At 39.7% G+C, this 72,089-nt stretch overlaps 3 protein-coding genes and 1 pseudogene across 9 annotated transcripts; 2 read left to right on the top strand and 2 right to left on the bottom strand.

Moving 5' to 3' along the window:
- Positions 1-11,739: 11,739 nt before the first annotated feature.
- LOC133665412 (uncharacterized) lies at positions 11,740-14,676 on the bottom strand (annotated as a pseudogene).
- Positions 14,677-19,780: 5,104 nt separating this feature from the next.
- tgfa (transforming growth factor, alpha) lies at positions 19,781-40,946 on the top strand. Its single transcript, XM_062051456.1, has 7 exons — positions 19,781-20,041; positions 20,704-20,835; positions 27,665-27,814; positions 29,495-29,609; positions 34,183-34,332; positions 34,395-34,507; positions 39,824-40,946. The coding sequence occupies exons 1-7, from the start codon at positions 20,002-20,004 to the stop codon at positions 39,829-39,831; spliced, it is 708 nt and encodes a 235-aa protein (XP_061907440.1). The 5' UTR covers positions 19,781-20,001; the 3' UTR covers positions 39,832-40,946.
- hdhd3 (haloacid dehalogenase-like hydrolase domain containing 3) lies at positions 35,948-59,940 on the bottom strand. 7 transcript variants are annotated; one of them, XM_062051444.1, is made up of 5 exons: positions 57,597-58,544; positions 56,061-56,119; positions 55,785-55,859; positions 55,294-55,704; positions 35,948-36,545 (listed from the first exon to the last, which is right to left on the bottom strand). In XM_062051444.1, the coding sequence occupies exons 1-4, from the start codon at positions 57,694-57,696 to the stop codon at positions 55,303-55,305; spliced, it is 636 nt and encodes a 211-aa protein (XP_061907428.1). In that variant the 5' UTR covers positions 57,697-58,544; the 3' UTR covers positions 35,948-36,545; positions 55,294-55,302. The 7 variants fall into 7 exon arrangements, with proteins under 7 accessions (XP_061907428.1, XP_061907419.1, XP_061907389.1 ...); XM_062051435.1 differs by lacking the exon at positions 57,597-58,544 and adding an exon at positions 59,925-59,940 and having other exon boundaries at positions 55,785-56,119; XM_062051405.1 differs by lacking the exon at positions 57,597-58,544 and adding an exon at positions 58,691-58,966 and having other exon boundaries at positions 55,785-56,119.
- trub2 (TruB pseudouridine (psi) synthase family member 2) lies at positions 59,433-70,146 on the top strand. Its single transcript, XM_062051375.1, has 8 exons — positions 59,433-59,659; positions 59,964-60,092; positions 62,690-62,764; positions 62,839-62,900; positions 62,970-63,051; positions 65,564-65,636; positions 65,719-65,855; positions 68,836-70,146. Exons 1-8 carry the CDS (start codon positions 59,542-59,544, stop codon positions 69,108-69,110), a joined length of 951 nt encoding a protein of 316 aa, XP_061907359.1. The 5' UTR covers positions 59,433-59,541; the 3' UTR covers positions 69,111-70,146.
- Positions 70,147-72,089: the final 1,943 nt, after the last annotated feature.

Genomic DNA, 72,089 nt, shown 5'->3' with positions numbered 1-72,089 from the left:
AACCGTGTATTTACATGTTTATGGTTTAATAGTAATGTTGTTCTGGGGCGGCGTAGCGAAGTTGGTAGAGTGGCCGTGCCAGCAATCGGAGGGTTGCTGGTTACTGGGGTTCAATCCCCACCTTCTACCATCCTAGTCACGTCTGTTGTGTCCTTGGGCAAGACACTTCACCCTTGCTCCTGATGGCTGCCGGTTAGCGCCTTGCATGGCAGCTCCCGCCATCAGTGTGTGAATGTGTGTGTGAATGGGTGAATGTGGAAATACTGTCAAAGCGCTTTGAGTACCTTGAAGGTAGAAAAGCGCTATACAAGTATAACCCATTTATCATAGTCCCAACACTGGATATGGCTGATTTTAAGATTTCCTGTTCGGATTTTTGTCAGGTGACCCTTCTGTAGAAGACTGCAGATGACAGTCGAAATATGTTAGGTAAAAATTCCATCTAATACACCGAAAATATTGTCTGATTACAAGACAATTCGAAAAGTATATGAATAACAAGACATAATGAACCTTTTTGAGCCACTTAAAGAAAGACTTGGATACGAATGTTTTAAACACCTTCGCTGCTTGGAGAGACTTGAGAAAAAACGAGCACGCTACAAAAAACATCTACGATTCAACCTCCGATGTAGAGACGAGGAGATTACGCCTACAGGCCTAAACATAAAAAACTTAATGAGAACCAACAAAGCAAAAAAAAAAATTACCAAAGCACGAAAATAACTAATGAAGGAAAGGATATGGATCAAAGTGAACAAGATTGACAGTATCACAGAGCTAACGGACGCGGAAATTGACAACTTCAAGCAAAACTTCCAGATTGAACATGATACCGATACAAATAAGTTAATAGAAAAACATCTTAAACTCATCTACAAACAAGAATTCGCCATGACCAAAGGACAGCAGATAAATAAATGCTCAAGACTCTCCTCAAATCATTAGTCGAAAGCAAACAAACATGAATTTTTAATACCCACGGCAAATATCACCCCAAGACTATACAGTACCCCACTATGCCCAATAGTAGACAGCATAGGTTCCTTTGCATATAATTTATCAAAACCCCTCTTTGACCTCACAGAATACCACTGCAAAACAACTCACACAAGATCTCAACACAATAATTGGAACTAGATGAAATGTCTATCTCACATGACCTCATTTCATTGTTCACGAAAACCCCAATATGTGTCACCCTGGACATTGTCAATAAACAACAACGCATCTCAAAAGACAGGACTCTAAAAGCAAAAACAAATCTCACACCTGAAGACATACACATATTACTCAATTTTGTTGCAAAATCCACATACTTGCAATACGAAGGATTAAAATACAAACAAAAATAGGGCTTTGCAATGGGAGACCCCTCATCAGCAATAATGAGCAGTTTCTTCATGGAAGACCTGGAGACTAACGCTAAAACACAGCACCCATACAAAAAAGAAACCCAAAGAAAAACCTGAAATTAAGAATGAAGAGGTCATAACCTTACTATACATTAGGGGAATTACAGAACCAACACAGCGTGTCGTGAAATAACACAAAATAAACACAACAGTTACTTGTACATCCAAATGACAAAATATAACAAGACAAGAACTGCAATGTAATTTACGAAATCCAATCATGCAAAAAGATCATACATCGGAGAGACAAGGAGGACATTCAACACAAAGAAGAAAGAACATCAGAAAGAATGTGAAAAAGAGACAACTGGAAGGATTACAAGAAAACAAAAATCCGAACAGGAAATCTTAAAATAAGTCGAAACCGATCATTGCAAAATGAAAACCACATCATGGACTGGGAAAACGCCAAAATCATCGTATGACAAATGTTCAAAATTAAAGATTTTTTTGTGACAGCATGCAATGTTTCTGATGTATTTAAGTGGTCTGGCAAAGCTGGAAATTAAGCCCATGCTAACGTTAGCAACTCAACATCCATTTGTGATATGTACTTACAAGCAGTATTAATGCTGGGGAAGCCATAACAATGTGATAATGCCATAACAATGTGACCTTGGAGTATGTTAAGGTAACGTGCAGAGTTCCACAGGGTTCGGTTCTTGGCCCTGCACTCTTCAGCATCTACATGCTGCCGGTAGGTGACATCATACACAAATACTGTGTTAGCTTTCACTGTTATAATAATGACACTCAACTCTACATGCCCCTAAAGCTGATCAACACGCCAGATTGTAGTCAGCTGGAGGCGTGTCTTAATGAAATTAAACAATGGATGTCCAGCCACTTTTTGCAACTTAACGTTAAGAAAACGAAAATGTTGATTGTCGGTCCTGCTAGACACCGGCACCTATTTAATAATACCACCTTAACATTTGACAAACAAAAAATTACACAAAGCGACTCAGTAAAGAATCGGAATATTATCTTCGAACCAACTCTGTCATTTGAGTCACACATTAAGAGTATTACTAAAACAGCCTTCTTTCATCTCCGCAATATCGCTAAAATGTCATTTTGTCCACCACAGACACTGAGATCAATATTCATGCATTCGTTACATCTCGTCTCATTTACTGTAACGTATTATTTTCGGGTCTCCCTATGTCTAGCATTAAAAGATTACAGTTGGTACAAAACGCGGCTGCTAGACTTTTGACAAGAACAAGAAAGTTTGATCATATTACGCCTATACTGGCTCACCTGCACTGGCTTCCTGTGCACTTAAGATGTGACTTTAAGGTTTTACTATTTACGTATAAAATACTACGCGGTCTACCTCCATCCTGTTTTGCTGATTGTATTGTACCATATGTCCCGGCAAGAAATCTGTGTTCGAAGAACTCCGGCTTATTAGTGATTCCCAGGGCCCAAAAAAAGTCTGCGGGCTAAAGGGCGTTTTCTATTCGGGCTCAAGTACTATGGAATGCCCTACCGGTAACAGTTAGAGATGCTACCTCAGTAGAAGCATTTTAGTTCCAATTTAAAACTCATTTGTATACTCTAGCCTTTAAATAGACCCCCTTTTAGACCAGTTGATCTGCTGTCTCTTTTCTGCGCTCCCCCCTCTCCTTCGGGAAGAGGTTATCAGGTAGACACGGATCAGTGCATCAGTTGGTGACGTCTCTGCGCTTCTGACTTGTCTACATGCAAGAGGATCCCCTGCTGGCCTCACTGTGGACTGGACTCTCACATTATTAACTGTATCCACTCAGCATCCATTGCACCGGTCACCCAAGGAGGGATCCCCACATCTGCGGTCCCTTCCAGGGTTTCTCGTTGTTCCCACTGGGTTGAGTTTTTCTTGACCCGATGTGGGATCTGAGCCGAGGATGTCTTTGAGGTTTGTGCAGCCCTTTGAGACATTTGTGATTAAGGGCTATATAAATAAACTTTGATTTATTGATTGATTGATGACTCCTGATTAGTTGGTACAATAAAACACAACTTGGAAAAAACATTACTATGTATAGAGTGTAGGCAGTGCTGTTAAGTTCCTCTGTGTAAATGAGTGGAGAATGCAGAAACTCTGAGGCATGATGCAGCTGACTTGATGATAAACTAGTTTGAGAAGAATGTTTTTGTGTTATTCATAAGACTACTGTACTTTTTAGTTTTGTAAATATTGACAAGTCCTACTTAAGGTTAAATTCAGTTTAAGAATTCGGCCATCAAGTTAAGATAAATGTTGTGATGGTGGATAAAATGTGGATAAGGTATACTTTATCTTATTTATTTTTCTCATAGTTTTTTTAGTTTCACAATAAGGTTGCCACCTTATTGTGGTTAAGAGGTACCAGCAGGAGCTTAGTCTTCAGGTGGGACACCCAAGTTGAACAGATGTGAAGGTAGAGGCCTGACAAAGTTTAATCCTCTTCTCCAGGTTGGAGTTGAACACGTAGGTCCTGATTTACTAAAGGTCTGCGTGGGACGGCGTGGTTCTGGTGGTGGAGAGGCTGTGCCAGCAACTTGAGGGTTCCAGGTTTGATGCTAGCTTCTGCCATCCTAGTCACGTCTGTTGTGTCCTTGGGCAAGGCACTTCACCCTTGCTCCTGAGGAGTCGTGGTTAATCTTGCATGGTAGCTCTTGCCATCAGTGTGTGAACGTGTGTATGAATGGGTGAATGTGAAAATAGTGTCAAAGCGCTTTGAGTACCTTGACGGTAGAAAAGTGCTATACAAGTATAACCCATTTACCATTTACTAAAACACATGCAAACTTGATAGCACACACAAAGCTGATATTTTAAACGTGTGCCAAGTGGATCATGTCTCTTAGGTGAGCAGATAAAGTGTGCAATCCTCTTTGCGTCTCTGTCTTTCCTAAAATGCAAAACATACGCTGATCATCAAAACGCCCACAACACTGGGAGGAGAACATGTAAATATAATTATTTATATGCAATGTGATTTATCGACATTTGTGAGCACAATCGTGTGTTTTATTTAGTTAATTGTGCAAAGTGACAGTTAAGCACACGCTTCAGGTTCAGTGCTCGCACTGCACAGACACACGATGGACAGACGAGAATCCTCTGTCATACTTGTGTGTGTATCATCGTTTTTGGATGTTCAGAAATTTCGTTTATTCAGCAACGTATTTTATAGCCGTTAGAGGACTGATTAAAACAAATTCAATTGATATGTTTTGGTGTCCTTTAGTATTTTTTTAAATGATGCTAATTTTTTTTCCACATAGAATATATATTATTAAAATACTTTCTTATATGAAAAAAATATTCTTGAAGTATGCATTTTTCTGTATTGAGTGGAGTATGTGCAGCCTCCCTCCCATACACCTTAAGCAGTAAAAAAAAGAAAGAAAGAAAACAAGAATGGTGTCAATGTAGATGCACTGCACAACTGCTTCTAAAATGCCCATAAAAAGTGGTCAATATCTCCTGCATGTTTGACAACATCGCAAAACACCACAGGTAATTGTGCATTAAATGAGAGCGTCTCCGTAGTGATGCACCGTTTAGTACATGCAAAATCCTCATTTAACCCTTGTGTGGTGTTCGGGTCTGTGGGACCCGTTTTCGATTTTTATTAAAAGAAAAATGATACAATTAATTAATTTTTCAAACTGAGACTCACTGGCTTTGGCTCATTTTCTGTGAAGAACATATATCAGAATACATATTTAATGAAGACACACCATACACCCCCCCTACACATTTGTATTACATACAAGATGTCCGGGGTCCACTGGACCTAGGGCTAATAGAAGTGTGGAAATGTATGTTCTGTGTACCACACACACACACACACACACACACACACACACACACACACACACACACACACACACACACACACACACACACACACACACACACACACACACACACACACACACACACACACACACACACACACACACACACACACACACACACACAGCAGGCCTAGACAGGAGGAGGACAGAGTGTAGGTACTGTCAGGTTCAAACACTGATGACATCTATTAATCAGACAAGAAGCAAGGAATCAATCAGAGACAGAGTTCAATCTAGCTCATGAGGAGAACGCATGGAGCTGGACCCTTAGTCACAGTCTCGCCCTACGCTCTAAGGTCCAGCTCTTGCGTCCCTCTTTTTATTCAGGAGTTCCACAGTCAACAATACTAAGGCCGCTCTAAAAGGAGTGGTCACATATTTTATGCAAAGCAGGTCCAGGACGCGCGATACGTGACGGAATGTTCTGGGGGCCTTGTGATTTCGCCCCGTCACCGCTTCGTCTGCGTGTTGGAATCTTATCTTGTTGAGGTCCTTGAAGTCTCTGCCTCGTCCGCGTGCCGTCATCCCATCTTCGCTGAGGTCGGTTGAAGTCCTTGGCTGTTAGCGGGCTCAAACAAAGATAACATCTACGGCTGAGGCCACCCCTCAGACAAGAAGTATTTGTCCTTGCTCACATTAGAAAAAGTCCAACTTGAGCACAATAGCTAAATAACTAAAGCAACGGACTTTAAGCATACTAAAGTTACTGTGATAATATATACATAATTATTCTAACAGGTACACAGAACATCAGAGGATCAAATGTGCGACAAAATGAGCGCAGACAGTGTTAACAAACAATGTTGCAACCTTGTGTGGGAACCGCAGGTGCAGAAACACAAAAGAAGAATCCCTGTGGGATGCAGAAACCGGCAGAGAAATTTCAATGCAATGTTCGTGTTGTTTTTACTCAGCCAGTGTTTGTGGGTCTTAGACTTAGACTTACTTTTTATTGTCGTTCAAATTTGAACTTTACAGTACAGATAGGAACGAAATTTTGTTGCATTAGCTGGTTGACAGTGCAGGATAAAAAAGCAATAAGGTGCAGATATAAATAAATAGATTAATGTAAAGATAAATATATTGCACTTTTGCATATGCATCTACGTTTATGGATGTATGTTATATTGTCTTTATATTCCAGCGAGTTCATCCATTTTTGGAGGGAATTGAGGGGATTATTATGATGCGTTCAAGAGTCTTACGGCCTGAGGGAAGAAGCTGTTACAGAACCTGGAGGTTCTGCTACGGAGGCTGCGGACCTCTTTCTAGAGTCCAGCAGTGAAAACAGTCCTTGGTGGGGTGGGAGGAGTCTCTGCAGATTTTCTGAGCCCTGGTCAGGCAGCAGCTTTTTGCGATCTCCTGGATAGGAGGAAGAGGAGTCCTGATGATCTTTTCCGCCGTCCTCACCACTCTCTGGAGAGACTTCCAGTCTGAGGCACTGCAGGCTCCAGTCCAGACAGAGATGCTGTTGATCAGCAGGCTCTCTATGGTGCCTCTGTAGAATGTGCTGAGAATGGGGGGAGGGAGCAGTGCTCTTTTCATCCCACGCAAAAAGTGCATGCGCTGCTGAGCTCTTTTTACAAGAGCGTGTGTAGGGACCAGGTCATATTGTCAGTTATCTGCACCCCCAGGAACTTGGTGCTGCTTACCATCTCCACCGCTGTGCCGTTGCTGAAGAGTGGAGCGTGGCTGGACTGGTGCTTCCTGAAGTCGACAATGATCTCCTTGGTCTTGTCGACGTTCAGGACCAGGTTGTTGATTCTGCACCAGTCAACCAGATGTTTCACCTCCTCTCTGTAGTCCATGTCGTTGTTGTCACGGATGAGGCCCACTACTGTCGTGTCGTTCGCATACTTCACAATGTGGTTAGTAGTGGACCTGGCGCAGCAGTCATGGGTCATCAACGTGAACAGCAGCGGACTCAGGACGCAGCCTTGTGGGGAGCCGGTGCTCAGGGAGATGGCACTGGAGGTGTCGTTGCCCACTCTCACAGACTTGGGGTCTGTCTGTGAGGAAGTCAAGCAGCCAGTTGCATAGGGGGGTACTGAATCCAAGGGGGGCCAGTTTGCTCACCAAGTGCTGCGGGATGATGGTGTTGAATGCCGAGTTGAAGTCCAGAAACAACATCCGCACGTGTGTGTCCTTTCCTTCCAGATGTGCTAAGCTCAGGTGGAGTGCAGAGGAGATGGCGTCCTCTGTGGAGCGGTTAGGGCGATAAGCAAACTGGTATGGGTCGAATGTGGGGGGAAGTCTGGAGACAATGTATTCCTTTACCAGCCTCTCAAAGCACTTCATTACAGATGTTTTTTGGGATAAGTCAGTATTTTAACATAAAAGTGTTTGATTGTGAGGCATTAAAAGCCACAAAATGCAACGGGTCCATCAGACCCACGAACACTGGCTGAGTAACAACAATATGAACACCACACAAGGGTTAAATAAGGCGGTCTGCAACACTTTACAATTGTACACCCAGTCTTAGTAAATCACACGCAACACGCCCACTAATAGTACACGCTATTTTATAGATTGCTCACTCCGTTTAGTGCGTGGTATTTGGGTCTTAGTAAATCAGGCCCATATTGGAGATAATGACCAAATTCTATGAAGAAGACAATGTTACTACTGTATGAGCACAGAAAAAAAGTGCTGTAGCATGATGGAGCAGCGTGTACACATGATGTCCCCTTCTCATTTCTGACTGCCCCCTCATATATGCCTGCCTATTGAACCGTCTTAAAATAGAAACCTTTATTGACTGCCACAATTTATATCCCTGATTTATTATAGTGTTTCTTAAAGCCCCAAAGTTGTCATTTAAAACTACTACAATTTTGTGTCATGTCTCCTCGCTGCTTTTTCGTACAAAATTAAACAACTGAATAAACAACCTGCAAGTTTGTTGATTACATCATTTTTGCCAGGTGTTGTGTAATAACAATGCTTCAGATCCACATGGAGGAAAACGTGGTATATGAAGCGTGAAAATGTGCCCCCTGGTGGCCACAAGCAACACAGCGATGTCAGTGTGGCAATCAGAGTGGATGACTTTGTTAGTTATTTTCCTACTTGCTCTGTCACTTTATTGTCTCATCCCAATACGATGACTCTTCAAAATTACATTCTGGAGATCTTCTCATCGTTCACCTGGGCGCAGCAAAGAAAGACAAAAGGAAGAGAAGACAATGGTATGAAAAACGAGTTGAAGGATCATCAATAGGAGGTTTACCAGCAAGGCCTTCTCTGCTGGCCTAACATAACCAGAAATCATGATCATAATTAAAGATAAAAGTAATTTTTAATTTACTTTCCTTAAATATCTAAAAGTATTCACATTCTCCTCATGTCATATTACGCTCCTTCCAGTGCTGTTGTTTTTAGGTTAGAGTTTTTATCCAATCAGAATTCAGCTAGCTTATGTTGCCATGCTGTACCAAATCTGCCCGGGGCCTTCAGAATCAACAATGCAGGCGTCTGTGCACTGTAAGTGAACGGACACAAACAGTTGATAGACAATTGCGATAGCTAATCAGATCACAAGTTGTTGTCAGTAAGGCCTTCTAGCTGGCCTCACGTTCAATGTGACATTCACGCGTCCTGTGATTGGATACTCACTTGGGAGTCACAAGTGAGTATCCAATCACAAGTTGCGAAAACAGGAAGCGGCACCGGAGTCATACGAGCCACAGAAAACTCACCGGTACTCACAAAGAAGTAGAGCAAAATGTTGATTAGGTGGCAGATACTTATTTGCAAGGCCATTTTCAAGAACGATACTTAAGAGAAACTACATCTTGTGAGACGAGGTCGTCCGACACCGGAAGCTATCCCGGCGGTGAAATGGTTTGCCCGCCACTTTCACAGGAATCAACCGACTACGAGCGGTACCACAGGCTTATACGGCGTCGGATGGGTGCTACAAATTGTGAGTTCAAATATTTTATTTCTTAATTTTTTCATGTTTCATTTGTTTTATACAATTCTTGGGGCGGCGTGGCGAAGTTGGTAGAGTGGCCGTGCCAGCAATTGGAGGGTTGCTGGTTACTGGGGTTCAATCCCCACCTTCTACCATCCTAGTCACGTCCGTTGTGTCCTTGGGCAAGACACTTCACCCTTGCTCCTGATGGGTGCTGGTTAGCGCCTTGCATGGCAGCTCCCGCCATCAGTGTGTGAATGGGTGAATGTGGAAATACTGTCAAAGCGCTTTGAGTACCTTGAAGGTAGAAAAGCACTATACAAGTATAACTCATTTATCATTTTAACTGTGACAGTACCACGGAAGATATGTTTTAATTGCTGAAGCGGGTTTATAGAATTTTTAATGCGCCGAAAAATAGACTGTTTTGTATACTGTTGAGGGGATTTAATGCACAGTAGCGTGCAAGTGTGTTTCAGTATAGTATCTCCAGCTGTGTCCATGGGGTGACATCAATTACGGTATTTTGAAAGGTGAAGTCGGACAAAGTAGGACATCACTGAAGGCCTAGGTGACTGCTATACACATTGTAACGTGTATGCTGATTGTGTGTGTATACACCAAATAATCTACCGTTGGAGCCCAAAAAGGTCAAAAGACTGTGAGATCCTATTTTGCATGAAATAATATGTGTGCTTGGTATTCACCTGTTTAACCAGCTCAGTGGCCTTGTGGATAGAGTGTCCGCCCTGGGACTGGGATGTCGTGAGTTCAAACCCCGGCCAAATCATACCAAAGACTACAAAAAATGGAACCCATTGCCTCCCTGCTTGGCACTCAGCATCAAGGGTTGGAATTGGGGGTTAAATCACCAAATGATTCCTGAGCACAGCGCACGCTGCTGCTCACTGCTCCCCTCACCTCCCAGGGGGTGAATATGGGGATGGGTCAAATGCAGAGGACAAATTTCACCACACTTAGTGTGTGTGTGTGACAATCGTTGGACTTTAACTTTAACAAACTGGGACTTCTGTCTGATCTTTAAAAGCAATGATGATAGTTTTCTGCTACTGGGGGCGTACTTTTATTTTATTTTTTTTACACTTTTGTGTTTTTATGTCCTGTGCTTATGTTTACTTTTTAAATGATGTATGTCCTGTTTTGTTAACATTTTAAGCACCTTGTGAAGTTGTACTAATAATTTTGTTGTGTTTAAAACAATGACAATAAAGTTATTCCATTCGGTTCCTTGCATTAAGGATATCTCATGGTTGACGACAATAATGCATTCTATATGCAATCTCAGCTAATAAATGACATACACGTGTTGACATTAAACAATATAGACTAAAATACTAGAATGATTTCCACTTTATTTACAATTTTATAAATAGTATAAACTGTGCATTCTACCTTTATTACTGACTTTACATCAGGGGTGTCAATTTGCCATTTTTGAATGAAAGAAACAGCTGTTCTAAATGTGTCCACTGGATGTCGCAATAGCAATTCTTTGTATCTTTGTAGATCAGTGGTTCTTAACTCGGGTTCGATCGAACCCTAAGGGTGAGTCATGCTCAGGGGTTCAGCGGAGGTCAAGACACACCCGACTCATCGTGTAAGTAAAAACTTCTCCCTATCGGCGTATTACGGATACAGCAACAGCAGAAGTCACACTGATTTGCAGGTGTGTAATTTGTTGTGAGTTTATGCAGTGTGTTGGTTTTGTTCTTTGAACAAGGTGATGTTCATGCACGGTTCATTTTGTGCACCAGTAAAAAAACATGTTAACACTTTAGTATGGGGAACATATTCACCATTAATTAGTTGCTTATTAACATTCAAATTAATAACATATTGGCTCTTAACTAGTCATTATTAAGTACTTATTAATGCCTTATTTGGCATGGCCTTATTATAACCCTAACCCTCTAACCCTGGCCCTAACCCTAACCAAATAACTCTAAATTAAGTCGTTGTTACTTAGAATATGTTCCCCTAGTGTCCAAAAAACTGTAATTTAAGTCTTTGTTACTTAGAATATGTTCCCCATACTAAAGTGTTACCAAAAACTGTCTTGAATTTGAAAAAAATATATATATATTTTTCACTAAAGAAGGGTTCGATGAATGTGCATATGGAACTGGTGGGGTTCGGTACCTCCTACAAGGTTAAGAAACACTGTTGTAGATGATCCTACATATGTACAAAATAAACCACATGATGTTAGTACATCAGTCGGGGAAATGATCAATCTACATAAATAACAAACTGTAATTCCCAGGATCGATACGCACATCCCTAACCGATACCAATAATTTCTTATTGGCAATTTTTTGTCAGTCAAAAATATTATTACTATTGTTATTATTTAAGACAAATCACAAGACAAATACAGACCATTTATACCACATTTATTATGGTCAATATATAATAAAAGTAAAATTAAAATAAATAACATAAATATGAAAAATAAATTAAATAGATTTGAGAAACACCTTGCGGTGCAGCTTGAACACATCATCAGTAAAGAACCGAGGTTCATTGGGTGTTTCGGGTCTTTGATCTCTATACACCCTCGCCTGGGCGACCCAACCGGGGATGATCAGGCCCCGGCTTGTGTCCAAGCAGCGAACTACTCCATCCGTCTCCCCTCTTGATCCACAACCACCTTGAGGCTTTCTCAGCAGCCTCACTGATATTTCTGGTGGCTTTTCTCTCCAGCAACCCTCTGATTCCAAGAAGTCTGAATGCTTGATGCACAGATTGCCCTAGAAAGCCCCTGCAGCCCACTTCTATAGGCTCACAGCGGGTCCTCCAGCCGCTCTCTCTGCATGTCTCGACCAGCTCAAGGTATTTGGCCTTCTTTCGCTCATGGGCCTCCTCCATCCGATCTTCCCAGGGGACTGTAAGTTCCAGCAGCACAACCTGCTTCGTTGAGTCAGAAGTTGCGACAAGGTCTGGCCTCAGCGATGTCCTTGCTATGCGCTCTGGAAACTTCAGCTGTCTGCCGAGATCCACCTGAAGCTGCCAGTCACGGGCTGTGGCTAGCAGTCCGGTTGGGGCCTTACGTCCAGCATGTGGTTTGTCCCCTGCCTTTACGAAGGAGATGTTATGCCTGACTGGGAGCTGGTGTTTGCTCTGCTGGATTCCAGTGCCAATGGTGTCTGCTACTGCCTTCAGTACCTGGTCGTGGCGCCATGTGTATCTCCCCTCTCCCAGGGCTTTAGGGCAGCAGCTCAGGATGTGCTCCAGGGAACCCCGTGCCTTGCACAGTGGACATTCAGGTGTTTCTACTAGCCCCCAGCAATGAAGATTAGATGGACTTGGGAGGACATCATACACTGACTGGATCAGGAACTTGAGTCTTGCTGGTTCTGACTTCCAAAGTTCTGTCCAGGTGATCTTCCGGGTAGATGCGTGGTCCCAATTTGTCCAGGCTCCTTGCTGGCGCATGGCCACTGTCTTGCTCCGGCGTTCCTCCTCAACCTCTGCACGGATCTCTCCCTGCACCATCAGCCGTCTCTCTCGACCCTGGGCTTTGTCGTAGCGTGGTCTTGTATGGCTACCCAGCCCAGCTCGTCCGACTGCCACAGCACCCACTAAGACGCCATGTCTCAGCCTTGCTTCTGCCTGTTCAACGGCCTCCTGTGCCTTCCACTTCCTCCCAGTTCTGACCTTGATGCCAGCAGAGGAGACTCTGGTGTCAGATGAGTCTCTGTAAAGTAACACCTCCCTGGCTCTGGTGACTTTAAACTCCTCAGTCAATCCGGTGAAGGGAAGTTGCAGCTTGTTGGTGTTCCCATAAAGGGCGATGCTGCTTAGGCTCTTCGGCAAGCCCAGCCACCTACGCAGGTGCTGGCTGATGTTGCGTTCGAAGCCCTCCACAATGGTTACTGGGACTTCGTAGATGAGCAGCGGCCAAAGGATTCTCGGCAGGATGCCATGCTGGTATATCCAAGCCTTGAACTTCCCGGGGAGGCCCGACTTGTCCACTGCTGATAGCCAGGTCTTCAGCTCCACATGGGCTGACTGCACTGCTGCCTTGTCCTTCAGGGTGCTGTCAAAAATCTTCCCCAGACTCTTCACAGGCTTCTCTGACACTGATGGTATGGGGACTCCATCCAGGCTGAAGCGGTGTTTGTCCTCCACTCTCCCCTTCCTCAAAACCAGGGACCTGGACTTGGCTGGCTTGAACATAATTCTCGCCCATGTGATGATCCTTTCCAGTCCGCGGAGGAGCCACCGACACCCTGTCACTGATGTTGTTGTGACAGTCAGATCATCCATGAAGGCTCGGATCGGAGGTTGGCGAATGCCGGAACTGGACTTCGGACCCCTGCATTCCACTTCTGCTGCCTTGACCAGCATGTTCATCGCTAGGGCGAACAGTGCCACTGATATGGTGCACCCCGTGATGATGCCCTTCTCCAGGCGGTGCCATGCAGATGTTATTGCTCCAGAGGTGAATCTCAGACTGAAACTACTGTAGTAGTCCCGTATGAGTTCAGTGATCTTCTCTGGAACATGATGTGTCGTCAAGGCTGTTGTCACGAGCTTGTGTGGAATGGATCCATAGGCATTGGCAAGGTCAAGCCAAAGGACAGCCAGGTCTCCTTGATTTCCCCTTGCCTCCAGGATCAGCTGGGTAACCACTCCTGTGTGTTCCAAGCAGCCTGGCATGCCTGGGACTCCTCCCTTCTGCACTGTGGTGTCGATATAGGAATTCCTCAGGAGGTACTCTGTCAACCTGTTGGCAAGAATCTTGAAGAAGATCTTGCCTTCCACACTGAGCAGGGAGATGGTGCGGAACTGCGTGATGTCACTTGCATTCTCCTCCTTTGGTATCCAGACACCCTCTGCATGGCGCCACTGCTTGGCTGCCTTCCCCCTCCGCCATACTACCCTGATGAGTCTCCACAGCCTCTCCAGGAGTCTCGGGCAATGCTTGTAGACTTTGTATGGCACTCCACTCGGGCCTGGGGCTGCGCTGGTCCTTGCGGCTCGGACGGTGTCCCTGACTTCTGCCAAGGTGGGCTCCTTGATGTTAAACTGGAAGGAGGGTTCTGATGGTGTGGGTAGCCCTCTGCAGGGGGGAAGATCTTCTTCTCTCCTACTGTCGCTGTATGTGTTACTGAGGTGCTGATTGATCTCCTCTTCAGAGCAGACAAGGGTCCCGCCCCGCTTCTACCCCAGCAGCTGTTTCGTAAATCCAAAAGGGTTTGCTATGAAGGCAGTGCGCTTGCGCGCCCTCTCTCTGCCCCTTCTCCTATGTCCCTCAGCACGTCGGAGAGAGATGAGCTTCTGCTTCAGGATGTCCCTGAGCTCTGACAGGGCTGGTCTTTCCTCCTCACTTGCCCTCTTATACTGATGTTTTAAGGTCTTCAGTTCTTTCCTCAGCTGGGCGATCTTGGTCTCCCGTCGGTTTGGCCTGGCGATGTTCTGAGCCTTGGGTTGTTTGATGCCAAATCTCTCAGCACCCATGCTAATGATCAGTGTGCTCATCAGCTGCAGTCGCCGATCAACTTCCCCTCTGCATGCTGCATCAAGGGTAGCATCAACATCCTCGTCAAACTGTCGCCATTCAGATTCCTTGTTTGCAGCAGGCCATAAGACCCGGCGCTGTTCAGATGGTTTGCCGGGTACAGCATGCTGAGCTTGGAGGTTCTGGACACTGTGGGGTGACTCCGGTTCCTGCTCCTCCTCCGTCTCACCAGGGTCAGTACTAGGCACTGCCTCTGTGCGTTGCTCAGCTTGCTTTCTCCTTATGCAGCCCATCCTGGTCTGGTGGATCCTCAGGCCTCTCAGGTTCTTACAGACCTTGCCACAAAAACAAGTTGCTGTCGTTGTCGATAATCCGTCGCGTATGTCTGGTACCAAAAGATCCGTCAGTTTGGGGTGCTCATCCTCCCCCCCTCTCGGGCACCCCTGAAGGTATCTTCATGGGATTCTGGGTATTCGTTCTGTTGTATTTATGTTGTTTAACGGTGCGGATGTTCTCAAGAAATGTGTTTGTCATTCTTTTTTGGTGTGGGTTCACAGTGTGGCGCATATTTGTAACGTAACAGTGTTAAAATTGTGTTAAAGTTGTTTTATACAGCCACCGTCAGTGTAAGCTGTGTGGCTGTTGACTAAGTATGCATTGCTGTCTTCTATGTGTGCAATAGGGATGGGCGATACCACACTTTTAGGATTCGATTCAATATGATACCGATACTTTTTCTTGCATTTTCATCGATACCGATACTGATACTAGGGATGGGCGATACCACACTTTTAGGATTCGATACGATACCGATACTTTTTCTTGCATTTTCATCGATACCGATACCAATAATTTCTTATTGGCAATTTTTGGTCAGTCAAAAATATTATTACTATTGTTATTATTTAAGACAAATCACAAGACAAATACAGACCATTTATACCACATTTATTATGGTCAATATATAATAAAAGTAAAATTAAAATAAATAACATAAATATGAAAAATAAATTAAATATTATATATAATAATAACTATATATTATATATAATAATAATTAAATATTAGGGCTTTCCAATTAACAGTCAAATCCGAATTGCAAGAAGCTGCAGTTATTTTTTAAAGTTTGTGATATAATTAGCAATTAATGAAATATGAAATAGGCTAATGTTTTCGAAATGTAAGAAATCATGTTACAGATTAAAACCAAAATCACATTCAATCATATATTCAAGATTTTCTTGGAAAAAAATAAAACTGTAATGCAAAGATGAAGAATCTCCTAATTGTATCTCTGTCTTATCTTGTTTTAAATACTCAAGCAATTTTCAACTAACAGTAAATTCCCCTGTGTGGAAATTATTTGAATTTAGGATAATCATTTAAACAAAAACATTCAGTAAACATTACTAAAAAAACAAAAAACAATGCCTGTTTTAAGTCAACAATTGGACAACACTGGATATGCCTGGCTGCATCGCTGTCGGCTGGCTGTGTGTGTGTTGCACGTTGACGACGCTCATTCGCTGTCTCCTGTCACGTGACTGGGCCAGCTCTATACTCTGCCAGGTACAGGGGTGTCCCAGCACATAGTAAGTTAAGTAAGTAATCAAAAACATCTGAAATTGATGCTTGCACCCCCCACACGCCGTTTTTTGGTTTATATCGATACTTTTTTCAGAAAAGTGATGCCAAATGAGTAGCGTGTGAGTATCAATATATCGATACCACAGGATCGATATGCACATCCCTAGTGCGCAAGTAAAAGCTACATACACCATGTGGACGGGCTGGCACAGTGTTTGTACAGGCTATAGAGGATCAGAAAATGCAGTACTATCATGGCATGCCCTTGATTAAATTGTTAGGGTGTAAATTGGAGAATATTTGCCTCGGGATATTTTAATTTAGTTGTAAGGGTGAAAACTGGAGAATATTTCCCCGGGAGATTTCCAAGAGAGGCACTGAGATCCGTAAGTCTCCTGGGAAAATCGGGAGGGTCGGCAAGTATGCAGCTGAGCCGCATCAGAGTGGTCAAAGAGCCGCATGCGGCTCCGGAGCCGCGGGTTGCCGACCCCTGGCCTAACCCTATAAACAATCTCAAATACAAGATGAGCTTCATAGAGATAGGAAATTTCCTTTACACAACATATTTGAATAGCGTTTTTACAGTAGGTTCTTAAAACAACATAACACTACTGTCATATAGAGAATATTTGACTCATTTTTGACTGTAAGTTCTTCAAAACAGCACAGCTCTCCTTGAGGATCTTTGACAAGCGTTTTTACAGTAGGTTTTTATAAACTGAAGAACGCTCTTGTCATATAGATTAGGGGTTCTTAACATTTTTGACCTCGGGGCCCAACTTTTGTACTATACAGGGGCCCGGGGCCCACTCAAATATTAATACTGAATTACTACACTTAAAATAAAATCTATTTGTATATCTAGCCTACGTACAATTTACAACTTTCTCAAAGGATATGAAAGCATCTGTTAATAACATATTTTTTCTTTCTTTCTATAACACCTAAACTTTAGGCTTAGTACTAAACAAATATACTGCATAAGAAGGGACTTATAAATGAGTGACAAAAAGATAAACATTTACATACAATTATTCTGTGCTAAAATGAATAAACTAAATTAATAATCAATGTTTCTGAACTAAACTGTCAATAAAATGTAAGTGCAAATGAAAATACAGTTTTACCACTTTAATCATAATTTTTGCACTTTAACCTCTTTATGACTTAAGCTCCAGTTTGATATTGTCATTACTGCCACCAGGGTGGAAAAGTGTATTAGTGAGTACCACTGCGGACCATCCAGACCACAGGTGAGTAAAAAATATTTTTCGGCTAAAGTGGGGCGTGTGGTCCAACAATGGCCCTCTTGTTAAGAACCACTGATATAGAGGATCTTTGACAAGTGTTTACAGTCCATCCATCCCTCCATCCATCTTCTACCGCTTGTCCCTCTCGGTGTCGCAGGGGTGGCTGGAGCCTATCCCAGCTGCATTGGGGCGGAAGTAAGTTCTTAAAAACAGCAGAGGTCCCCTAGAGCAGTGGTCCCCAACCACCGGGCCGTGGACCGATTGGTACCGGGCCGCACAAGAAATAAAAAAAATAAAAAACTTTTTTTTTTTTTTAAATCAACATAAAAAACACAATATATACATTATACATCAATATAGATCAATACAGTCTGCAGGGATACAGTCCGTAAGCACACATGATTGTATTTCTTTATGACAAAAATAAATAAATAAATAAAAAATAAAAAAATCTCTAGGTTTTTAAAAACAGCAGAACGCTCCTGTCATATAGAGCAGTGGTTCTCAAATGGGGGTACGCGTACCCCTGGGGGTACTTGAAGGTGTGCCGAGGGGTACGTGAGATTTTTTTTAAATGTCTGTCAAAAAGAACTGTGAAAAGAAATGCAACAATGCAATATTCAGTGTTGACAGCTAGTTTTTTTGTGGACATGTTCCATAAATATTGATGTTAAAGATTTCTTTTTTTGTGAAGAAATGTTTAGCAGTGTTTCCCATAAACTGCCAAGATACCTGTGGCGGTGGGGGCGTGGCTATGGGCGTGGTCACCATGACATCATCGAGTAATTTGCATAATATACTACAATGATATGATTTTCTCTAAAAAGGCTCAAAAAATGTATACCGGTACTTACTAATTAATAATAACAGTTTTGTTTTAAACGTCCATCCATCCATCCATCCATCCATTTTACAATATAATTACAACACTATGTATATATTTATATACAGATTTGAACAATAAGTTATTCACTGAAATATATTTATTAATTGTGGTTCTTACAAAAATATATCTTATAAAAATATAAAAGCTAAAATGTCTCTTAAAGCTCTGCCCCTTTAATTAGTGCATACTAAATAATTTAACATTAGCCTACTACTACAACCATATTATTTACCAGCAACATAAAGTGAAACAGAGGCAGAGGTGTCCTGCCACAGTCAGTAACAAATAAACAGAAAACAGTAGTGGTGGTAGATAGACACAAAGCTTCATCAAACATCTGATCCACTGAACAAAGAGCTCCAAAAATCTTGATCCTACATTTCTCTTTTGTAAAGTAAATCTGAACAGCCGATATGGGCACCTACATCAACTATATGATTTGCCTGAGAAGCTTGACAGGACACACACACAAAAAAAAAAAAAAAAAAAAAAAAAAAAAAAAAATTTTTTTTTTTTTGTGGCGGCCTTAATTCTTTCGTGGCGGGCCGCCACAAATAAATGAATGTGTGGGAAACACTGTTTAGAATTAAGTTCATGAATCCAGATGGATCTCTATTACAATCCCCAAAGAGGCACTTTAAGTTTATGATTACTTCTGTGTAGAAATCTTTATTTATAATTGAATCACTTGTTTATTTTTTAACAAGTTTTTAGTTATTTTTATATCTTTTTTTCCAAATAGTTCAAGAAAGACCACAACAAATGAGCAATATTTTGCACTGTTATACAATTTAATAAATCAGAAACAGATGACATAGTGCTGTATTTTACTTTTTTGTCTCTTTTTTTTCAACCAAAAATGCTTTGCTCTGATTAGGGGTTACTTGAATTAAAAAAATGTTCACAGGGGGTACATCACTGAAAAAAGGTTGAGAACCACTGATATAGAGGATCTTTAACAATCATTTTTGCTGTTGGTCCTTAAAAAAACAGCACAGTCCTGTTTAATAGACGATCTTTGACAAGCGTGTTCATAGTAGGTCCTTAAAAACAGCAGTGCGTTCCTCTCATATAGAGGATCTTTGAATAGTGGTAAAAAAGTTGAGCATCTTTTCCCAAAATGATGTCTTTAACGTCTTATTATCTTATCTAATCTTTGGAGATGCCTCTGTTGATTCCAATCAAGACACAATTTGCAGGTTGAATAAAAGTAACTTTGAGTAAAAAAAAGAAAGTTGTATGAATAATGTAAATAAGCTTGACAGTATATATCAGACAATAGGAACAAAGAGTAATGATCTTTTATTGCTGGTTAAGATGGGCGGGGCTTGGATAACTCCGCCTGTACAACAAGGTGACTTAAAGAAGTCCCAGTGAAGTCCCGCCCCTCCCAATATCCTCTCCTCTGATTGGTCATCCTCTGAGAGCATTTCCTTGCTGTCCAGTGTTGCCCACACTCTTAAAGAAACGTCCCGCTGGACAAACTTACTATATGAAGTGTATGTCGCCAGCAGGTTTAAATGTTGACTCGCGGCAGCTTACGACTACGTGCACCTTCTAAACACCTTTGCCTTTCAAAGTGGCCGACCAATTGCCTCAGTTGACGCCACTAAGTGGTCACAATGATTCGGATATTATGGGATGCCATTTTCCTCATTAGCGGTGAGTGTGCTATTTTGCTTTGTGGCTTTGGTTTTAATGTCGTTTTTTTGAGGTCCAAAATTTTACCACGTACTTTAAAAAGTAATGTGAAACGTTTTGGACTTCGATTATTAATTAAACATCCCCTGTCAACTTTTGCCATACACATTTGAGCTTTTGTATTAAAAATGTATATCTATCACTGTGGTTGTTGACCTTTGTCAATCACACTGAAAATGTTTTATTTGTCATTTAATGTAATAAAAATATTAACAAACACCTCTCATAAATTATACAAATAATTAAATAATACCTCTCTGAAAGTGCCAATCAAAATAGAACTGTATTAAAGCTTAGAAATAATAACAATGTATTTTTTGTTATGGGTCAAATTGTTGTCCCCATGTGATGGTTTAACTGTGATGGCGTGTCAGGCACTCAAGTATTTTTAGTACTTTGCTCTCATCCTTTTAGTGGATTCTTGACCTTGTTTGTCATATTGTTAGGATCCTAAATAAAGCATAATATCACACACAAATACCAGCTCACAGGTTCATAAACAGCACAATACAGTAATACAGCCTTTTTATATTCTATCAGTGATCCTTAATGGTAAGTTTTGATTGCACTTTTTGTTGTGATAACAGTATAGTGTTTCACATTGGGGCTTTTCTTCCCTAAAGGTTCGCTGTTTACAATCGGAGCAGGACAAAGCAACTTGACAAGTTTCGAAGGCAATATCACCGTCCATGATGACGCTGGCGCAGCTTTTAACGCCTCGGCGAGCCGTCGTGCGGCCGCCTCCTCCATTGCAAGTAAGTCTGGCAACAACCTGGAGAGTTAAGAAAAAAACCTCTGCATTAACATCAAAAGTCTCAGAGGCCCCACTATAGTGTAATGGAAGTGTCTTAGTCTTGGTGCTAGAATTTAGACTTTTAGTTAAGTCCTACTGGGAACATGTCATTTTTGTGTGTCTTTAGCTTTAATGCTAATGAGCTGTGTTTGTCCTTTGTACAAATTACATTGTTTACAGTAATTGTAGACTTCTCCAGGCAATATAACACATATAACATGAAGAGCGGGTCAGGAGGACACAAACGTTAGCAACACTAGCATAGCCGTGCGATCTACATGCGTACATTACGTTTTAACATCATGCTGGGTTAGCATATTCGTTGAAGCGAAACAACACGATCTCCCACATCTGCAGACGACTGATTGAGAGCTTTATTTCAAGACGTGTAGCGAAGCCTGCTTCTTTTTTTTAAATTAATGGGGCAAGTTAATCTAGCAAATGGTTAGAGGAGGGAAGTTTTCTTCACTCAAAGTGGAACAAACGTGAGGTAGATGATACATTTTTCTCATTTTTGGTGCTCATAAACAGGCTTAGTTTTCATATGATTTGGTTTTTAACCAAAAACTTTCGCCAAAATATGCACTAGTTTTCCTACATCTTCTTGGTTATGGTGCGGCCAAACATTGCACATAAAAAATTAGTCTGTTTGCTAGCGTATCATTTCGTGGAATGAAATGCCCAAACAAAGAATCCATGCGTTGGTGACTGAAGCCTGGTGTATACTCTCCAGTCATGTAACTTGCGCTAAGCAACGCCGTCTTGCCCCCTCCCCCTGCGTACCTTCCCGCAAGCCTTGTGTGCACCTCCCAAAAATCTTAGCTTTGCGTCAGTTGCAACGCAGACTGCAGAATTGTGATTGGTCAGCTTTTGAAGAGGAAGGTCCCCGAGCACAGGAGAGCTTACTTTGTTTGAAACACACACATTATTGTATGCAATAAAGCAACAGTGATTAAACTTGTGTGTGAAAATGGATATTGTGTTATACATCTTGGTGCGCTTTGTAGTAAAAAAAATATTTTTTTTTTTTTTTTTTTTTTTTTGTCATAAAGAAATACAATCATGTGTGCTTACGGACTGTATCCCTGCAGACTGTATTGGTTTATATTGATATATAATGTATATATTGTGTTTTTTATGTTGATTTAATTTAAAAAAATAAAAATAAAAATAAAATATTTCTTGTGCGGCCGCCGCCCGTTACCAATCGGTCCACGGACCGGTACCGGGCCGCGGCCCGGTGGTTGGGGACCACTGAGCTACGTGACGCAAGAGTACATTCCAGCCTTTAGTCTCTGTATTTTTTATGAAGTAGTGCAAAATAAGAAGAAGGTGAGAATGACTATTGAATTCAATAACAAACTCGTAGCAAAGTACTTAGCACCCTGCTAAGTAGAAGTGGTATTAAATGTTAATTCCATCCATCCGTCCATCCATTTCCTACCGCTTGTTTATACATATTATTCACAATATTTATGTATTGCACATTGTTTTATGCATGTCAAACTGTAATTATTCTCTACAAAATGTGAATGTCTTCGGGTGTCTGGATTGGATTAATTGGATTTTTATTATTTGTTATGGGAAAAATGGCTTTGGTTTTCGTAGGGACCTTTTGGAACGGATTATTAAGGGAAAATCAAGGAAAATTTACCTTTTGCATAACCGGATACATTAGAAGACTAAATGTTCTAATGAATAACTACAATGTCAGCCAATGTGTGGATTTTAGAGGTGTAACTGGATTGTAGACATACTTGCCAACCCTCCCGTTTTTAGCGGGAGAATCCCGATATTCAGCGCCTCTCCCGACAACCTCCCGACAGAGATTTTCTCCCGACAAACTCCCGGTATTCAGCCGGAGCTGGAGGCCACGCCCAAAAAAAAAAAAGTCTGCCGCAGCTGCGATTGGCCCTGACCAGCCTCCGGGTACAAGTACTGGAGTACCAATTGCTTGCCAGGGAAGATCTTCCCCAGGAAGCAAGGATTGACCGGTTTTGGGCCATGCTAGGGAGAGATGGAAGATTCCACACTCTCGTGCATTTGATGAAAGCACTTTTGTGCGTGCCACACAGCAATGCATCTTCAGAGAGGGTGTTCAGCATGGTTAGAAAAATAGTGACAGAGAATAGAAAGAGGATGGACAATTCAACCCTTAACAAAGCATTGTACTTTCAAGTACAACAATGAGTAGATGAGTGTTGTGTGTGTGTATATGTGTAAATAAATGAACACTAAAATTCAAGTATTTCTTTTATTTATATATATAATAAAATAAATATATATATATATATATATATATATATATATATATATATATATATATATATATATATATATATATATATATATATATATATATATATATATATATATAAATGTCTTAATTAGATTATCCAAAAAAAAAAAATAGTGCTCGATACCGTGGTAGAGCGTAATATGTGTGTGTGTGGGGAAAAAATCACAAGACTATTTCATCTCTACAGGCCTGTTTCATGAGGGTTTCCTCAATCATCAGGAAATCTCCTGATGATTGAGAAAACCCTCATGAAACAGGCCTGTAGAGATGAAATAGTCTTGTGATTTTTTCCCACACACACACACATATATATATATATATATATATATATATATATATATATATATATATATATATATATATATATATATATATATATATATATATATATATATATATATATATGAAATACTTGAGTTGGTGAATTCTAGCTGTAAATATACTCTCCTCTTAACCACGCCCCCCGCCCCAACCACGCCCCCCACCCCCGACCAAGCCCCCCTCCCCCCCACCTCCCGATATTGGAGGTCTCAAGGTTGGCAAGTATGATTGTAGATAATGTGGTATTTCGGTTTTAAAGTCCTCATAATAATTCCGTGACGCGTGACGGACGGTATCAGACAAACTTGGTGTCTAGTGTTTTTCTGCCGCTTTAGCGTTGGCCGGGTCTGAAAATAAACTACATCTCCCAGAATCCTTTGCGCAGTGAAGGGCGACAAGGTGGGGGCGTGAAACGCTATAAGCAGGTAGAGAAGTGTTCGTAGTCGATTAGTTTTTTGGGATATTTCCTAAAAAATGTCATCAAAATCTATCCATAAAGGTTTGAGATATGTTGCTAACAAACACACGAACCCTTGCAAAAATATTACCTCTTTGGTAGAGGTAAGAAAGTCTGCGTTCTGCTAAGCACAGGGCACCACTTTCATCTCGAGCGTTTTAAAGGTGACACAAAGCCGGCCGGTCCCGTATTACTGCACGAAGGGAAGTCACCAAAAAAAATGTTCAACGCGGGAAATAGGAGTAAACTGAAAAACTACTTAATGAATCCTCAATCCATCCATTCATTTTTCCACTGCCTGTCTCTCTCGATGTCACGGGGGGGGGGGGGGCTTGAGCCTGTCCAGCTGCACTCGGGCGGAAGGCAGGATACACCCTGGACAAGTTGCCACCTCATAAACTGTCACCCAGAAAATATATTTGAAGCCAGCAAAGCTAAACATCAGTTTGTAAGGTATTTACATTATTAAAACGATAAATTGTTCGGTACATTTTCTGAGAAACAGCATATTCCAAAATGATATAAACATGTCCACTGGGGAGGACACTGCTTCTCAGAAAGTAAAAGTTGAAAGGCACTAAAGTGAACATTATTGTTTTACACTGGATGTTTACATATGTGCTTGACACAGTAATGTTCCTGCACAATTATTTGCACTCAAAAATATATATTTGTAGTAATCAATATGATTTGAACATTTTTAGCACTATGTTTGTGTTCAATTACAGTAAGTGTGTTTACCCTAAACATTCCTGCAACTTAATTTTACACACTGTATTATTTTGAAGTCTTCTTTTTTTAAACATTTACAACAATAATATCGTAGCGTAGCCCTAATACCATGATAACATCGTACCATGAGATTTTGATACTGTTACATCCTTAGTGCATGTCATTGAAAGTCATCATCTAGAACATCTAACAGACTAAGATCTATTAAAAGTTTGCGTGTAATAAAACATGTGCAAACTTGATAACACACGCAAAGCAGATGTGAACAAAATAGAAATGTTTTGTTTGATCTGACATCACATGGACAAAGATAAGACCTTCTGGAGGAAAGTTCTGCGGTCAGATGAAACAATAAATTGAGCTGTTTGGCCAAAATACCCAGTAATATGTTTGGAGGAGAAAAGGTGAGGCCTTTAATCCCAGGAACACTAACCCTACCGTCAAGCATGATGGTGGTAGGATTATGCTCTGGGCCTGTTTTGCTGCCTATGGAACTGATGCTTTACAGAGAGTAAATGGGACAATGAAAAAGGAGGATTACCTCCAAATTCATCAGGACAACCTAAAATCATCAGCCCGGAGGTTAGGTCTTGGGCGCAGTTGGGTGTTTCAACAGAACAATGACCCCAAACACATGTCAAAAGTGGTAAAGGAATGGCTAAATCAGGCTAGAATTAAGGTTTTAGAATGGCCTTCCCAAAGTCTTGACTTAAACATGTGGACAATGCTGAAGAAACAAGTCCATGTCAGAAAACCAACACATTTAGCTGAACTGCACCAATTTTGTCAAGAGGAGTGGTCAAAAATTAAACCAGAAGCTTGCCAGAAGCTTGTGGATGGCTACCAAAAGTGCCTTATTGCAGTGAAACTTGCCAAGGGACATGTAACCAAATATTAACATTGCTGTATGTATACTTTTGACCCAGCAGATTTGGTCACATTTTCAGTAGACCCATAATAAATTCATAAAAGAACCAAACTTCATGAATGTTTTTTGTGACCAACAAGTATGTGCTCCAATCACTCTATCACAAAAAAATAAGAGTTGTAGAATTTATTGGAAACTCAAGACAGCCATGACATTATGTTCTTTACAAGCTTACAGTATGTCAATTTTGACCACAACTTTATATGTATTGTTACATTTGAAACAGTAGTATTGTTGATAATACAGGTAATTATTGTTATTATTCATTATCAATAGTGCTATTTCTATTGGTATTTTTATTGCTCCATTTGTAGTGCAATAATGTTCATTGCCATTTCTGTGTTATTAATATTTAGTTCACTAACTGTTTCTTTGCTATCACTTTTCATATAATAATTGTACATACCATATTTGCTGATGCTGTTCTGTTGTTGTTTCTCTGTCTTATCCCCCTCCAGTCCTCGCAATTTCCCCCTATGTCTTCTTTTTTTCTCTTTTTAGCCCCTCCTGCTCCAGTCCGGTTGCGCCAAACATTAATATAAATCAATTTAATAAAGTCAAATAAAAATAAGGCAACAAGAGAAGTATCCCACACTTCTCTTTTGTAAAATAAATCTGTACAGCAAATATGGGTATTTACATTAACAATATGATTTGTCTGAGTGGCTGGACAGGACAAAAAAAAAGACATGACAACATGACGAAGCACCACAGGTTGGACCACATGATGCCTTAAATGTCAAGGAAAATAAGGATCTCCATGGTCTAGCCTGTAAGATAAACGCTAATGATGTAACGCAATTAATGATAACCACTGTAAAACTGGTTAGTATTACTGTTTTAAATAAAAAATATGGAGAAAAAAACTTGATTTATAACTGCACGTCTGCCTCACAATACGAAGGTCCTGAGTAGTCCTGGGTTCAATCCCGGGCTCTGGATCTTTCTGTGTGGAGTTTGCATGTCCTCCCCGTGACTGCGTGGGTTCCCTCCGGGTACTCCGGCTTCCTCCCACCTCCAAAGACATGCACCTGGGGATAGGTTGATTGGCAACACTAAATTGGCCCTAGTGTGTGAATGTGAGTGTGAATATTGTCTGTCTATCTGTGTTGGCCCTGCAATGAGGTGGCGACTTGTCCAGGGTGTACCCCACCTTCCGCCCGGATGCAGCTGAGATAAGCTCCAGCGCCCCCCGCGACCCCAAAGGGAATAAGCGGTAGAAAATGGATGGATGGATGGATGGATGGACGTTGATTACTTCAAGGACTGACTGACACCAGCTTACTATCTTTAATGCTAACATGAAAACAAGAGACATTAACATATTTCCTCATTAAGAAACGACGTACCCCAATCTAAACTTATATAAACACATTGCTGTCCGAGCAACTAAGATATTTAATTGTGCACACTGTACCTACAAGATGTGCTCTCTTAGAACAGAGTGATCGATCTATACTCGGAGGAATACCGGACAGAGATGTTTTTCCGGGGCGATCAAGAACCGCTAAAGTAGGATGCCAGAGTAGTATGTCACAACTTCTGCCAGAAATAGCAATTGATAATAGATTTTACTTTTCATTTCAATACAAACCAATATTCAAAACAATACAAAAATTGCCATTAAACCAGATAAAATACTAAGACTAAAACAGTGAAGCAAAAGAAACACAAAACATGCAAAATAGTGTGTCTATTTATTTTAGTAACTTGGTCAAAAGATTTCTGTGTGTGTGTAAGTACTTTTTGAGCACAATACTGCGATAATAATAACCATGATATGACAGTTTCACATGGTTACATCCCTAATAGATGCAAAAGCCTCATTTAAATAAGGCGGTCTGCACCACCTGTGGGCTTGTTATCAGTTGCACACGCAGTCTCAGTAGATCTCCCGCAACACTAATAATACACGTGATTTCATAGTTTATGTAGACTATTTAGCACGTGTTATTTGGATCCTAGTAGATCCTAATTGTTAAGCATTGTTGGAGGTAGACTGGGTGTTGTTGTTCTGCTGATGTTTTCCATCTGACCCTCACTCCTCTGGACAGGTTCTACCTTCTTATTAGGAACAGACCGTCGTGGTTTTGGCAGCGCTATCTCCACCCCTACTAGGTCGGCTGCTTGGACCAGCGGCTCAACAGCGACCGCAACAATCACCGCGACAACAAGGACGACTTCTAACGTCCCCCCAGTGAAAAGTAGGTTTCCGAACAGTCCCGAGCTCTCGGTTTAGTTCAGACTTGTGCTCGTCCACACAGACAATGTGTCACACGCTGATAATCAATTGATCCTCTTAGCCTTGCGGTGCGTCAACAATGATGTGGCATTAATATGAGCTGCTTTTTCCCCACAAAAGCCGTTGCAACGCGAGCCGTACAACACCTCGAGTATCCCCAAAGGATTGATGAATCCTGTCCCAGTGCTCCTCTTCTGTCTCTGTGAAAGGTGGAAGAGGAGAGGGGCGGGGAGGCCGATGGCTCCCAGACAACAGCGGGCTTTCACAGAGCCCGACAGCAGCAGACAATGATGCAGGCTGCGCTCCTAGACTATTTAGCCCTGGAATGGAATGGAAGCCAGACGTGTCATGCTGCTATCATGCTAACCTGAATGCCACACTGTTGACATTGTGGTCTGAGTCAGCCGTGTGGGAATTTGTCTGACTGTACGGCTAACTTGGAAAAATGTCGCCCTTTTCAAATCATGTAATCACTTTTCTTTGTCCCTTTGTTTGGGTGAAAACCGAAGCTCCTCTTATTTGTGCCTCTTCTCACCCCACATACACTTTCTTATTGTCTTCTTTGACTTCTCTCTGCTCCTGTTGTCCCTCCCAGGTAGTGCGGTGGATCTAAACCAGCACAAATCCACACGCAACTGAGAACAAAAGGCTTCAGTGTGTGGCCTAGGTGTCGGCTTTAGGGACAATGTTTCAGGCTTAAGCTATTTTTACATTTACGACAGTCACCTGGGTCATTGACTGCCTTGCAACTGTGTCCCACCCCTGCAAGTTACCCACACGTTTTGGCCAATTAAATTTGTCCCTTAGCCTCCCTCAAACGCGCATGTCAACTGTATAAATTAATCAAATCTGTCCCTGCATCGTCACACTCACGTCCTCGCTTCCTCCTTTTATATTGACCGACATGTTAAAGTGTGATCATAATCTCTCATTGTCCAGTTAAAATCACCGCTACAGATCGCAAGCAACAGTTTGCTAAACTTTACGATGGACAATAACTTTTCAACCTGGTAATATCAAAGTAACACATCCTGTAGCCTTCAAAATAAAAGCCCCGAACGTCAGGCCTGTCGACGGATAATGTGTGGTCCTGGAAAGCAAAGGTCTTCAATAGGGGTCCTCAATTTTTTAAATATCCCCCCCATAATTTTTCCACAACAGTGTGTAACTCATTGGCCTAGTGGTTAAAGTGTCCGCCCTGAGATCGGTAGGTTGGAGTTCAAATCCCAGACGAGTCATACCAAAGACTATAAAAATGGGACCCATAACCTCCCTGCTTGGCACTCAGCAACAAAGGGTTGGAGTTGGGGGTTAAATCACCAAAATGATTCCCGGGCGCGGCGCCGCTGCTGCCCACTGCTCCCCAAGGGGATGGGACAAATGCAGAGGACAAATTTCACCACATCTAGTGTGTGTGTGACAATCATTGGTACTTTAATCTTAATCTTTAATAACTTTTTTGTCGTCCTCCCGCATAGCTCAAACCTACATCCTGGTTCTATCAACAGCGCCAAGGAAAGACAAAAACATAACCACACTAAAATAACCACCAAGTATCTTTACTTTTTTGTGTAAACTACAAATACAGTCTCATTTGAAATACAGACATTGTGTTTTTTTTTTTTTGGAAATCACCTCTCAGAGTTCGTGGCAGCGGCTGTTCGCTCTCATTTCGACGACTGTCCGGACTCACATCGCCACTTCTGTTTCCACGGAACTTGTCGCTTCCTGATATTGGAGGAGACGCCAGCATGCATGTAAGTTCATGACAAAAACATTATTTAAGAAAACCTACTGACTTAATGATCCTAATATGAGAATATTCGAGGTTCGTATGTGCCATTGCTTGGTGTCAAACAACTGCTCCTGAAGCGAGCCAGAGCGTTTCTTTTTGTCTCTCACATACGCAAGCAAGCACACACACACACACACAAATTCTTGTATGTGTTACCTTCTTGGGACCTCCGAAAATGCCTACTTCTTTAGGACCACCCTTTGTAGATATATAAAGATTTTTATTTTTATTTTAAAGGCCTACTGAAACCCACTACTACCGACCACGCAGTCTGATAGTTTACATATCAATGATGAAATCTTAACATTGCAACACATCCCAATATGGCCGGGTTAGATTAGTAAAGTGCAATTTTAAATTTCCCGCAAAATATTCTGCTGAAAACGTCTCGGTATGATGACGTTTGCGCGTGACATCACGGATTGTGCGGACATATTGGGACATCTGTGTTGGTGAATCTTTTGCAATTTGTTTAATGAACAATGAACACAGCAAAGAAGAAAGCTGTAGGTGGGATCGGTGTATTAGCGGCTGGCTGTAGCAACACAACCAGGAGGACTTTGAGTTGGATACGCGCTACCGTGAGTATGCAGCTGCAGCTTCCAAACATTTGATCGCTTGCCCGTACGTACGTGCCGCTATGTGCATGTCACGTACGTAACTTTGGGGAAATATATGTGCTGTATGAACTTTACGGAGGTGAACGGTACTTTGGGCTGTGGAATTGAGTGTGTTGTGCGGGTGTTTGAGTTGTATTGGTGGGTTATATGGATGGGAGAGGGGAGGTGTTTGTTATGTGGGATTCATTTGTGGCATATTAAATATAAGCCTGGTTGTGTTGCGGCTAATAGAGTATATATATGTCTTGTGTTGATGTCGTTGTGGCTTGTACAGCCCTTTGAGACACTTGTGATTTAGGGCTATATAAATAAACATTGATTGATTGATATTTACTGTTTTAGTCATTCCCAGCTGAATATCAGGTCCCACCCGCCTCTCACAGCATCTTCCCTATCTGAATCGCTTCCACTGCCCTCTAATCCTTCACTCTCACTTTTCTCATTCACAAATCTTTCATCCTTGCTCAAATTAATGGGGTAATCGTTGCTTTCTCGGTCTGAATCGCTCTCGCTGCTGGTGGCCATAATTGTAAACAATGTGCAGATGTGAGGCGCTCCACAACCTGTGACGTCACGCTACTTCCGGTACAGGCAAGGCTTTTTTATCAGTGACCAAAAGTTGCGAATTTTATCGTCGATGTTCTCTACTAAATCCTTTCAGCAAAAATATGGCAATATCGCAAAATGATCAAGTACGACACATAGAATGGACCTGCTATCCCCGTTTAAATAAGAAAATGTCATTACAGTAGGCCTTTAATAATGTACACATACTATGCAAATATAAAAAAGCTTTTTGTGAAAAATTAGTTGGAATTTCACAAGAAAAAGGTCACAATTTCACAAGAAAAACTTAGAATTTTGGCAGTAATATAATAAAAGTTGTAATTTTACTCAACGCAAGTCAAAATTTTACAAGACTAACATTTGTGCAATATTATGATAAAAGTTGGAATATTACTCAATAACAGCTGCCATTTTACAAGAAAAAGCTTAACATTTTGGCAATTTTATGAAAAGAGTTGTCATTTTACTCGACAAAAGTCACAATTTTATAAGAAAACTTAAACATTTTGGCAATATAATAATAATCTGAATTTTACTTAGCAAAAAATGTCAGTATTTTACAAGAACCACAAAAAAATGGCAATATTGTGATAAAAGTCAGAATTTTATGGCAAATGTCGCCATTTTCATTTGCATTAAAAAATAATAATTTTGCATTAAAAAAGTAGTAATTTTACAATAAAATATTGCAATATTACAGAAAGAATATGAGAAATTGTTCCCAATTTTATAAGAAAGAAGTCGACACATTGTGAGAAAAAAGACTGCTTTAAGTAATTAATTTTTTTTTTGTTTGTAGATTGTTTTTAATCGTCATTATTTACTTCAAGTTATTACAGTATGTCTCTATATACATATTCATTGTATTTTTTTTAAATTAATTTTGGCCAAAGGGGCGCAATTACATTTTTCACAAACACTTGTTATTTCATTTGTTGACCAGAGGGGGAGCAATTTTAAAACCGACACAGTCAATTTGAAAAATCCCTCCTTTTTGGGACCACCCTCATTTGTTAAAGAGGTTCATTTAGCCTACTAATGTGTATTTATAAATGGTTGATTTATATAGATGACGTCACAGATGACGTCACACTAACATCACGTGACACCTCTGAGGAAGGCTGCAGAAGCAAGATAGCCGAAACTTGTCAGGTACAAAACTTTACCTTACTAGCCTATATAAATCAACCATTTATAAACACCCTCATTTTGATAGATTTCACCACCGGGGGTGCAAATCAGACATTCTCTATTAGATGCAATGGTTTTCCGTTTTGGGACCATGATTTCGGTCCTAACTTGTTCACCGGTCCTCATATGGAAGGTACCTTTCCTTGTTGATGTCTCAAGAAGGGTAGCATTACAAGAACACACACACACACACACACACACACACACACACACACACACACACACACACACACACACACACACACACACACACACACACACACACACACACACACACACAAAACTCACACACATCAGTGGAGATGGAAAAAAATCAGCCCTGAAATGCTCAAATATGGATTTAAAACTAGCAAACAGAAGAGGAGTTATAATGTTAATTTGAAAATTATACTGATTACTAGGCATAGTCATTAAACAACTTAAAAGTAAGACCAGCTGTTATTCACCGATATTGAAAACACAATTTGCTTGTAAAAACAAGAAACATCAACACAAGATTCCTTTTGTCTTAAAGCTTTTTCCCCCAAACAGGTCTTGAATATTACTTCTATTCAGGGTCATGTTTTTGTATTATGGTCAGTGAGATGGGTCATATGTATATGGACCTTTTTTTCTATGTGTTGCATGAATGCTGAAAAGCATTCATGCAACGTACTGTATTTTTTATTTGTCTGGCTTCTTCTTCCACATTTTTCATCCGATTCAAACAATACCACTTTCAAAATGTTCTGCTTAATCATGACATGCAGACAACCATTTTCCCCCAAAATTCCAATATTATCAGGACATTTTTCATGTACAAAATATTCCTCCCCCCCCCCCGATTTCCCATTTTTTTCCGTCACACTTATTTTACTACTGAACTGTATCACTACTTACACATTTCTCAACCAATTCCAAACATTCCAAAGTCAAATGGCTCCTTGCTAATGTTAATTAACTGCTAGCATACTCAAAAAGTTTTGACTCTGAAGTGTATACCTACAAAATTTGCCAAAATACTAGCATGCTAATATTAGTATGCTAGTATTTGGACAGTAATTTGTTACCTGACACATGCTGTTAGCATGCCAGCTTTTTAGCTCATTATGCAATTAAACACACAAGTCATACTTTATTTGGGTAGCTTGAAAAAAAAAAATTCACATCCAAACTTATAATTTAAAAATACTTTAACAATTTTTATTCTAAAAATAATTTTTTTAGACCGTCTCCGTGCTTATGGCTGCGTGTATAAGTCATACATTAGCAGCCAAGGCGAGGCTTTGTAACCTGTAATCTGTTTTGAAAAAGTTGTATTTTTTTTTAAACCATATAATATATTGCAAGAATCTGTTGCAATCGAAAATTGTGTTGAATCGCGAATCCATTCTGATTCAAATTGTCTTCCCAAGAATCAAAATCGTGAGTTGTTGTAAGAATCACAACCCTTAATTATTACAGCTTACAGAGTCAAACATTGTGTTACCTCATGCACGTTAACTGTTAGCATGCTGACTTTTTTTACTCATTTTATACTGTATATTTATATGATGCCAACAGAGGGTTGGATACTTTATTTTTTACAAGGACAATAAAGATATCTAATATAATCTAATACACAGAAGATTCATATATTTTGTTACTTAAAGCTATCTGTTTAGCATGCCAACATTTCAGTTCAGCTTTTCAGCATTCCCATGCAATTGAGGGCGGTGTGGCTCGGTTGGTAGAGCGGCCGTGCCAGCAACTTGAAGGTTCCAGGTTCGATCCCCGCTTCTGCCATCCTAGTCACAGCCGTCGTCCTTGGGCAAGACACTTCACCCATCTTCTCCCAGTGCCATCTACACTGGTTTAAATGTAACTTAGAGAATGGGTTTCACTATGGAAAGCGCTTTTAGTCACTAGATAAAAGCGCTTAATAAACATAATTCACTTCACTTTCTACTAAAATTGCTTTTTCTAGTTTATTATTAGTTGTGACTTTTTCCTACTTTATTCACTGATATTACTCGCTTATGCATTTTTATTTCTGACTTCAAAAAAAGAGGACTCTTTAGGAAAGATTATTGGAGCTTAATAATTTCAATAAAACCTTTTTCACTAACTAAAACTAAATTCACATATCGGACGTAATCATCAGTAAATGTGAATCTGATCCATCCTCTCATCTTGCAGATGCCATGCTGGCTTCGTTGGGATGAGGTGCGAGCATGCAGACCTGCTGGCCGTTGTTGCGACCAACCACCGTCAGCAGAATGTCACCACAGTGCTGGTGATATGTGTGATCGGTTGTGTCCTCATCATTGTCCTGTGCACACTTTTAAAGTAAGTGAAGGAAGACAAAAAAACACATTTCTAGGTGCACTGACTGCTTTCTTGTGCTGCAGTTGCTGGTGGAGGCACGAATGTCGCAGGAGGAGACGTCCTCACCACTTCATACCGGAAGAAAAATCAGTTTACATGCTGAAGCATGGACCGCCATACTACCCTTCTGAGAGCGGTACGTCCTTTGTGTTATTGTTTACGCGTGCATACTGGTGTTGTCCCAATACCAATATTTTGGTATCGGTACTAAAATTATTTCGATACTTTTCTAAATAAAGGGGACCACAAAAATGTTTATTATTGGCTTTATTTTAACAAAAAATCTTAGGGTATATTAAATGTTTCTTTATGCAAGTTTTTCCTTAAATAAAATAGTGAACACACTAGACAACTTGTCTTTTAGTAGTAAGTAAACAAACAAAGGCTCCTAATTAGTCTGCTGATGTATGGAGTAACATATTGTGTCATTTTCCATTCTATTATTTTGTCAAAATTATTAAGGACAAGTGGTAGAAAATAAATTATTATTCATCTACTTGTTCATTTACTGTTAATATCTGCTTACTTTCTCTTTTAACATGTTCTATCTACACTTCTGTTAAAATGTAATAATCATTTATTCTTCTGTTGTTTTATGCTTTACATTAGTTTTGGATGATACCACAAATTTGGCTATCAATCCGATACAAGTCATTACAGAATCATACATTGGTCATATTCAAAGTCCTCATGTGTACAGGGACATATTTCCTGAGTTTATAAACATAATATAAATTTTTAAAAACGAAAGAAGATGTTGTGCTGCCAAAAAAATATCGACGTAATCATAGTAGTATCGACTAGATACGCTCTTGTACTTGGTATCATTACAGTGGATGTCAGGTGTAGATCCACCAATGGCGTTTGTTTACATTTTGACGCAGGTGAGCTACGGTGTGTAGTGAAGCATGTTTAGCTATTCCTCGTCCTGCAGGGTTGATACTTGTAAGAAACGTACTTTATTTGTCGCCATGGAGGAGAGGATTAGTGATTTAGAAGTAGCTAAAACACTGCTGACAGCGGCAGGACTTTAGCCGCTAGCTCGCTAGCAAAGTCTTAAAATACTTCTTCGTGAGGGCATTTAAGTGTTATAACTTCACCTTTATTGTTAGTTTTTAAGCCAAAATGCGTCCGTTCTCCCTTTTCTGTCTACACACTGTGTCTGCTTGTAAGTACTCCGTGATTGTGTGCTGCCGAGCATGCTCGTCTGCTCGTAAACCAGCAATGACACGACGTGACGACGACGGGGAGTGGTAGACCGGTACTTTCCAGAATTGGTATAGTACCAAATATGATTAATTAGTATCGCGGTACTATATTAATACCGGTATACCGTACAACCTCAGTGCATACACAAGACTAGAGAAGCGATCGATGCTACTTGCAATTAAGAATGACAAGCCATGTCATTAGGTACACCTGCACAACCTCAGGAGCTACAAAACAATCAAGCCACAATATTACAAATGGACCTTTGTGTAAATCTTTAAAAATACATCAGAACAGAAATGAACACATTTTCATGTTGCATACCAAAAAAAAACCAAACATTTTAATTTAACATTTATTTCCACCATTGACGAAAATAAAAATCTGACCCAGTGTCAAACGGTCATCAACATAAAACCTTTTCATACATGTGTAAAAAAAGGTGACCTCTATTTACCCTTACTTTTGTTGAAATGTGACAGACATTAGAAGTGCCCAGGGCGAGTGAAACATTCTCTACTGTCTTGCAAGTGTAAAAAGTGTGTAGTAAAACCTATACAAAAGTTTGTACTCGATATGAGATGACCTGAGAAGACGAAAAGGCATTTCAATTTGTGGTGTGCATTTCGTTCTTTTATTATTGAAGTTGTCTTGTTGTAACTGCACTGCACTGAGCAGCCGGAAATGTTCTATGGTTATCTTCACTGGCATACAACACAGCAAGCCATAGAAAAAGCAAAAAGACACATAGTTGACTGTGTAGATCCAGGTTATGGTAATCTGCAAAGGGTGAAGTCGAGGCAACCGGGTTCTCCTTGTTTGTTGACAAGGTTTTACCTTTAAGTCCAAAAAGGCTTCTGCAGTTCTAAACTTGAGGTGTGGCGCCTCCTCATTGATGTCTCAGGTGGGGGTGATACAGCTCCGTGTGGGAGACCGTCCTGCATGCCAATAGGTTGTTCTCCTACCTGGTGGCAAAATAACTTGTTAGTAGCCACTCTTCCTGTGGAATGGGACTATATTTGGGGGACACATGTCAGGACATCGTTATTGTTCCTCACAATGTCTCCTTACGACAATGTCCTGACAACTCTGACATCCATCTTTGTGGAACACAAAAGCCTGAGTTTTTTCCTCGAAAGCTCACTGATTTGAAGTCCCGGAATATAAGGTTTAGTGCGCCTTTTAATGCACTTTTTGCCTCCAAGGGCCAAAGTGAGTATGTGCGGGCCAAACAGGTTTTAACCCCGCTTCCACCATCCTAGTCACTGCCGTTGTGTCCTTGGGCAAGACACTTTACCCACCTGCTCACAGTGCCACCCACACTGGTTTAAATGTAACTTAAAAATGTAGATATCCCTATTTTAAAGCACATTGAGTTTCTAGAGAAAAGCACTATATACAGTCGTGGTCAAAAGTTTACATACACTTGTAAAGAACATAATGTCATGGCTGTCTTGAGTTTCCAATAATTTCTACAACTCTTATTTTTTTGTGATAAAGTGATTGGAGCACATACTTGTTGGTCACAAAAAACATTCATGAAGTTTGGTTCTTTTATGAATTTATTATGGGTCTATGGAAAATGTGACCAAATCTGCTGGGTCAAAAGTATACATACAGTAATGTTAATATTTGGTTACATCCACAAGCTTCTGGTTGAATTGTTGACCACTCCTCTTGACAAAATTGGTGCAGTTCAGCTAAATGTGTTGGTTTTCTGACATGGACTTGTTTCTTTAGCATTGCCCACATGTTTAAGTCAGGACTTTGGGAAGGCCATTCTAAAACCTTAATTCTAGCCTGATTTAGCCATTCCTTTACCACTTTTGACGTGTGTTTGGGGTCATTGTCTGGAGGAAAGTTCTGTGATCAGATGAAACAAAAATTGAGCTGTTTGGCCACAATACCCAGCAATATGTTTGGAGGAGAAAGGGTGAGGCCTTTAATCCCAGGAACACCATTCCTACCATCAAGCATGGTGGTGGTAGTATTATGCTCTGGGCCTCTTTTGCTGCCAATGGAACTGGTGCTTTACAGAAAGTAAATGGGACAATGAATGAGGATTACCTCCAAATTCTTCAGGAGGTTGGGTCTTGGGCGCAGTTGGGTGTTCCAACAGGACAATGACCCCAAACACACGTCAAAAGTGGTAAAGGAATGACTAAATCAGGTGAGAATTAAGGTTTTAGAATAGCCTTCCCAAAGTCCTGACTTAAATGTGTGAACAATGCTGAAGAAACAAGTCCATGTCAGAAAACCAACACATTTAGCTGAACTGCACCAATTTTGTCAAGAGGAGTGGTCAAAAATTCAACCAGAAGCTTGTGGATGGCTACCAAAAGTGCCTTATTGCAGTGAAACTTGCCAAGGGACATGTAACGAAATTTCGTTGTTATCTGTGCTATAAAGTTCAAATTTTAATTACAATAAAAAGGAAGTCTAAGTCTAAGTAACCAAATATTAACATTGCTGTATGTATACTTTTGACCCAGCAGATTTGGTCACAATCTGTAGACCCATAATAAATTCATAAAACAACCAACTCCAATCACTCTATCACAAAAAATAAGAGTTGTAGAAATGATTGGAAACTCAAGACAGCCATGACATTATGTTCTTTACAAGTGTATGTAAACTTTTGACCACGACTGTAAATATAATTCACTTCACATAAGTGAGGAGTTTAATCTCATACTAACAATTATTTAAGGTAGTGGACATCGTCACCTTCGAAAAATTACAACTCGTTAACTTTGTGGACATGCCATCAATAATTGTGTGAGCTTTAAAGAAGTCAATTTGAATATTTGTTACATTTGAGAAGCCAAAAGAAACAACTTCAGGCTCCACTTTGAGCACCTCAGTCTTCTCGGCGGTCTATCAGATCCGAGGACCTCACCAAACTATCCAATCTCTGCCATGTTTATTTCTTCATCTGAGTGTTTTTGAGCTGGAAAAAGTAGCAAATGAGATTTTTATTTGTTGAGATTCTTATTAGCTCACCTCTTGCTAGCATACATGCTAGCTTACAAATAAAACATTTTGCCTACACTTGACTGATGGTTAGAGGTGTGTAGAGTAGACAAAAATTGTACTCAAGTAAGAGTACCATTACTTTAATATCACTCAAGTAAGGCCTGGTCCACATCAACATGGACACTTTATAAACTCATACTTGTCTCTGCATTTAGGCCTCTTGTCCACACGCAAATGCATACTTTTGTCCTTAAAAACGTACACTTTTGCAAACGCTGGTCAAGGTGAAGAGTTCCCAAAACTCCGCTCAGCGTGTGCATGTACACGGCAAAAACTGAGACTTGTACTCCAGATGACGTCACGGTTGTGCGCTGTCATTTCCAAAGGTCAATATACCTGTATAGTAAACACCGCCTTGCTGGCTTTAAACACACTAACATGACTTATTATGTTTGAACTGCTATTTTCACTCTACATTGATGAAAAGACGTTCCGAAATCTGGGCTCCTTGTTATTGTGTTTTATAACAGGGCTAATGTTAGCATATGCGCAGCTAAAACATAAAAAACATTTACAACTTACCGCCATGTCTTTTGTCTAGTTGGAAGTAGAATCCTGATTAAAACTGTTTTTTTCTCAGTATGTAGCCAAAGATTTGACTAACGTCATGTCAGTTTTTACAGTGCGTGGTTTGAGTGCAGTCATGTGACTGTCAGGCGGCATTTGATTGGTGAAATGGAGTCAAAGGTAACTAGTGCTAACGTTGGATTGGTAAAAAAGTGACAAGTGTCCGCTGGAAGAAGTGTCCCTAACGAGCCAAATAAATGCGTATTTGCGAGCAGTTATCAATCAATCGTAAATAATATTAAATGATATGAATAAATGTAGCAATTAAAAGGAAACTCACTGACAGAGTAAAAATGTCATCTTCACAAAAATACTAATTTTTGCATGAAAACTACTCTGACAAATACAATGTATCCAAAAATTTACTTACTACTAACAGAGTAAATTTAGCGCCTTACTACCCACCTCTGCTGATCGTCGAAAATAAGCAAAATCGAAAAAATAGACTATGAAAATCATTAAACAAAGACAGCACTAATGTGTTGATTTTTTTTTTTTTTTAATTCTAAATCGTTCGACTTAGAAGACAAAACAAACTGCGTGGGCAGCATTCCAGAACAGTATTTAGACAACGTTGGGGGCTTTTTCCTTTTACTGACATTACGATCGTCATGAGACAGGATGTTTTTTTCCCTTTCAGTGGTGTGAAAAAAGCAACATTGCAGAGCGTCATCCCAGGGCTGACTTTGACAATTGGACCTCAATAGTCTTAAGACTGCATTCAAAGAGATACAAAAGAAGACGCAGTGTCTTCGGTGGGACTGATGCAGGACTTCGAAGAAATAAGGTAGGACGTTCCTTCCACTTTTTCCACTGACTTTGTGCAACGTGGAAATAAACACTGAACTGTGAGGACACAAGACATCTTCTACAAGGACATCCTTTGCGGATTTGGGAGGAAAAAAATGAAAGACTACTTGACTTAACCCCCCGTCCCATGACCCCCCAATTCCTATTTACATCTTTTATGAACTTTGTGCACTTTCCAGAGCACAGAAGATGAAGTTTTAGTGTCTGTTTTTAAACACAATTCACGTGACAGAAATGGGAATTGATGGACTGAACAGCTGAAGATCTCTGGATGTCCGCCAGACAGAGCGCGTTTCTTTTCCAACGCCATGTTTCCAGTTATGATAAGAGTAAAATATGTGTCAGTTTTTTAGTTCTGTAATGTTGGCCAGAGGTTTTTAAATGGAAGAGCCGGAGAGGGAAAACACACCACTGGTGCACATCGGATGTTGATCCTCCACTACGTTTAGTTCACATAGCACTTTTCTGCAAGCTTGCTCAATGCTTCCTAAAATCTGCACTTTTTTTTGTAAATCACAGCTTTTATCTTTTTTGGTGCATCTATTTCATCTAATTCCACTAGTGGTGTGTTTTGGAATTGCCTCTTAATTTCAGATTTGTCAGAAAGAGACAAAAGAAATGCTCCCCAAAAATTGGCAAAGCAGCAAAGAATGTTAAAACTGACAGTTAAAACGCGGCAGCTTCTACCATTTAAAAGGAATGTGGTGGTAAGCCGATGCCAAAGGAGAGGCAAGGAGCGATACACAAACTTTCTGTATACAGTGTCTGATGTTTGCAGAGTAATGTTCCTCCGTCTCCTATTACAGCTTTGACGTGTGTAAACACACACACAATGTTGTGTACTTACATGTATTTCCAATACAAAAGAGGGTCCAACTGATGCTTAACCTGTCTTTTGGACGGACTCTTATCTATATTTCTTTTCAAATGAAGAATTAAATTAAACAGTCTGTGTGGCCTTTTTTTTGCTTACAATAGGAAAAATTTACGATCATTTAACGAATAAAATTATTTTCTTTTACAGTTTGGGAGGCAAAACAAGGGTTGCACATCCGGTTTATGTGACGTCACACGGGTTCACTTCCTGTTTATGTCTCTTAATATCACGGCCTGTTGGTTCAATGTGCACGAATGAATATCTTAGTTCAGGGTTGTTCGAAGTACAGTCCAAAGCTTGTTTTATATTGCTTGCGACACATTCCACAGGCAATAAAACACATGTTGGATTAGAACATTACACAAAAAACTAAGAAAAAATGGAACTGGTGTTCAAGCGAGACAAGCTCCCATTGGAATTCCTTCATTCTGTGTGTGAATGTGAATGAATCAATCAATCAATCAATCAATGTTTATTTATATAGCCCTAAATCACAAGTGTCTCAAAGGGCTGTACAAGCCACAACGACATCCTCGGTGTCGAGTGGGTTTGTTGTCTATCTGTGTTGGCCCTGCGATGAGATGGCGACTTGTCCAGGGTGTACATCGCCTTCCGCCCGAGTGCAGCTGGGATAGGCTCCAGCGGCCTGAAGAGGGACAAGCAGTAGAAAATGGATGGATAGATGTGCATGAATCCAGGATGCGGAAATTTAATAGCACATTGAAGGAATGTTTCACGTGACTTTTATTCAAACTCCCTTTTATTTGAGTCAGTTTTTTAAGATCATATTCTATCAGATATTTTTATTCCTGAATACAGTATATACTTTACTTTTGTTTTTAAATGATATGAGAAAGTGTGTTTTATGTCTTTGCTTTTATGCTTTCCTATATTTTTAGTTGATTTAACAAAACCCAAAACCAGTGAAGTTGGCACGCTGTGTAGATGGTAAATAAAAACAGAATACAATGATTTGCAAATCCTTTTTAACCTATATTCAATTGAATAGACTGCAAAGACAAGATACTAAACGTTCGCATTTTTTGCAAATATTAGCTCATTTGGAATTTGATGCCTGCAACATGTTTCAAAAAAGCTGGCACAAGTGGCAAAAAAGACTGAGAAAGTTGAGGAATGCTCATCAAACACTTATTTGGAACATCTCACAGGTGAACAGGCTAATTGGGGACCGGTGGGTGCCATGATTGGGTACAAAAGCAGCTTCCATGAAATGCTCAGTCATTCACAAACAAGGATGAGGCGAGGGTCACCACTTTGTTAACAAATGCCTGAGCAAATTGTCGAACAGTTTAAGAACAACATTTCTCAATGAGCTATTGCAAACAATTTAGGGATTACACCAACTACAAGTCCGTAATATCATCAAAAGGTTCCGAGTATTTGGAGAAATCACTGCACGCAAACGATGATATTACAGACCTTCGATCCCTCAGGCGGTACTGCATCAAAAAGCGACATCAGTGTGTAAAGGATATCACCACATGGGCTCAGGAACACTTCAGAAAACCACTGTCAGTAACTACAATTCGTCGCTACATCTGTAAGTGCAAGTTATGCAAAGCGAAAGCCATTTATCAACAACACCCAGAAACGCCGCCGGCTTTGCTGGGTCCGAGCTCATCTAAGATGGTTTGATGCTAAGTGGAAAAGTGTTCTGTGGTCTGACGAGTCCACATTTCAAATTGTTTTTGGAAACTGTGGACATCGTGTCCTCCAGAACAAAGACGAAAATAACCATCCGGATTGTTATAGGCGCAAAGTTCAAAAGCCAGCATCTGTGATGGTATGGGTGTGTATTATTGCCCAAGGCATGGTTAACTTACACATCTGTGAAGGCACCATTAATGCTGAAAGGTACATACAGGTATTGGAGCAACATATGTTGCCATCCCAGCAATGTTCTCATGGACGCCCCTGCTTATTTCAGCAAGACAATGCGAAGCCACGTGTTACAACAGTGTGGCTTCATAGTAAAAGAGTGCAGGTACTAGACCGGCCTGCCTGTAGTCCAGACCTGTCTCCCATTGAAAATGTGTGGCGCGTTATTAAACGTCAAATATCACAACAGAGACCCCGGACTGTTGAACAACTTAAAGGCCTACTGAAATTAATTTTTTTTATTTAAACGGGGATAGCAGATCTATTCTATGTGTCATACTTGATCATTTTGCGATATTGCCATATTTTTGCTGAAAGGATTTAGTATAGAACAACGACGATAAAGATTGCAACTTTTGGTATCTGATAAAAAAAAGGCTTGCCCCTACCGGAAGTAGCGTGACGTAGTCAGTTGAACATATACGCAAAGTTCCCTATTGTTTACAATGATGGCCGCATGAAGTGAGAGAGATTCGGACCGAGAAAGCGACAATTTCCCCATTAATTTGAGCGAGGATGAAAGATTTGTGGATGAGTAAAGTGCAAGTGAAGGACTAGTGGGGAGTTGAAGCTATTCAGATAGGGAAGATGCTGTGAGAGCCGGGGGTGACCTGATATTCAGCTGGGAATGACTACAACAGTAAATAAACACAAGACATATATATACTCTATTAGCCACAACACAACCAGGCTTATATTTAATATGCCACAAATTAATCCTGCATAAAAACACCTGCGTGTTTGTTACGCTAGCTCCTAGCTCCTCTGCTAGCTCCTAGCTCCATAGAACACGCCAATACAATTCAAACACCTGATCAACACACACAATCACTCAGCCCAAAAGACCGTTCACCTAACCCAAGGTTCATAAAGCTTATATATTTTAAAAAAGTTACGTACATACGCAAAAAAAAGTTGCGCACATACGGTCAAGCGATCAAATGTTTAGAAGCCAAAGCTGCATACTCACAGTAGCACGTCTGCGTCTTTGTCATCCAAATCAAAGTAATCCTGGTAAGAGTCTGTGTTGTCCCAGTTCTCTACAGGCGTCTGTGTATCGAAGTCAAAAGTCCTCCTGGTTAGAGTCTCTGTTATCCGAGTTCTTCCATCTTGACTGCATCTTTCGGGAATGTAAACAAAGAAGCGCCGGCTGTGTACTGTTGTTGCTGACTACGTTCGAAAAATACGTCCATTTCGCACCGACAACTTTCTTCTTTGCTTGCTCAGCTTCCTTCTCCATAATGCAATGAACATGATTGCAACAGATTCACGAACACAGATGTCCAGAATACTGTGGAATTATGAAATGAAAACAGAGCTTTTTCGTATTGGCTTCAATGTGGAAGGCATACCCGTGTTCGCCGGGCTACGTCACGCGCATACGTCATCCTCAGAGGCGTTTCGAACCGGAAGTTTAGCGGCAAATTTAAAATGTCACTTTATAAGTTAACCCGGCCGTATTGGCATGTGTTATAATGTTAAGATTTCATCATTGATATATAAACTATCAGACTGCGTGGTCGGTAGTAGTGGGTTTCAGTAGGCTTTTAAGCTGTACATCAAGCAAGAATGGGAAATAATTCCACCTGAAAAGCTTCAAAAATTGGTCTCCTCAGTTCCCAAAGGTTTACTGAGTGTTGTTAAAAGGAAAGGCCATGTAACACAGTGGTAAAAATGCCCCTGTGCCAACTTTTTTGCAATGTGTTACTGCCATTAATTTCTGAGTTAATGAGTATTTGCAAAAAAAAAAAATGTTTCTCAGTTCGAACATTAAATATCTTGTCTTTGCAGTCTATTCAATTGAATATGGGTTGAAAAGTATTTGCAAATCATTGTATTCTGTTTTTTTTTACGATTTACACAACGTGCCAACTTCACTAGTTTGGGGTTCTGTAATATACAGCCCCTTTGTTTCTCAACTGTGGTTGTTTTTAGGGGGCTCTATAAAATTGATATGGTACAATCTTTACGCTAATTAACACTTTATTTTGTCATTTAATATGCATTATAAACATACATACACAGTCCAGACACAGTTTCACAATCTATTCTGTTTGTAATCTATTCCTATTAACGTAAGATATTTATAATCTACTTTATATCCTATTCTATTTAATTTATTATTCAAATACTATTGTTCTTGTGATACTCATGGGGCTAAATCTGGGACCAAATCTGGGACCTCGGGTACCAAATTTAGTGTTGTCTTGTGTGTGCTGTATGACAAAGTTCCTTAAATATTTCACACAATAAACTATTAAACAATGTAATGGATGATTTATTAGGTTATGGATTCATCCCTGGTATCATGACCAAAATCATCACGGTTATTATTATTATGGTCTTGTTGAAAGTATTTAGAAAGTAGACCCTGAAATTTTTTGACCAAGTATTATTTTTTAAATTAAATAAATACTTTAAACTGAATAGACACTAAAAATAAAAAACACTATTTTTGATGTTTCGGGTTTTTATGCTTCACTGATTGTGTTTTAGTCTCAGTGAAGTGAATAATATTTATATAATGCTTTTTCTCTAATGACTCAAAGCGCTTTACATTGAGAAACCCATTATCTACATTTCAGCTACATACAGTATACAGCAGACACTGGGAGCAAGGTGGGTGAAGTGTCTTGCCCAAGGACACAACGACGATGACTAGGACGGCGGAAGCTGGATTCGCAAACCAGGAACCCTCAAGTTTCTAACCGGCCGCTCTACCATCTGAGCCACACCACCAAAGTACTTCATGTGGTTTAATGGTTAAGCTTTTATTATTTTAAATATCGGTTTGTTTTGTAGCACTTTAAGATTTAAATGAAAAGTGCTTAGCACATGAATCTATTATTATTATTTGTGGCGTCCTGTGTGAAAACACCACCGTCTCGTATTCCTCTGGGTATAGTCAATCAATCAAAGTTTATTTCTATAGCCCTTAATCACAAGTGTCTCAAAGGCTGCACAAGCCACAACGACATCTTCGGCTCAGATCCCACATCAGGGCAAGAAAAAAACTCAACCCAATGGGATACAATGAGAAACCTTGGAGGGGACCGCAGATGAGGGGTGACTGGGGGACCGGTGCAATGGACGTCGAGTGCATCTAGTTAATAGTGTGAGAGTCCAGCACGATCACTCTGTACTAAGAGAGTACAGCTTTAGGTTCTGTGTGCACGATTGAATATATTTGTTGCTCAGAAAGCAATGTGTTTATATAGGTTTAGATTGGGGCATGTTGTTTCCTAATGGGGAAAGGCATCTTATTTTCATGTTAGCATTTATGCTAGTGAGCTGGCGGCAGTCGGTCTGTGATTTAATCCAAGTGCAGTTATCAATCACGTTTTTTCTACCATTTCATTTTAAAACGGTAATACTAACTGACTAGAGTTTTACTAGGGTTAACATTAATAGCGTTTATCGTTACATCCCTAATTTCACAAGGCATGCTGGCAGTGCTTTCAATTTCCCAGCAAAAAAACCCCATAACCTAATAAATCCCACATATTATTGTTCATAGCGTGAAACGTGCACCATATATTAAATGACAAAATACAAAAATGATGTTATGTAGTGTAATGATTGTACTCGTGTGAAATATTAATTCAATGTGCAATTATATTTTTGCATTGGGATTCACTAAAATTCATACACATGCGCAGATGCAGGGGGTGCATGAATTCCAATTGGAAGCAAATCTCACCAGAAAACCGTCAAATGCGACCGTAAAACTAAAACGACTGACGAGCTGTGAGTCTTACTGTTTATGGTCTTTGATGTTATTCGTGTGTCCTATCACCATGAACATTTGCATATTTCTTGCAAGATATGTTACGTTTTTGAGTGTGCAAAAGCCCTTAAAAAAGGTTTTAGTTGGCGGAATCATGTTAGTAAAGAAGAAGAAGAAAAGGAAATGTCTCATTGGTGTTAGATTAGATATTACACTCATTTTCTCTGTTAGCTATTACACTAAGCTTAGTTGCTTTGTTTTGTTCAGATAGTTTAACATTCATTGACTGACCTACATTGTATTGGTTTTAGCATCTTTAATGTACAAAATGTATTAATGTGGCCCCCACTGGAAAAGGTTTGGACACCCCTGACTTAGTTGCTGAGACAGTACAGTGTTTACACAAGTTTAGATTGGGGTGTGACGTTTGTAATATGTTCTCTTGTATTCATATTAGCATTTAAGCTAGCTAGCGATTAGCGCACTGGCTTGCTTCTCCATAAATGAGCAGTATCACCATTCTCTGAGTTAATCAAAGTGCGGTTATGAATCAAGGTTTTACGCTTATTTTATTTTGAAACGATACTTTAATACTGGTAATCGTTAAAACCCTAGTTCTGAACTCCTGTTTCGATGCTAGTGGTCAATACCACAACAACAACAATTTTACGGTTTGACAAAACTCCTGAGGAAATTGACAAGTCAATTAGTTGACAAAATTGTTCAATAAAGTCAAAAAGCACAGACATGTCCTCTCATAACAAACTCTGTCCACAACTGTGCCTCATTTCAGCACGCGTGAGCTTTTATTCCCTGCTTTTACAATCCCATTATGTGCACAATTGGATTTCTGCGGAGCCTTTTAGAGCCGTCTGGCTGAGCTACTAAACCAGCTTTAAAGTAAGCAGCTCTTCCCCAGAGATCGGTAACATCCTTTAACATACAAATGTCAAGAGGTGAACATTCAGGTGAAAAAAACAAATCAAGGAAAGCCTCAACAGTGTTTGAGAAGTCACATTCAAAGGCTCCGAGTTAAAGTTCATAGTGAACTACAGTGCTTTCCTCTTGAACTCTTTCAATCTGATTTCGGACTCTTGTCAATCCCCATTCCCCATAAGAGGCTCTGCTCTGAACCAAACAGCCATTATGGTCTGTTCTTTTCCCTGCCAGTTTGATCCTCACAGTCCAACACTCACACTATCTACTCAGGACCAGATGGCTTCAAATACGAGTGTTTACAAAGCTATTAAGCTGAAGAAACGCTGCCTCGCTAACTACTAGCACAAACATTCGGCACGAGAACAGACCGCAACCATTTGTCACAAATACAAATGTGGAGGGAAAAAAAAACCTAGCAAGACGTCCACGACAACGAATGCTGGAGGATATTTAAATTTTGAGTGATCCCTCGTTATCGAAACTTTCATTTAGTTAGTTGGTTAAGGCTAACATATTGATCAAACATTTAGGAAATGTCAGGAATTGGATAAGGAACAAGTGATCCTTTCTACTAAGTTATATTATGTTTATGTTACAAAGCTTAACATTTCTAAGTGTATATGCCAGGGGCCCCACCTCCACCCACAGAGACAAAGACAGTAGAGAAATGACAAGAGGGTTCCCTCTGGGTATGGGCAATATGGACTAAAATAAATATTGTGTACATATTGCAGCCTCCAGCGGTAACAAAATATATATCACATTATGTTACTTGGTATATACATAGAAGCATTTCAAAATGGGTTACAAAAGCTACTAAATTAGCTGCTGACTTATTACATCAATTCCGGTTGTATTATTTTCTCAAAACTATTATTAATAGACTGGTTAATTTACTGTTTATATCAGGCATACTTGCCAACCCTCCCGGTTTTACCAGGAGACTCCCGGTATTCAGCGCCTCTCCCAATAACCTCCCGGCAGAAATTTTCTCCCGACAAACTCCCGGTATTCAGCCGGAGCTGGAGGCCACGCCCCCTCCAGCTCAATGCGGACCTGAGTGGGGACAGCCTGTTCTCACGTCCGCTTTCCCACAATATAAACAGCTTGCCTGCCCAATGACGTCATAACATCTACGGCTTTTAGGGAGTAGAGTGCACAACTGCGCTCACAACAAGGAGACGAAGCAGAAGAACGAGGAAGTTACAGACATGGCGACGCCGTCGACGAGCAAGATGAAGAAATACGCTTGCAAGTTCCAAAACGAATGGAAACAAGAATTGAAGTTCATCCAGGACAGTTCAAAGGGGAAGGGGTATGTTGCCTGTACATTTTGTAGAACAGACTTGTCCATTGAACACGATGGCCGAAATGATATATTTAGTCATGAACGGAGAAGTTAAACAGGACAATACTGCCATCTACTGGATAGCCTCCGGAACACTGCAATTCAAGTATTTATTTTATTTATATGTTTAATAAAAGAAATATATATATATATATCAGTGGCGTGCAGTCACTAGAGGCAGGGCCTCACCTGCCATCATGGAAAGGAAAAAAAATGTAAAAAGAAAAAAAAAAAATTTAATTGTTATATGTATCCAGTGATTATACTTAAGTTATTTTCCATTTAACTTAACCAGTTCTAGATTATTTTTATTTTTATTTTCACATTTGCCGTTCAAATACTGAGAAGAGACGGTGCGGTGATCAGCAGCCAGTTGAGGCACGTCACTGATTTGTGCCTCAACATGGATTGTGCACAATGACTCGGCTAACTGCTGAGCTGCTGTGCAGTGTTACTGTATTGCTATATGAATTATATCAGCTAACTAAACTATGGCATAGTTTAGTTAGCTGAGGTATATAATGTACAGTGTATTTTGTCAAAAACTGTATGTGTGTAACGTATTTCTTGTGCTGAGCATTCATAAATCTGCTGCAAAAGACGTACTGGTTGAGGCTCGCAGTAATACGGCCTCCTGGTGGTAGAGGGCGGTAGTGATCCCAGAGATCATTCCTCAGCCGCAGAATAAAATTTAAAAAAACGAAAAAAAAAACGTTTGCATGTCAATTAGTGCAGCGATTGTTTATTTCCTCTCGCCTGGACTTTTATTAAAAACATGGAGGATTACATATGTAAAATAAAACAGTTTTCTAAACTGGACTTTCAATCGAAGCATGAGGTAATAATTAAAGGTAGACCAACGCTGGAGCTAAAAGGTTTGCTTTTGACTTCGGGACAGAAGACCCGTTCTTTTCAAACGGCGTGGTACACACGCAAAGGCTGGCTGTGTGGATGTCCAGCAAGAAAGGTAAGACCATAATAATGTTTTTTTTTATTAAATGTGCTTTTTTGTGTGCTACAGTTGTGTAAAGAATGCTGGTATGAGCTTTTAAACATAACCCGTTAACTGCTGCCAATCACATGGTGAATAAGATACTATTTAGGGTTCATATGTTTGTAAATCTGACTGTGATGATGCAGTGCCTCACCAGACATTAATATCACCGCACGCCACTGATATATATATATATATATATATATATATATATATATATATATATATATATATATATATATATATATATATATATATATATATATATATATATATATATATATATATATATATGAAATACTTGAGTTGGTGAATTCTAGCTGTAAATATAGTCCCCTATTAACCACACCCTTAACCACGCCCCCTCCCCCACCTCCCGGTATCGGAGGTCTCAAGGTTGGCAAGTATGATATCAGCATACTTGCCAACCCTCCCGGTTTTACCGGGAGACTCCCGGTATTCAGCGCCTCTCCCAATAACCTCCCGGCAGAAATTTTCTCCCGACAAACTCCCGGTATTCAGCCGGAGCTGGAGGCCACGCCCCCTCCAGCTGAATGCGGACCTGAGTGGAGACAGCCTGTTCTCACGTCCGCTTTCCCACAATATAAGCTTGCCTGCCCAATGACGTCATAACATCTACGGCTTTTAGAGAGTAGAGTGCACAACTGCGCTCACAACAAGGAGACGAAGCAGAAGAACGAGGAAGTTGCAGACATGGTGACGCCGTCGACGAGCAAGATGAAGAAATACGCTTGCAAGTTCCAAAACGAATGGAAACAAGAATTTCAGTTCATCCAGGACAGTTCGAGGGGGAAGGATATGTAATTATGTTGCCTGTACTTTTTGTAGAACAGACTTCGCCATTGAACACGGTGGCCGAAATCTACTCAGTCATGAACGGAGAAGTTAAACGGGACAATACTGCCATCTACTGGATAACCTCCGGAACACTGAAATTCAAGTATTTATTTTATTTATATGTATAATAAAAGAAATATATATGTGTATATATATATATATATATATATATATATATATATATATATATATATATATATATATATATATATATATATATATTAGCTAGAATTCACTGAAAGTCAAGTATATCATACACACACATATATATATATATATATGTATATATATATATATATATATATATATATATATATATATATATATATATATATATATATATATATATATAAATATATATATATACACACAGGTAAAAGCCAGTAAATTAGAATATTTTGAAAAACTTGATTTATTTCAGTAATTGCATTCAAAAGGTGTAACTTGTACATTATATTTATTCATTGCACACAGACTGATGCATTCAAATGTTTATTTCATTTAATTTTGATGATTTGAAGTGGCAACAAATGAAAATCCAAAATTCCGTGTGTCACAAAATTAGAATATTACTTAAGGCTAATACAAAAAAGGGATTTTTAGAAATGTTGGCCAACTGAAAAGTATGAAAATGAAAAATATGAGCATGTACAATACTCAATACTTGGTTGGAGCTCCTTTTGCCTCAATTACTGCGTTAATGCGGCGTGGCATGGAGTCGATGAGTTTCTGGCACTGCTCAGGTGTTATGAGAGCCCAGGTTGCTCGGATAGTGGCCTTCAACTCTTCTGCGTTTTTGGGTCTGGCATTCTGCATCTTCCTTTTCACAATACCCCACAGATTTTCTATGGGGCTAAGGTCAGGGGAGTTGGCGGGCCAATTTAGAACAGAAATACCATGGTCCGTAAACCAGGCATGGGTAGATTTTGCGCTGTGTGCAGGCGCCAAGTCCTGTTGGAACTTGAAATCTCCATCTCCATAGAGCAGGTCAGCAGCAGGAAGCATGAAGTGCTCTAAAACTTGCTGGTAGACGGCTGCGTTGACCCTGGATCTCAGGAAACAGAGTGGACCGACACCAGCAGATGACATGGCACCCCAAACCATCACTGATGGTGGAAACTTTACACTAGACTTCAGGCAACGTGGATCCTGTGCCTCTCCTGTCTTCCTCCAGACTCTGGGACCTCGATTTCCAAAGGAAATGCAAAATTTGCTTTCGTCAGAAAACATGACTTTGGACCACTCAGCAGCAGTCCAGCTCTTTTTTCCAGGGTCAATGCAGCCGTCTACCAGCAAGTTTTAGAGCACTTCATGCTTCCTGCTGCTGACCTGCTCTATGGAGATGGAGATTTCAAGTTCCAACAGGACTTGGCGCCTGCACACAGCGCAAAATCTACCCATGCCTGGTTTACGGACCATGGTATTTCTGTTCTAAATTGGCCCGCCAACTCCCCTGACCTTAGCCCCATAGAAAATCTGTGGGGTATTGTGAAAAGGAAGATGCAGAATGCCAGACCCAAAAACTCAGAAGAGTTGAAGGCCACTATCAGAGCAACCTGGGCTCTCATAACACCTGAGCAGTGCCAGAAACTCATCGACTCCATGCCACGCCGCATTAACGCAGTAATTGAGGCAAAAGGAGCTCCAACCAAGTATTGAGTATTGTACATGCTCATATTTTTCATTTTCATACTTTTCAGTTGGCCAACATTTCTAAAAATCCCTTTTTTGTATTAGCCTTAAGTAATATTCTAATTTTGTGACACACGGAATTTTGGATTTTCATTTGTTGCCACTTCAAATCATCAAAATTAAATGAAATAAACATTTGAATGCATCAGTCTGTGTGCAATGAATAAATATAATGTACAAGTTACACCTTTTGAATGCAATTACTGAAATAAATCAAGTTTTTCAAAATATTCTAATTTACTGGCTTTTACCTATATATATATATATATATATATATATATATATATATATATATATATATATATATATATATATATATATATATATATATATATATATATATATGAAATACTTGAGTTGGTGAATTCTAGCTGTAAATATACTACTCCCCTATTAACCACGCCCCCCGCCCCCAACCCGGTATCGGAGGTCTCAAGGTTGGCAAGGATGGATATCAGGTTACTTTATGTTGTATCTATACTTCTCTTAAAATGTAAAAAGCACTTATTCTTCTGTTGTTTGGATACTTTACATTAGTTTTGGAAGATACCACAAATGTGGGTATCAATCCAATACCATCTAGTTACTGGGGCAGTATTGGTCATACCAATGCTGATACTTCAAAGATCGCTGAATGCCAGGGTGTACGCCGCCTTCCGCCTGAATGCAGCTGAGATAAGCTCCAGCGACCCCCCGCGACTCCAAAAAGAGACAAGCGGTAGAAAATGGATGGATGGATGGATGAATGATTGCATTTTTGATCAGACAAAAACACAGGATGGTGGTGTAAGAATATCAAAAAAAAATTTAATTTATGACCACCTATTGGCTTTGATTTAAAATAGTTCATTTTTTGCTCTGAATGTCCTCTTACATAACAGTATTTCCTTAGTTTGTACACTACCGTTCAAAAGTTTGGGGTCACATTGAAATGTCCTTATTTTTGAAGGAAAAGCACTGTACTTTTCAATGAAGATACCTTTAAACTAGTCTTAACTTTAAAGAAATACACTCTATACATTGCTAATGTGGTAAATGACTATTCTAGCTGCAAATGTCTGGTTTTTGGTGCAATATCTACATAGGTGTATAGAGGCCCATTTCCAGCAACTATCACTCCAGTGTTCTAATGGTACAATGTGTTTGCTCATTGGCTCAGAAGGTTAATTGATGATTAGAAAACCCTTGTGCAATCATGTTCACACATCTGAAAACAGTTTAGCTTGTTACAGAAGCTCCAAAACTGACCTTCCTTTGAGCAGATTGAGTTTCTGGAGCATCACATTTGTGGGGTCAATTAAATGCTCACAATGGCCAGAAAAAGAGAACTTTCATCTGAAACTCGACAGTCTATTCTTGTTCTTAGAAATGAAGGCTAATCCACAAAATTGTTTGGGTGACCCCAAACTTTTGAACGGTAGTGTATACAATAACAAAAACGACAAAATAACTTGATTGTATGTAATATCAATAGAACACTGTGGTATCAATCTGGTACTATATTTGGTATCGTTACTCTGATATTCGTATCAATTAGCCCACCAACATATCCTCCTAATGTTTAGTTATTCCTCGTCCTTAAGGGATGATGTTTTTATGAAAATGTACTTTATTTGCCGCCATGGGGGCGAGGATTACTGACTTAGATAGGGCTTTGCAGTTGAACTGTGGAGAGACATTAGCCACCAGTGAGAATGCTACATTGCTTTGAGGGCGCGGTCATTTGCTTGTGCTAATGTGTCATCAACATACATTATCACAATATAACGATACTATTAAAAGCTCTAAATGTATATCATCTCGTCCATGTCACGCAACCATAGTTCATTCTGTTTATTTCAATGCGCTACTGAAGGATATTAAGGTGCTGAGATTGATGCAAAGAGTGAACCCTCTTGCAGCCTGTTTGGTGGATTTTGGTGAAAACTTTCAGGATATGTTATGGAAGTAAAATTGTGTGGTTATATTGTGCAGGTGACAGATCACTGTCTAAATTCAGTATTTTTTAAAAGGATTCTTCACTATTGGGAGGTAGGGCCTGGCGGAGGTCTGCGCTCTCAGAGTGCTTTTCTAGTTGTCTTTGTTTTTCATTGAAAATTTTCCCACTTACTGTAGTGATGAATTGTAATATCCTCCTGTAAAAACACGTCTTCTACAGTAGTGTTTGGTCTATTTATTTTGTCAGAAATACACATTTTGTGGTAAAAAACAGCCCAGTTGTGCAAAACACAATTGTCCATAGCAGAGGATGCTAGTTCCCCATGAGGATAAATAAACCTCAAATGACCCTTAGTTATTTTTGTTTATCAAATATCTCTTATTGTGTGAAAGTAAAAAGTACTAGGGCTGGTGAAAAGAAAAAATAATAATCTTGAGAAAAATGTTGCAATGCTTGGAGAATAACGTTGTGATATGACAAGAATAAAGTTGTATTTTCCGTGGACAATTGAATACAACTTTGAAATGACTACAGCAGGGATAAATAAAAATGTGCTTCCACAAATGTTAAAATATAAATTAACAGGTCTGGAATACGGTATATATAATTCATATGACACGTAGTAAAAATGGCATAAAAAGACTCCTTGGAAAATGTATACAGTAGATGAATTAATTTTTCCTTCAACAAACCACAGCTCTCCAGTGCCGGCATAAACTTGTATAGCCCAAGACCATGCTTGACTGTAGGCAAGACAGTTTTCGTCACTCTATACTGTTATACCAGCTGTACACTGATTACTCTAAAGTATATTTGTTTCTATATTTTACTGCCCCGTTTGGAAAGTATACTGTAATAAATAGGCCTGCTAAATGTGAGTGTGCTCACTTTTGTCACATACTGTACTTCTTAATTTGCAAAAGGCTCAGTAGCGGACTAGAGATGCAACAGGACCAATGAGTGGGACAGAAATTCCACCACTGTGTTTTCTACAGGTGTGAAAGGACTGCGTGACACGTATACTTACGAAATGTTGCTAGTGTGCGTCCATGTGCTGTTTAAGTCGCACAGGCAGCTCATCCAGTGATGACAGCCGATGCTCTTTAGGGACATCACGTCGCTCAAAGGGGCTTTTTCGGTCCAAAAGGAAGCCATGGATACCGACAGAGCGTGACGTGAGGTAATCGTTCACGTAGTGGTCCCCGACGTGCGCTACGCTGGCAGCCGGCACGCCGCACTTCCGCAGAGCCTGGTTAAAAATGGCCGCCTCTGGCTTCTCTACACCTGCTCCTTCTGACGTCACCAGGAAGCTGAAGTGAGACAGCAGTCCACAACTGTGTAGGATGGCTTCAAGGCGGTTGTCAAAGTTAGAAACCACTCCCAGCTGCAGTCCCAGCGAGGAGCAGTTCTCCAAAGCCGCCTTTGAGTCTGGAAATACCTCAAATAAGACAACACAAATTGTCTTTTGGGCCCTGTAACTAGCATATGGATGGAAGAATCACATCATACTTCATTTACCTCCCAGTTCTCTGCTTTGCTGAAGTTCTGGTAGAGATTGTGGGCCATCGTATTCAGTATGGCCGGGTCACGCACCTTGCACAGGGAGAAGGTGGCTTTCACTACTGCTTTCCACCAAGACTGTCCATCCAGTCCCTGAGTGATGCCGTAGTTTGGGAATGTGCTGGAGTGATGTCGATACGCCTGACGGAAAGCAGCGGCGACCTCCGCAGGGTTGAGGCTGAGGCCTATTCGTTTAGCCTCATCACAGTATTGTTCTCCTACGGAGGAACGCACCTTCAGCAGAGTGTCTTTTACATCCCACAGCACCCACCGCAGAGGAGCGCGCATGACACCTGCAGAGGTATTACACAAGACAACTTAATAGATGGAAATCCAGTGTCACTGAGAATCCTGCACTGTGGAGAAATGAAAGGGCAGGAAAACTCTCAAACAACCCAAACACTTAGGGTGAAGCTATTTAGGATAATAATTACATACGCTGCCTTGACGTCTTGAAAAGTCTGATATGAAAATGTAGAATGAGGGTCTGTATTGTTTATGGGCAACTTTCTATACAATGAGTAATAGACCGAGAATGATGGCATGAAGACTGAATCACGTAACTGGTCTAAGTGGACAACTATTCTAGTTCCCTGCACTGAGAACATGCTTGTTATTCCGTGGAAATTCAATTAAACTTGAGTGTGGGAACATGCAGAACTTTTATTAACTGACCAGCATCCTCAAGTGGGTTGATGAATAATACTATTGACGCATCTTCCGTCTGTAACAATGAATTACAACACACAGATGTTATTTTGACCTTAAGTGTTTATTTATCTAAATCAGGGGTGTTAAACGTACGGCCCGAGAGCCGGATCAGGCCCGCGAACAGGTTTTATCTGGCCTGCGGGATGAGTTTGCTAAGTATAAAAATGTACCTGAAATGTTTTAATTAAAGAAACATGTCCACTGGATGTCGCAATAGCAATTCTTTGTATCTTTGTAGATGATGCTACATACGTACAAAATAAGCCACATGATGTTAGTACATCAGTCGAGGAAAATTATCAAACTACATAAATAACATACTGTAATTTGATATCATTTTTTTATCTTGATAGATTGAAAATACCAGTCCGGCCCACTTGGGAGTAGGTTTTTCTCCATGTGGCCCCCGATCTAAATGCTTAATATTTATCTGCACTCACATAAATGGTATCCGCTGCACTCTGCTGTTTAAACTGCACGACACATCTAATTTACAAGAACAAAAAATGGGAGATCAGACCAGCATTTGATCAGCAAAACACGCAGAAACGTCACCGACTATTTAAAACACTACAATTGTTGCTATATTGCACATAACCACATGGTTAATGTTTACATCAGTTGACAGGCTGACTTTTTGACTTCAGAAGTTGTTTTCCCCACCGATCGCAGATTCGTCACGTCTGCTGCGTGCAACTTTTTTGTCGGTCGGTGAATATAAATACATATTTGGCCGCAATGTAGAAGTCTAGCTGTTGTCTCTCCGAAAACGATGTTTTTTTACGTTTTAATACACAACTGAACATTAATTTAATTTAATTGCCAATCACGTTTCTGATTGTACGGTTCGACAAATCGGAATCCAGTAATGAAACTTGTCAATTACGTCGTCATAGCTACGACTTGCAGTTTTTGACGTAGCCAGTCCGACACAGCAACTACGCTACAATAATGATTGTTTTCGGTGCTAAACAATATTGCGTGTTAAACAATGTTACATGTCAAACAATGTATCTTGTAGCAACAGATTCATAATAACACAGGTCGAGTTAGAGCTACCATTCGATGTATGGGTGAGGGCCGACATCCGGGCAACTGAGCTACATGGGTTCTTCGAGCCATAGCAACGAGACTGGCGTTGAAAACAAACCGTTGCCATTACTCTTTAACCTGTCGACCTACGCTGGTAAAACCCGTCATTCTGCCTCCAAAATGCCGAAAAACTGTGTTGTTTTTTGGTTGTGCTAACCACAACTGGAAACAGGGAAAACAAAGGTTGTATTTTGTTCTGCCAAAGCGTGATAAAAGCCCACAGAGACGAGACAAATGGCTCGCAGCTTTACACTGGGAAAACGAGGACGGTTCTCACTGGAGTCCCCCAAAGTCCCGGGTCGTGTGTTCGGATCACTTCGTTTCTGGTAAATATAAGGAACAAAAATCCACCTTCTTAACCACAACTTGGCTATACCGTCCGTGCTAACGTTGTACTTGTTGAATTTGTACCTTATAACGTTCGACAGCTGAAGTTGTTGTACAAAAATAACATGCGGTATATACTATATAGTCTATAGCCTAGCTAGCTATTTTCGAAAACCGGACAACGAGAGGATACCAAAGGCAGCGTTATGGACACCACCGGGAAAACGTAAGCCAGGGCGGCCAAAGAACACCTGGCGAAGAACAGTTGTACTTAAACAATACATGTAGCCCTCCAATCTCTCAATATTTTATACACTAACACTTGATCTTGTTGTTCATAACTTCCGCGTCTCTTTCTTAGTAGCGCGCAGGCTAAGCTAACTAGCAAGCTAAGCCTGAGAAGCTTTAAAGTTCACTGAGACGAGTCTGACGCAAATAATACATTTTCGTTTTTTCACACGATATGCAAATAAGTAAAAATGCGTAAATGAAGGATTTAACGCCGACTTCCAAGCCACAACGCTCGTTAAATGCTTTTTCTGTCAATGCTGCGTTCGCTGTGAGCTGGTTTGTTTTCAACGAATTCCCGGTTGCTAGGGGATTGGTAGGCGGAAGTGACGTAGGTCCGCCCTCACCCATTCATGTTCGCTTAGCAGCTGCCAAGGTCACGAAACCCTGGGCGCAGATAAAGTATAAATATTAAATTCCATACGTGGACATGGAACCCTACTTACCTACGATAGAGTTGTGAACGTTCAGCAAAAATATGTATTATTTGGTCTTTTTAGCAGAAGAACGTCACATCGACAGCGTAACGAGGCAAGACACTGTAGCTGTGTCCCAATTCCTGGGTCTGCATCCTTCGAAGGGCGAATTTGAAGGCCGCTTACGTCACAACACTGCGCGAAGGCTGTCCCAATTCATTCAAATTCGAAGGCTCCGACGAATGCGCCCTCCTTTTCACTGCATTCGGAGGATGCACAGCGATTATCGTTCGTGGCCTCCCATATCCCAACATGCTTCGCGCGCCTTTGTTCAACCCGGATCTTTTTGACGATGGCGGCAAATACAAGCTGCGGCAGCGAATAAACTTTTAAATGTAAACATCCTCCGCAGGCTAGACTGTCCCATTAAACAACGGGTGACGCATCCGGCCTTCTGAGGCTGCGTAGTCCGGGCCCTCCGAAGGATGCAGACCCTGAATTGGAACACAGCTGTAAGTACGTCAATGTGTAAGGTGGCACAAGATCTTGCGAGATTGTATTGAATAGTCAAAAACACTCCAACCCGATTTGTTTTTGTGATATATGTAAAATTTAATGACGTAACATTTATATATTTAATAGAATATTTATGTTTTTAATGAATACAGTGTTTGCGCTTGGAACCAACGCCGTGCATCACCCGGTCCAGCAGGAGGCGCTGCAGTCAATCAGCTGCTGTCAGCTCAAGACTTCCGCGCATGCGCTGAGGCGTGCATTCATCACGTGCTATCTTGTGCAGTAGTTGTATTTATCAAACGAACACGTTCGCCTTTGTTTTGGTACTTTTCAAGTAAAAATGACTCCTTAATGTAAATGTCCTGATGGCATCTCCTGCTGCTCGCATGTTTCGAAGGTTAGATGGTTTGTTTTGTGTCTACAAACCTTCTGGTATGCCATGGAAAGTCGTGAGGGACACCATCGAGACGAAGCTCCTCAAAGGTCAGACTTGCTCTGCTACTCCTCATACATTTTCTAAATGTACACATGATGCATGTACATGTAAACAGCATCATTTATTACGATTCAGGTGTGGAACCTGGCCATTCTACTAAATACAAAAAATAAGTATATGCCAGCAATATATGCCACAACATATGAAATATGTGGAGTAAAAGTTTGCAAGGGGTTTAGCAAGGAAGTCAATGTAGTAAAATCAGCCAGTTGAAGTTAAGTTAAAGTAAGTTGTATTCAACTAAACCATTACCATCCACTATTCCACTTGACCTGTTGTATCCCTTTGCAGGTTTGGATGCTTTGCCATCGCTGCCTCTCCCTGAGCAGATCCGCTTTTTGGCCCAACCAGGCAGCAACGCTTTGACGCCCAAGAGACTGTCAGCATCCTCTGTCCCAGTCTTGTCCAAACACCCTCTGGGTATGCACCGCTTTCTGTTAAGGCTTACACAATCTCCTCGCTGCAGTAGGGTCGAAACAATAACCCTAGTCATGATTTCGGTGCATATTTATTTTTAGGTCCCAGTGCAGTTAATTTGGGGGTACAGTCAGGGGAAAAAGGCAAAATATACAACTGATTAGTGTTTGTGTAAAACTAGAGATATCGCATACAAAAAAATTGAAGGATGCTGGGGTAATTTTGACTTTTTCTAAATTAAAGGTGCTTAAACTAATCCAAATAAAAACTGAACATCCTTGCTTTGAGACAAAACAAACGAGTGTAATAACTAAGATCCCATTTATAATTGATCTGATTGTAGCTTTACGTTATGCCTGGGGCCCCCCAAAAATGCTGGAAAATTAGGGGTGTCCCGATTCTATATTGATATCGGTCCGATATTAGCAAACACCTTGATATACCGGCTTGCATGTTAAATCTCCGATATGAGCAATCCCAATACTTAAATGTCCTCCAGTAAGCACAGAAATGTGATCTTTTTTGTATTTTAGTGGTCATTTACAAACGGTAAACATGGTAGGCTATAGGCCAGGGGTCCCCAAACTACGGCCCGCGGGCCGGATCCGCCCCCCCCCAGCATCCAAAATCCGGCCCAAGGGAAGTCCCAAGTTAAAAAAAAAAGTGTTTTAATTATTTATTTATTATTATTATTTTTTTTAAATTTATTTTATCTTTCCTTTCTAATCCATTTTATACCGCTTGTTACCCTCGGTGTCTCCTAGCCGCTCAGGCAAATCATTATTGTCTAAAAATAAATTCTCCCATCGATAACGTGACAATGTTAAATGTTGATGAACATCAATGTTAATTGATATTAAATGAAAAAACGGATTAACTCGCTGGAATATAAAGACAATGTATATATATATATATAGCCCGGCCCCCGGCCACATTATTTTAACCCAATGCGGCCCCCGAATCATAAAGTTTGGGGACCCCTGCTATAGGCTATCATGAGCTAACAGCTACACAACAGCTAGACATACGTAATAAGTGTACTTAATTAAACAAACTTGCAGATCCACCTCCGTCTTTGTTAGGAAGCTGCCTGTGGCGTGTTCTTTCTGATGTCTTTTCCTGTGTGGAGCGCGGGTTTTCTGGCGTCACTTCCTGTGTGGGCGGGGTCTTTCTGGCGTCACTTCCTCTCCGAACTCACTTTGTAAACGATCAATGAGTCCATACAAAGCTAAGTGCCGGAGATTCAAGAAATACACGGCTGACTTAACCGTGTAAAAATGTGTCCGAGGAGGGGGACCTTAAACGCTGGTTTAGTGTGGCTGAAACGGGGCTTAGGCTAAATAATTATTCGTTTAAGGGGTTAAACGACTTAGTGTAGACATGGCCTAAAACAGCACATTTGTCAGTATAAAGAAGTATTAAATAATTATATTTGCATATTACTTACACATACGAAGTCTCCAAGGCAGAAGTGTATTAGAAAGTATGCAATAACAATTGTGTCCACATCAGTCAACTTACTGCGTCCATCCATTTTCTACCGCTTGTCCCTTTCGGGGTCTGTCCTGTGTTTTTAATACCAATCACTTTTCACTTGATCAAGTCTTTTCAAACATTCCACACTACAAAATAATACAAGTATGTATGATTTGTGCTAACTTCGTATCAGGTTAGGAATATTGCAGTCTAAAACGGCACATTTGTCAATATAAAAAATTACCAAATATTTATGGTTGCATGTTACTTACACACACTCAGTCTCCAAAGCAGAAACCTATCAGTAAGTATCCAGTAACAGACGTGTCCGCAACATTTAACTTACTGCGTCGGGAGCTTCTTAATAAATTATTGTGGATAGTAGGTGTTGCCATAATCCAATTACCACTCTACTTCAATTTAAGGACAGCATAAGTCCATTCCAGATAGTTAATAATAAATAGGTTGGTCTTTTTCACACCTACCATTAGATCTGAGCTGAGGATGTCGTTGTGGCTTATGCAGCCCTTTGAGACACTTGTGATTAAGGGCTGTATAAATAAACTTTGATTGATTGTTCTCTTTGACTAATTTCATTTGATCAAACCTTTACTAACATTCCTCAATACAAAATAACAAAAGTACGTATGATTCCATGCAATAGTGTTTTCTTATATTTTTTTTAAATTTCCTTACTAGTTGAAGTGTAACATTAATAGTTCTAGCTTGTTGTTCTGTTTTACATCTCTACTGAACAATGGCAGCACACTACGAGAAAAAGCCAAGTGTTCCCAAACAGGAGACTTTATAAACGAAAGAGTGTTTTCAAGCGCTGACCTTTCCTTGGCACTCCTGCGAGCCAAAAGCAGCATTTCACTATATTTGTTTACAGAGTAAATGCATGTCATGACTCATGACAAACTCTTTTGCACCCTCACTTTTAATGTGTACCGTGTGGGGAGTTTGTACGCCTCTGGTGAGGTTTTGTTCCGAACGGTCCAATTACATATACATGTACGATTAAGTTTATTACATGCACACATGATCACGTTATGGTTTGATGAATTGTTCTGTACTACTGTGTACAATCCTTTAAATGAAACTAATAAAATGTTTTGTTGCAGTGACTGGGAGTGAATTCAAGCATATTCCAGTCGGTGTAGGACATCGCTTGGATACATTATCTTCTGGTGTTATTGGTATGATATTCATTGTCTTTTTCATTGTAATCCAAGCATTGATATTAACATCACTTGTGTAATTTTCCTTTTAGTTCTCGGTGTTGGGAACGGAAACAAAGTGCTGAATGGCCTCCACAGCCTGCAAGTAACAAGAGTGAGTTTCCTGTGCTGATAAGCAATTGGAACAAAACACATTAATTTATTTCTACTTTGCCGTTTCCAGGATTACACATTGGAGGGCGAGTTTGGCTCCGCTACTGATGACTTCTCCCACACAGGACGTATTGTGGAAAGATCCACCTATGGTATGAATTATTCAAAACTGCAGTGTTTCCCACAAGACTGCCATCTCGTCTCATTTGCCATGATGCATGTGCGTGTCATTTGATAGACACTAGGGCTGTGAATCTTTGGGTGTCCCACGATTCGATTCAATATCGATTCTTGGGGTCACGATTCGATTCGATTTGATTTTTTTTTAATCCAACACGATTCTCGATTCAAAAACGATTTTTTCCCGATTCAAAACAATTCTCTATTCATTCAATACATAGGATTTCAGCAGGATCTACCCCAGTCTGCTGACATGCAAGCAGATTAGTAGATTTTTGTAAAAAGCTTTTATAATTGTAAAGGACAATGTTTTATCAACTGATTGCAATAATGTAAATTAGTTTTAACTATTAAATTAACCACAAATATGACTTATTTTATCTTTGTGAAAATATTGAACACAGTGTGTTGTCAAGATAATGAGATGTGATGCAAGTGTAAGCCACTGTGACACTATTGTTCTTTTTTTTTTTAATAAATATAAATGTCTAATGATAATGTCAATGAGGGATTTTTAATCACTGCTATGTTGAAATTGTAACTAATACTGATACTGTTGTTGATAATATTCATTTTTGTTTCACTACTTTTGGTTTGTTCTGTGTCGTGTTTGTGTCTCCTCTCAATTGCTCTGTTTATTGCAGTTCTGAGTGTTGCTGGGTCGGATTTGGTTTTGGAATTGGATTGCATTGTTGTGGTATTGCTGTGTATTGTTTTGTTGGATTGATTAACTAAAAAAATAAGAAAAAAATAGATTTTTTAAAAATGAAAATAGATTCTGAATTGCACAACGTGAGAATCGCGATTCGAAATCGAATCGATTTTTTCCCACACCCTTAATAGACACTGTAGAAGAGACCAAAAAACATGAAAAGTTCAACAAAATGTTAAAGATGCCGTTTGCAACTTTCTCATAGCAAAATTTTTCAAAGCAAAAAACATAACATGAACACCACTGGGGAGCTTATGTTACCATTAGTGTTTTAACAAAACACATTTGTTTGACAATTGTCTACATGTTTCACATCAACAAAGTCTAAGTAATGACATTTTTTTCACGGCCCGAATAAACTGATTGATTTTTACGGCGGTCACTCACTTGGTCTCGTCAACACGTGCACACATAAAAAAATGTAGTCCAAGAAAGCAACAAACAATTTGCAGTCATGTTGTTATGATAGATGATACATTCTATAACAGCTAACACTAGCTATCTAAATTTATATCATTAGCTAACAACAGCTAAAGAAAATGCACGTGCACGTGCATTTGAAAAGCTGTAAGAGGCAGGGATATACTGTGTAAAATACATTGGAAAGTTGGCTCCCTCTAGGCATCTGTGTACATGTTGATAACGGACCCTTACAAATGAAATTGTATTTTTTTTCAAAGTTGCTGTATGTAGTCTCAAATTACACTATCTAAAGGAGTCTTAAGTTCTCGCGTAATATAGCGACAAAGTTGCCAAGTTTGCGACACTGTTTCTTTTCATTATTGACGTGTTAAAGGGGTCCTATTATGCAAAATCAACTTTTTTTTTTACCTGTTGGCACCTGTTTTTGTGTATTTGGGATTCCCATAAGTCCTGAAAAGACAATCAGAAAGCAGCTTGAAAATGGTGTGTAAACAAAACCTATGCAAACGTTTGACCAAAGGACTACCATTACATGTTATGTAAAAAATACAAAAAATCATATGACACCTTTAAAAAGTGGAGTTAGGAATTCATCTACTGTACAATGTTGTAATCAGAAGCTAAATTCACCAATGTTTATGAGCGAGGGCGAACAGGTAGCCACAAATATATTTATAGCAAATTAATAAAGTATATGGGTGACATTGATGTATTTGAATTCCATACTTAAAGAGGAACTGCACTTTTTTGGCAATTTTGCCTATCGTTCACAATCATTATGAAAGACATGACGGATTTTTTTTTTTTAATGCGTTCTAACTTGAAAATAAACGTAAATAAAAGTCTGTTTACAGCGGAGCTAATGGAAAGTCCTCTATTTTGCCCATAAAAAACAATAAAAAAACATTTAAAAACCGCTAACAATACTTGATTTACATTTCTTGACTGTTTGTTGGCTCTCATAAAGTCTGCAGTGAGCAGAAATCAGTGATGAAAAAAAAAAGAAACGTAATGCGTTTTTGAAATTAATGCGCCACGTATGCTTAAAATTATCAAAATAGGTAAATATTAAATGTTATTATAAATGTGCCCATGACTACATTACATATATACTTACATCATGTATATCAAACCTCAATCGAGGTGTTTGGATGCTTTATAGGCAGAATAGAGCGGCTCCCATTGGCTCCATTGTAAGCGGACATTTGATCGCCTTTATTTAATATTTAGCAAAAAATATATATATATTTATATTTAAAAATAAAACTTTCTCAGGTGATCTGACTGAATAGATGTTGAATGACTCTTCATAATTTACTGTACTACCGTGTTTACTCTTTGCTCAACAGATCATATTACGCAAGATAAGCTGGACAGAGTTTTGGCAATGCTGCAGGGAGCAAATCAGAAGGCTTTGTTAACGTATGAAAATTATATTTTCCCCCCATTTACTCATGTTGAAACGTCATTCAGTCCTCACTAGGTCATATTCCTCCTCTCATAGGTACGCCAATGTAGACATGCGTTCCCAGGAAGCCTACGAGATGGCTGTGCAAGGTTTACTTGGCCCAGAGGGGAAGTCACCGCCCATTTTGACGGGCCTGAGGTGCATTCGCTTCCAGCCTCCAAACTTCACTCTGGGTAAAAAATCTTCATAGATAGATAGTACTTTATTGATTCCTTCAGGAGAGTTCCCTCAGGAAAATTATTATCATCTACTTCAATAGCGGTGTTAGGATCCCATATTTATATTTTTCTGATATCTGCAACTAGGGTTGTACAGTATACCGGTACTAATAAAGTACAGCGGTACTTTGCTGCCTCTGAAAAATACCAGTGCTATATTTTTTTGTTTTATGGACAGTATGGCGCGCCGTCGTCACGACATGCTGGAGCAGAGGTTCATGTTTGGCAACGCACACATACAGAGTACTTACAAGCAGACATGGTGTGAAGACACAAGAGATAGAATGGACGCATTTTGGCTTAAAATAAATGTGAAGCTATAAACATTAAAGCGCCGCTCTACAAGAGGTGGATTGTTTGACATTAAACCTCATGCTGCTGCTAGTAGTGGTCATAAAAAAATATCAAACGACAAAACCAGTGAAAACTATGACTGATTTTTTGTCCATCAGGCAATACCAACAACCAACCAGAAGTCAAGCAGAATATTATTTTATTTTACTTAATTTTGATATTTTGAAGTTGTGCATTAAACTTAAGTTGTTGAGAAATGTGTTTTCCATGTAGCCTATTGCAATTACTCCAAATCATGCATTTAAGTTTGAGTCAAAAAGTATGGTTTTCCATAAAAACCAAACCAATCACCACACTGATAGGGGTGAAAGCGATAAGTTTAGCTGGTGTTTTAAGAAAATGTGCTGCCCGTAAAAATGTGCTACTCAGCAACGCTAAAGGTTTCCTCGGACAAAATACCCATAGCATTTAAGGTAAAAAAAAAGTTTGCTATGTCGTGGATATTTTTGACAATATTTTACATACCAGGAAACAAACTAAAACAAAGACGCTATAAACCTGGTTGTTTGTCTATAACAGGGGTTCTCAAACTCAGAAAACCCTTGGCTCTACAAGTACCACCACAATGACCAACATTTAAATTCAGTAGCATAGTAGGCCTAAGTATTAATTAAAAACAAGGCAAAGGTTTTATTTATTAAGTATATTGTAATATTACACACAGTTTCAACAGTAACACTGTGTTTGAATGCAGGAAAATAAAACTTTTACATTACAATATTTAAATAAGTGTTTCTTTGGTGTACCACTTGTGGTACCCGAATCACTGGTTTATACTGTATGGTGACAAAACAAATATTTTAACAAGCTCATATTTGAATATTGATGAAAACTACTAAAGCACTTGTTCCAGGACCTATTTCGGAAGTTTTCAAAAAATCTTATCCAAATCCGTCCATTAGTTATGTTGATATCTATCTGATTACTCAAATGGTTGAATGTTTTTATGAAGCAGCACACTTTTTTGGAACACTGTACCGACCAACAAGAAGTCCCTTTTGTTTTTGTTTTTCAAGAAGTTGGCAACCCGTAGCGGCTAACTTCCATCCGCAGTCGGCAGTGTATAAGCTACTTCTGAATCACTAATCCTCGTCTCCATGGCGACAAATACATTTCTTACAAGTATCATCCCTGCAGGATGAGGACTAGCTACACACTGTAGGAGGCTACAATAGCTCACCGCTAACAAAAAGTGCTCCTGAATGTAAACAAATGGGTGGATCTCTATACTTACATCAACTGTAACGATACCAAGTACAAGAGCCGTATCTAGTCGATACTACAATGATTACATCGATAGTTTTTATTATCACAAAATCCTTTGTCCTTTTTTTTATTTGTTTCTAAAAAAGCATGTCCCTGGGCACAGGAGTACTTTAATTATGCATGGTCCTTTAACTATTTGGTATTGGATTGATACCAAAATGTGTATTATCACCTAAAACTAATGTAAAGTATCCAAACAACAAAAGAATGAGCGCTTATTACATTTTAACAGAAGTGTAGGTAGAACATGTTAAAACAAAAAGTAAGCAGATATTAAAAGTAATTAAACAAGCAGATTAATAATTCATTTGTTGCTGCTTGTCCCTCATAATTTTGACAAAACAATAGAATGGAAAATGACACAATATGCATACGTCAGCAGCCATATTAGGAGCCTTTGTTTGCTTACTTATTACTAAAAGAGTATGTGTTTAGGGTAATGTTCTCTCTTATTTTATGACCATTTTTTTATTTGATTGCAATAAGAAACATATATTTAATGTAAGATTTTCTGTTAAATTAAAGCCAATAATATTTGTTTTGTGTTCGCCTTTCTTTGAAAAGTAACACAATACATTTGGTACCGGTACCAAAATATTGGTATGGGGACAACCCTATCGGCAACAAATCAAGTCTTGATCTTTTCAAATATTTTCGTTAAGTGATTTTCAAAAGGTAAACATGCAGTTTAAAACAGCACTTTGGTCAATGCATCACAATAGGAAGGTGGACGATACTGAATCAATAGACCCATGTCCAAATATCAGTTATTTATGTATTTTAATTACAGACTGTCAGAAAAAGCAGATCTAGCTTGGAGACACACACACACACACACACACACACACACACACACACACACACACACACACACACACACACACACACACACACACACACACACACACACACACACACACACACACACACACACACACACACACAAAGAATCCAGCTTGTATAAACATGTTATCAAATAATAGTTACATATTACTTACACATACAAAGTCTCCAAGGCAGAAAGAATGGTGTCAGAATGTATTCAATAACAAATGTGTCATGAGCTCAAATTATTGGTGTTGCCAAAAAAAAAACTACTTCAAAAGCATTAATGTGTCATGTGTTTTCCATAACTACAATTGTTCTTGGACTCATTTCACTTGATCAAAACTTTTCTAACATTCCAAACTACAAAATTATAAAAATGATGTACTATAGTTGGTGCTGCTAGGTTATCCAAAGTGAAAAAGTTGTACCAAGATACCCCTACTTTTGGACAAGGTTTTTACTCACCAAATTTTTTTAATTTTCTTAGAGGTGCAATGCCTAAACGAAACGCAGAAATACCTCCGCAAAGTGGTGCACGAGATCGGACTGGAGTTGCGCAGCACGGCCTTCTGCAAGGGAGTTCGCCGTACGAGAGATGGCACTTTCACCCTGCAGGACGCTCTTACCCGCGACCGCTGGAAGCCCGCTGATGTCTTAAGCGCCATCCGACAGTACCACGCTGGTCACAGACAAAGGAAACAAGAGTACAAAGCCCAGGAGCAACAAGACGCTACCACCAGAGAAGAACTGCATTCTAAATGAAGCTTCTCTAAAGACGAAGGTATGCTGAAAAGCGGATGTGACAATCCTGGGATTGGAACTTAAGGAGTACTTTTCGATATTGTTGTTCTGTTGGAGGCCTGATGATGCCATCGCAGGACTAGTTGCTCTAAGGGAGGACACCGTTGGCTTTGTCTGTTTTGGAAGTACGACCACAAGGACACACATCAAATAGAAGAACAAGAGACAGTTTGTAGTTTATTAAGCAGTTACACATTTAGTTTGCAACACAAAGAAGGTACAATTTACACCAGGGTTTTATTGCTATGAATTATTCAGTGACCTGCATCTGTAATATAGCCGCCACTAGGTGCTTTGTTTTATCACTCTATTTCAAAATATATTTATCTAAAAAATCATATGTTTCGCATGACACTACTGTCTATATTAGTCAAAAATATTTATATTGAGCACATTTTAGTCTCTAGGAATTCATGCAAACTCCACCAATTCTGCGTAGTATGTGCAACCTAGCAACTTTCCTCCATATTTTTCCAAATCAGCGCAATTTTTGCCAATCAAATGTCTTAGCGGCGCTCAAACGCGCACGTCAACTGTCTAGTCAAAACTTATGTTTGTTTCTTGTGTTGAAGAAATTGTCGATCCAGGGTAAGCCAAGAACATATTTGCAACGGGGACGTTGCAAAGAGACAGCATTTACATTTGTTAGAGATGTTGAAGTGTGATATCTCATTGGCTCTCATTTACCATGAACATTCAGTGCTATAGATTGGTCTCAACGTGCGGAGTAAGTGTTGGACCATAAACACATTTTTAAGATGGACAAACACCTAAAGCTGAACAAAAAATAAAATTGACAGAACAAGTGTAAGTTGCAGACACGACACAAAGGAAGCCTTTGGTGGTGTTTCTATCTGTAATTATAAATAATGAAAACAGTATGGTAATTTGACAATGAGTTCTGAGTATGTTTTTACTACCACTGGATGTTTACTTTTAGGTCTGTGCTGTAATAAAATGAGGAAAACATCAATACCGTATTTGTTTACAATTTTTGTTGTAACCATAACCTCAAAAACACAAGATTGTAAGGAACACTTAAAAACAGTAATAGTACATTCCTAAAATCACAAGTTGATTCAATGTTATTAAAAAAAAAAATGCCACAAAAGATTGCAACTTTTGAGAAAGCTGCCACATCAAAATAGCCAAATGTTACCTGTTTTTGGTCTAAATTGAGCATTCAAGCATAACAATGGCTAAATTAACTAAAACAATTTTTATGCTGTGCAATATATTACAATACCTATCATCATTGAACAATTTACTGTATTTTAACAGGTTTGTGGTTGTGGCTCGGTTAGTAGCGCGGCCGTGCCAGCAACTAAAGGGTTACAGATTCGATCCCCGCTTTCGCCATCCTAGTCACTGTTGTTGTGTTTTTGGGCAAAACACTTTACCCACTTGCTCCCAGTGCCACCCGCACTGGTTTAACTGTAGATAATGGGTTTCACTATGTAAAGCGCTTTGAGTTTCTAGAGAAAAGCGCTATATAAATATTATTCACTTCACAATAATTCACTTAAAAAATATTTTATGAGTATTACTGTACAATGTCATACATATTACAGTATGTATTTTATATCCACTATTGGGTAAAACAAGTGTAAATGTGACTATATGTGTGTTACTTCATGTCGAGAGGACTAATAGACGTTTTATGCTCTATGAAAATATTAAATAAATACGATTTTTTTACATCGCAGAAATTCACATATACAGTAAAGGCCAAAAGTTTGGACACACCTTCTCATTCAATGGGTTTTCTTTATTTTCATGACTATTGTCACTAAACGCATCAAAACTATGAATGAACACATGTGGAGTTATGTACTTAACAAAAAAAGGTGGAATAACTGAAAACATGTTTTATATTCCAGTTTCTTTAAAATAGCCACCCTTTGCTCTGATTACTGTTTTGCACACTCTTGGCATTCTCTCGATGAGCTTCAAGAGGTAGTCACCTGAAAGGGTTTTCACTTCACAGGTGTCATAGTTGTGATGCCTTCAGTGACAATCTACAATGTAAATAGTCATGAAAATAAAGAAAAAGTGTTGAAATGAGGTGTGTCCAAACTTTTGGCCTGTATTGTAGGTCTGGAATTAATAGCGATAAACGAAAGACGACTTCATATGCACACACAGTAGAATATTGTACAAATACGTTATGGCCACAACAATGCAAAGAACCGTTGACAATACCCAGGTTTTTAACTTTACGTCCTTTACCACAACAGAGGTCATGAGGGCTCTAAAACAACTTAAACCTAGAAAGCCAGCTGGCTCAGATAAGTTGGAGCCGCTCTTCCTAAAGTTGGCAGCTGAAATTATAACTGGACCACTGACTCACATTTTTTTTCATTTTTTTAAAAATATTTTTATTGAATTTTACAGTTAAAATCACATTTAACATTCATACTTTGCTCACTCAAAGCCTTCATACAATCACACATCCACTCATACACACTCACATGCACACTTGAGGAGAGAGGTGCACTTAAACTTGAACAACTTAAGGTTTACAGTATAAACATTATTAGAAAAGATACCCAGATATTGTATATATATATCCATCCATCCCGCTCCGGCTCAGGATCAGCAGGCTATCCAGACCATAGCAAGATGGATGAACATTCCTCGGCATCAAGGATCCTCAGGAAGTGATCCCAAGATCACCTCTCGAGGACCTCTGCACCGTTCACACTTAAAAAAGAAAAGGAAAGTCACAGAAGTTGATCAGATGCAAAACAATACAAAATAAAAAGTCACAAAAAAAATAAAAATAAATAAGCAAGTAAACCGTGGCAAAGCCATATCAGAAGTAACAAAAAAACAAAAAAGACAATAATAGTGTAGGATCAATACAGAAAATAATAAAGATAATAAAAAAGGAATACAACTACAAAAAAGATGGCAGTTTTTTTTCTTCTTTTTTTTTCC

The sequence above is a fragment of the Entelurus aequoreus genome, linkage group LG01 (genome assembly GCF_033978785.1).
Source record: "Entelurus aequoreus isolate RoL-2023_Sb linkage group LG01, RoL_Eaeq_v1.1, whole genome shotgun sequence".
Taxonomy (NCBI): Eukaryota; Metazoa; Chordata; class Actinopteri; order Syngnathiformes; family Syngnathidae; genus Entelurus; species Entelurus aequoreus.
Note: the sequence above shows the minus strand (reverse complement) of the source record. Positions and strands in the feature narration are given on the sequence as shown.

Excerpts from the sequence above, each read along its gene's own strand:
- tgfa (XM_062051456.1), top strand. The coding sequence starts at position 20,002 with ATGATTCGGATATTATGGGATGCCATTTTCCTCATTAGCG. Across the intron at positions 20,836-27,664 it reads GGCCGCCTCCTCCATTGCAA|GTTCTACCTTCTTATTAGGA; the intron begins GTAAGTCTGGCA and ends TCCTCTGGACAG. Across the intron at positions 34,333-34,394 it reads GTCCTGTGCACACTTTTAAA|TTGCTGGTGGAGGCACGAAT; the intron begins GTAAGTGAAGGA and ends CTTGTGCTGCAG.
- hdhd3 (XM_062051387.1), bottom strand. The coding sequence starts at position 57,696 with ATGGCAACGGTTTGTTTTCAACGCCAGTCTCGTTGCTATGGCTCGAAG. Across the intron at positions 56,120-57,596 it reads CCTCACCCATACATCGAATG|GTGTCATGCGCGCTCCTCTG; the intron begins GTAGCTCTAACT and ends ATACCTCTGCAG. Across the intron at positions 55,705-55,784 it reads GCAAAGCAGAGAACTGGGAG|GTATTTCCAGACTCAAAGGC; the intron begins GTAAATGAAGTA and ends GTCTTATTTGAG.
- trub2 (XM_062051375.1), top strand. The coding sequence starts at position 59,542 with ATGGCATCTCCTGCTGCTCGCATGTTTCGAAGGTTAGATGGTTTGTTT. Across the intron at positions 59,660-59,963 it reads CGAGACGAAGCTCCTCAAAG|GTTTGGATGCTTTGCCATCG; the intron begins GTCAGACTTGCT and ends ATCCCTTTGCAG. Across the intron at positions 62,901-62,969 it reads ACAGCCTGCAAGTAACAAGA|GATTACACATTGGAGGGCGA; the intron begins GTGAGTTTCCTG and ends TGCCGTTTCCAG.